Raw genomic sequence first — 71,576 nt, forward strand, 5'->3', positions numbered from 1 at the left:
GATTCTCTGCTGCTGCTGAGTCACTTCAGTCGTGTCCGACTCTGTGTGACCCCATAAACGGCAGCCCACCAGGCTGCCCCGTCCCTGGGGTTCTCCAGGCAAGAACACTGGAGTGGGTTGCCATTTCCTTCTCCAATGTGTGAAAGTGAAAAGTGAAAGTGAAGTCACTCAGTCGTGTTCGACTCTTAGCAACTCCAGGGACTGTAGCCCACCAGGCTCCCCCGTCCCTGGGATTCTCCAGGCAAGAACACCGGAGTCGGTTGCCATTTCCTTCTCCAATGCATGAAAGTGAAAAGTGAAAGTGAAGTCGCTCAGTCGTGTCTGACTCTTCGTGACCCCATGGACTGTAGCCCTCCAGGCTCCTCCATCCATGGGAGTCTCCAGGCAAGAGTACTGGAGTGGGGTGCCACTGCCTTCTCCTTAGGATTCTCTAGCCCCTCTTAATTTCTGCCTACTTCCTCTATAATCACAGTCACTTTATAGATACAATGTAGTAGAGAACTTCAAGATATTTCCTTTCGTTTGTTGTCACTTCACCTTCCTTTTTTAAGGGAAGATATATTTTTTAGGGCTTCCCTGGTTGCTCAGTGGTAAAGAACTCACCCGCCAATGCAGGAGACATGTATTCAATCCCTGGGTCAGGAAGATCTATTGGAGAAAGAAATGGCAACCCACTCCAGTATTCTTGCCTGGGAAATCCCAGGCACAGAGGAGCCTGGCAGGCTAGTCCATGGGGTTGCAAAAGTGATTAAAGAACAGTTTCTAAAAATTTATTTTTAAAAACTGACATATGGTTGATTTATGGTGCTGTATTAGTTTCAGGTGTACAGCTATATATACTTTTTCAGAGTCTTTTCCTATATAGGTTATGAAAAAATACTGAACATTGTTTCCTGTGCTATACAGTAGGATCATGTTGTTTATTTTACATATAGCAGCGTGTATATGTTACTTCGTTTCCTATTCACCTTCCTTCTCATTTACTCTGTGGTTTTAATGTCTGGTTCCAAACACCTATGGAATGAGTAAGTGCTGATGGTGGCCATGTATAGTTTCAGGTGGGAATCTAAGCATCTCATGAGATGGGGTATGCTTCTCCCCTTCTTTCCATCCATGCAGACAGAAGGTTCTAGGTTCAGTCTCAGGACAGGATGCCACAGAGAGAGAACACATCGCAGAAAAAAGGTTTATCAGTAATAAGTTTACTGTATTCATCATATCTTTGAGTCAAATCTATTGTTAAAGGAAGAAGAGCCTTGGGAAAAATAGTGTTTTCTCCAGGGTTCAGTCCTGGGGAATCCTAATTGGGTTTGGGTGTGAGAAATGTAAAATGTTCTGTGACTTGACATCATCAACCCGATTTTGTATGACGCTTGGCAAGACCTTCTGGGCCAATGCATGGCTCCAGTACTCAGAACTGTAGCATGGAGGTCTTTTGTTCTGTCAACTGTTCCCCTGGAGGTGAATTCTGTGAATTTGTCTTCTTCCATTGGGCTCTCAACTGTTTGGTTATCCCTGGCTGGGAGCTCCCCTTTGAGACCCCCTGGGTGGAGCGTCTGCTGCTCTGGAGTGAGCATTCTGCCTAAGGGTAGGTGCAGTGTGTTCACTGCCAAAAAAGATGTGCTGCCAAGCAGGGTCTCTTGCTGGCTGGTCACTGCCAAAAAAGATGTGCTGCCAAGCAGGGTCTCTTGCTGGCTGGTCTCCTGGACTCGGATGTTCCCGTTCTCCCTACCACAGGATACGGGTTCTCCCCACCCTAGAGGCTGTGACACGGGGATGGGTGTGTGTCTGGTGTAGGTGGACCTGCTGGCCTGGCTGCTTCTACTGCAGCACCCCATGTAATCCCCTTGTGACTTTCCTCTCTGTACGTTGCCCAAGCCTGTCCTGGCCCCGGGTTCCACCACTTGCAGCAGTACCAGGCCTCCCCAGCAGGACTGCCACCTATTAGGGTAGTGTTCACCCACGCACCTGCCACCGGTGTCTCAGCTTCTCTCTTCAACTCAATCCCCAATGGTTTCATTTTCTCAGGGATTTCTCAGTTTCACATCCACCATGACTTCCCCTTCTTGCTTTAAAAACATTCGGCAATATATTTCTCCATTCTTGTTTTAAAATATGTGTACCACATCTCAGTTCCAAGACAGGAGTGGAGGGGGCAGTAGGATCACATGTCCTTATCCACCGGAAGCACGTGTCACAGCAGTTGGCAGGGTCTATGAGAGTCAACGGATCTCCTGATTTCCCCGAAGTACTGTGACAACTGACAGGGAACAAGGAGGTTAACAGTATTTCCAAGAGGTACTATGAGGCTGACAGTGATGTGTCTGCAAATATATTATCTACAGAGACTGGATTTTCAGTTTGTCTCCCTGTGTAAGGAACTGCTTAGCGGTACAGAGAACTGCTATGAGTAATCACGGCTAACGTTGAACAAGCACAACTGCTGAGCCCTCTGCTTGTCATCCTTGAACCCCACAAGCACCCTATTAACTACTACGATCACCCTCCTTCTAGGGATGTGGATATGAGACCCAGAAAGGAGAAAAACACTTGTGTGACATATCTAATGTAAGCAAGAGCTTAGAGCCAGGCAGTCTGACTCCAGAGCCCACAGTGTAACCGTGAAGACAAGACGTGTGCTACCATGTCACCCCTCAAGGAACTGACAAAGCAGCTACACGGTCAACGGGTCAACAGTACTGTCCTGTTTGGTAAAGGTTTTAAACAAGGCAAATGCCGATATTCCCAGGTTACACATGGATGTGACGAACCAGTGGTTGGGACACGGTGTCCACCTCTGCCGTTTACATTTCAAACCCTCCCTCATCACATCTTCTTCACCCCAAGCCCCTGACACGCACAACTGACAACTTGGTAGTCACCCTTGATTCTTCGTTCCCCCGCACAAATTCATCAGCGGATCTGCTTGATCATTTAAAACATACCCTAAGTCTCACCACCTCTCACATCGCTGTTGTATCTGGGACCCAGAGATCAGGGTCAGAATCAAGAAGCCTCTGTGATCACTGCTGCTACTGTCCCTGCCACCTCCCGCACCCCAGGGAGCTGAACCACGGCCAGGACGCTGCCCTGGAGACCCGCTCCACGACCCGGCCTGCAGCAGCAGACTGGCCAGAGCAGGACAGGAAACTCCCTCCACCTCAGCTTTGCTTCCCTAATCGTTTCTTCCGGTGAACCCACATACTTCTCCTTTGGCGTGCACAGGATCAGCTTCCTGCGGTCCATTCTTGCTTCTTAGCTCAGTAGACTTCTAGCTCCAAGAGGGACCCCGTGCCCTCATCTGTTTATGTTCCCCAATAGTATCTAGAACGCAGTCCTGTAGTACATAGGTTTCACTGGGAACAAAGAACTTTTCCAGGATGGAGCTGTTTTTTGCGGGGGGGGTGCCACACAACTTGTCTTGTGGGATCTTAGTTCCCCGACCAGGGATTGAACTTGAACCCAGGCCCTGCAGTGAAAGCGCAGTCCTCACTGCTGGACTGTCAGGGAATTCTCAAACCAAGCTTTTCTTAATCATTAGGAGACTAACATCCTTCTTCACTGCCATACTCGTAACTTGGTTTTAAAGCTGATTCTTACCTATGTTTTGGAGCATGATGAAAATAAGGAAAAATCTATCCAACTTAGTTTAATTCTAAGCAATTGTTCAGCTGTGAACAGTTTTAAAAACAATCTTCAAATGTTCAATGTAACTATACCTAGCTTTCAGGAAAACATCTGCCCATTTTGGAGGTTCACAAGTCTACACAAGTTCATTGACACTTATTCCACACTATAGTTGCTGCTGCTGCTGCTGCTAAGTCACTTCAGTCGTGTCCGACTCTGTGCGACCCCACAGACGGAAGCCCACCAGGCTCCCCCGTCCCTGGGATTCTCCAGGCAAAAACACTGGAGTGGGTTGCCATGTCCTTCTCCAATGTGTGAAAGTGAAAAGTGAAAGTGAAGTCGCCCAGTCGTGTCCGACCCTTAGCGACCCCACGGACTGCAGCCTACCAGGCTCCTCCATCCATGGGGTTTTCTAGGCAAGAGTTCTGGAGTGGCTTGCCATTGCCTTCTCCACCACACTATAGTTACTTAATATTAAACATTAAATTGATCTGACAAGAGAAAAAGACATTTCTAATATTAAATGCCAAACCATAAATCTAAAGTACCGTTGTTTAGTTGCTAAGTAGTGTACGACTCTTTGTGACCCCATGGACTGTAGCCCACCACACTCCTCTGTCCATGGGATTTCCAAGGCAAGAATACTGGAGTGGGGTGCCATTTCCTATTCCAAGGATCTTCCTGACCAAGGCTTCGAACCCATGTCTCCTGCCTTGCAGGTGGATTCCTTACTGATGAGCCACTAGGGAAGCCCTATAAGGTACTGGGTTGGCCCAAAAGTTCATTCATTTTTTGGGTAACATCTTGTGGAAAACCCAGAACGAAACTTTTTGGCCAACCTAATATTAATGCTCTTACAAATACATATGGGAATACGTGTTTGTTCTATAAGATTTTATTCTATTTGATGGTTCCTATGGCTATAAACTGCGACAGTTTTTCTTTTATAGTATTAGCCATTCTACTGAAATAAAAAATTCTTGAGTTCTCCTTTTAGTACTGCCTCTAAATACACAGAAGAAAACAGAACTATAATTCAAAGAGGAATGTTTTATGGTCTTCATTATTTGATTTCCCCAAAATCATATTAAAGCAGACTCTAAGACCCTATAATTTGAATTTTTTAAAACATATAATGAGATTATAAGTAGGACAATTTGGGACAAGATTCTTTTTAAGATTCATTTTTGATAAAAGAGAACACTACTTTTCTCTGTTCACACTGTACCACACAGATCAAATTTTTTTTAACATTTACCTGTTTGAAATGTTTGCAAAAAGCAAAATGCTCTAATGACGAATAATAAATTATAATAAAACATGAAGTCATAAAAGAGAGTTCTGAAAATTAAGAACACGTACAACCTTGACATTAGATGGTCAGTAGCCTTGTTATGTCAACAAAACCTTCTATGGCTCTTTTTTTAAAAGGTTAGGTCAAAGTTCTACTCCTCCAAATTACCAGTCCTTTGACTACAGCTCAATATCCTATGGCTTCATTGTAGTGTTTATTACTACAGTTTCACTTTTATTTTGGAAGTGAAACTTTTGCAAGATTAACAACTAATGTCCTCCCTGCTTTATAGCACATTCTTAAAATGGATAATGCACTTAAGCAACTGAAGTGTGTTGTACATTTCATTTCAAAAACACCCACAAACTAAAGCGGATATTTAAAATCTTTATTGTTTCATCATCAAAAGTTCTCTTTCCATAGAAGAATGGCAATGCATCAGTGCATATTCTATGGAAAATTCAGCCCTCAAGTAATTTTAGCCTAGAAATCAGAGACAGCACTATGTCAAGCTAGTGTGCAAGGTCAAAGACACAATGCTGCCAGGGTGATTATTATACAGAAGAAATCCGCAGCTGCTAGAAAGAGCTTACGGCCAAGTAAATAAGACAGTAGCAGTGCACCGCACTGACATTCTAGAACAGAAAACAGGGGAGGACCAGAGACTGTCCTTTTGGCAAAAAGAAAAACTTGAGTAGATCACAGGCACTGAGGTACCTCCAGCTGCCTGCTCCACAAGTAGCTGTCCCTTCATCTTTAGGCCTACCTCGTGACACCGCAAGCCGCCTTCGGCTTGTGAGCAGATGCGACAGCCACACGCCGGCATTTCACCCTGCTGCCCATCTCACGGCTCAAAGTACCAACTTGGGTTGGGCAAAGAAGCCTTGAGGCACCTCTAGCAGAAAGAGATGCCACAATCTGTTCCCATTTTTGGGGAGAAATCAACTTTATAGAACGAGATAGTTGTCGTGATTACTGTTTCATCTGAAGGCAAAACAGATTTTTAAGTAAGTATACTGAATAAACATCCAAACAAATGTCCTTAACAAAATACTGTCTGACCTGGACTATTTTCAAAACTCCTGAAACAAACACTGATCACTGCGAGAGAGGCAAGTGACCAGGACAACTCGATCATGCCTGGTTACTGGGAATCTGGGTTAGGTTTGCGTCTGAAGCTGCCACACAGCTGGATTTGGCTGCTTTGCATGAATTCACACCATCGAGGCCATTCATAAAAGGAAACAAACAGCCTATCTCTGAGGGTGAAAGAAAAAAAATGTTGAGAAGTACACAGGAAACTTGTCTTAAGTATTTTAAAGCCATGTATGATATAACCTTAGGGAATAAGTACTACCATTCCCATGTTCTAGATCTTAAGTTGTTAATATATGACTGGCAAGACTAAGAAGTCACTTGTTAATCACCTCAAGGCCTTCTGTGTGGGGCAGGGACACTCTGAATGTATGGCAGAGCACTCACTTCTAAGTTAAGGTGTTACTAAACTGTATGAGAACATATATTTTACTGAATATATACAGTGTATAAAATAAGTCACAGGAGGATGCAGGAAGAGGTATTCTAGTCTGGAGGGTGCAAACACACTTTCCAGTGTCAGTAGCAGTTCATGCGTGTCCCTTTACCCATGTGAAACAGGAAAGCCTGAAAGAAGATCAGAAATTTCACTGATAAATAGAAACAGGATTTAAAAAAAGTGGAATTTCAACCTCGTTTCTTCCTGCCATGCAACTCACTCTAACTATAATAACCATAAATAAAAACCATGTCTCAAAAATCTGTTTTTAACCCCCTTACCTTTAACCCTAAGTTCTTCTAGCAACCGAGAATAAAAGCACTCCTTTGCAACAATTCCATAAAATAATTTTCAATTCACAAGACACCTGCTTTCTGGCAAAACCAGCAACTATTATGGAGGGCACGGCATTAACACTTGGCCCCTCTGAGGTATAAATGCAGCTAGATTTGCACTGAGTATATAGTCTATAAGGTATGCTAATGGTCTGCATGTTTGCATAAAATTGGGAGTAATGTCATCCTGACTGAATGAAAAATTTATTTTTATAACTGTGTGTAGTAATGGAGGTTAAACAATTTTAAGGAAAAAGAAAAAATGTATTTAGCCCAGTAATAGCCAGCAGAACTCTAATGCCTAACCAATGCAAATGGTTATTACATTTAAAAAATGTTTTAACATTGCATATTGATTAAAAAACAAACTGAACAGGAAAAACACATAAATATTTTAAATTCAGCAGGACACCACAAAAAGCATACTAGAGATAAGTGTGAAATCAGTCAAGCTCCTCCCAAAGAGAAAATCCTTTTAATCCTTCAGCAAGTCTCTGTGAAAACAGTATGCTTACAATACAAGTGAGAAGGGAGCGCCTGGAACACCCCCGAGAGGCTGCTCCGCTGCTCAGCATCACTGCCCTGTCTCCTGTGTGCGCGGACGGCCGAGAAACGACAATAAGTCCATGTGCTAAGAGTTCAGTGATTCCTTTCACCACTGCTGCCAGCTGAAGTCATCATTGCTTCCAAAGACCAAGAAAAAGCCCAGAATAGTTGCAAAGATGACGGTGTTTCCTGTGAGGACGAGTGCACAAGCTCCCCACTCGATCTATGGATGTAAGACAGAAATGCTCAGTTAACAGACATGAAATACAACAAGGAAACGAAAAGCGATCAAGGCTCCAGTTGTACGCCAACCACGATCCAAAACAAAGATGACTTGTCATAATGACTCTGACACTGCTGAACACGCAATGGCTGATCCTGTAGACCTGGCTGTTCTTGTAGACCTGTGATTCCTTTAAAGAGACAGAAAGGCATGGAAGATAATCATTTTTGAAAAGCAAGCTTGACTTCTGGGTTATGAAGAGGCAGCATAGAATTCTATGATTTTCTGTTTTCAAAGAAGTTTGCTTCAAATCTTCCTTCAGTTCAGTTCTCAGTCCTGTCCGACTCTCTGCGACCTCATGAATCACAGCACGCCAGGCCTCCCTGTCCGTCACCAACTCCCGGAGTTCACTCAAACTCATGTCCACAGAGTCGGTGATGCCATCCAGCCATCTCATTCTCCGTCGTCCCCTTCTCCTCCCGCCCCCAACCTTTCCCAGCATCAGAGTCTTTTCCAGTGAGTCAACTCGTCCTTAGTGAATCTAAAAATTTTACCTAGAGAGATTATATTAGAGCATCAGAGATGCACATGTACTCGTGTATGGTCTATTAAAGAGGCAGGGGGAGTCACTGCCCTCTCTGTGTGGAAGGGTGGCCAGCCTATCGTCTTTGCCGTCTTGATCTTCCCAGTCACAGAGGAGCGAATCTGACTGGTGAGTCAGGGAGGTCTCTTCTACTCTTTGGTACCTTCCCACCTGCAGAGATTTCCTAGGGTCTTCAATGTTTTAAGCTGCACAAGGTAGGACTGGGGCTGTGCAGCACTGGGCGAGTCCATGCCCCCAACTGTTACCTATCTATTTAAGTTCTTGGCCACACCATGTGGCATGTGGGATCCTAGTTCCCTGACCAGGCACTGAACCTGAAGTCTTAACCACTGGGCAGCCAGGGAAGTCCCCACGCGCCCAATTCTGAGAGTGAAGTACTGGCATGCCAACCGCTGCTGCCAGTGCATTCCAGTATTCTCACCAATTAACAACAAAAGTAAGATTTTTCTCTCTGATCTTCTAGGTTCCTATGTCTCTCATCTCTTTTTCATGTTATTTAACAGACTTTTTTTTTCTGAGAAAAACTGAACATAGTCTACTGCAAAATCGTGAGTAGGAGAATGTCACTTACCAAATTTGCTCTGGCAAATACAATAGGGAGGCCAAAAGCTGAGACCACAATGCCTGTTGTAAGAAATATGGCGAGTTCCTTACAGGCGTTACTCATAGCATCAGTATCGTCTACTAGTCTTCTTGCTATGCAGTATGGAATCGGTGAAAGGATATAGAAGAACAGAACAAAGAGGGGCCAGTATTGGCTAGAAAAGGAAAAATAAGTTAATGGAGTTTTTGCCGTCTTTGTCATTTTCCTACACACACAATATACTCTTTTTAAAAATAAGGACCAAAGTATACTGCAAGGTACAAATATGATATGGTTTAAATATAAGCTATAAGCTGAACACCGAAAAAGAGAAACACTTTGAGTCACAGTATTCCTAAAGTCAACTATGATACAATTACTTAATATTTCTTAAATGAAAAGAAAATGCTTTATGATTTGTAACAGTTGGAATTAAGGCCCAAAATTAAAAAAATATTTTTAGGTTATAAATAAAAAGGCATATGAAAAATGGGATTGTTAACACAGTAATTTTTAAAATTCAAGATCATACCCTTGACTTCTAAAATCCTGCTTTGGCATGAAGCTGGAACACCCCCAAACTTTCCTTAGTTCACTAGGAACTCCCAAAATACTGCATACAGAAAATGAACTGAAAGAAATACTGAAGACTTTCAGTCAGAATGTCAACTTTATCACAGTAAAAATCATCCAGCTATTGTATGGTGCCATGTCCTTTCCTGGTTTGGATGATATAAAACACTTATGTAAGATATTACCACTGGGAGATGGGTGAAGGGTGCTGGGAACTTCTCTGTGCTATTTTTGCAGCTTCTTGACGGTCCATCATCATTTCAAAATAAAAGGTTAAAATGAAATAGATGGCTTTTAAGACTGCCATAAAACACATATCATAATGGAGATTTGCCTGTACTTAGAGGCTCATGATAAGCAAAGCTTTATCTATGTGTTTCTCCTAAAAATCTTTTGCTGAATATTTTGAGGACAACAAAAAATTACAAATGGGCGTAAGTTGAAGGGAAAACACATGTAAAAAATACAAAAGGACAACAAGTGAAAAATCAAGGTTACCCGTGTCTTCCCTGTCTTCTTTCCCAGTTCTACTGGTGTGGCTCTTTCCAGATTCCCATATGGATAAACTTTAGAGATACGAATGAATCACTGCACTTTTAAATTTAACAAGATAGCCTGTTTAACAGATTAGCAATCACAGCTCCTTCTTGTCCCTTATAAGACGACATGGTATTTCCATCAGTGGATGTACTGATTTATCATTTTTCTTTCGATAGACCTTTAGGATGCTTCCAGTTTTCTTGCTGGTATTATAAACAAGGCTGCCATAAACATTCATACTCTCCCCTGACTACACATATCTTTGTAAATATCTGCTATGAGTAACTCTAAGTGGAAGGAAATGTTTTGAGAGCTACAGGCAAACTGGTCCCCCGGGAGACTTGCACCTGTTTGAACCTCCACCCAGAGTACATGACAATGCTTGTCTGTCGTATCTTTTACCTTTGCCAATAGATTTCACGTAATTAAAAAAATTTTTGTATTATTTATTTATGGCTGTGCTGGGTCTTCCTTGCTGCGCACAGGCTTTCTCCAGTTGTGGCAATCGGGGACCACTCTCTAGTGCCATGGCTTCTCTTGTTGCGGAGCACAGGCTCAATAATCATGGCACATGGGTTTAGCTGCTGTGCAGCATGTGGGATCTTCCTGGATCAGGGATCGATCGCCTGCATTGGCAGGAGGATTCTTTACTGCTGAGCCACGAGGGAAGTCCTAATTTTGAGTGAGGTTGAGTATATTTTCATGTTCTTATTAGCAAACGGCAGTCATTTTTACATATTTGTTGTTCGTTTTTCTATTGTGCTGTCTGTATTTTTCTTACTAATTTATCCTATTTAAAAAATTCTCTCTGTCCTATAGAGTAATTGTTTACATAACTTTTTTCTTTGTCAGTTGCTCTTGACTCTCTTAGTTTTTTGTGTTGAAAAAGACATTTTTACATTTTATTGTCTATAACTTAATCAATTGGTTCTCCAGATGAAGCAGTAGTGATGGGTTAGCATTTTGCTATCTGGCCATTAAAAACTCAGCAGCAGTCAAGGAACAACAGCCAAAGTCTTTTCTACATGCTGCTGTCCTAAAATACTTTCAAACAAATTTTAAGGGAAGACTTAAAAGTTTATCCTTAACAAATGACTATTTCTCAGGTTTACTTCTATTGCAGTAAGAAAAAAAAAGTGTTTTAACTTTAAAAGTGGAAAAATTTTACACTTATGATTCCTTGGTGGCTCAGTGGGTAAAAGTAGAAAAATTTTACACTTAAACACAAAAAGACAAAATGTTACATACTTGTATATTGGGAGGGCACATCCAAGCATTAAAAACATCAGTCCAATTGCTCCTCCAAAGGACAAGCTAATCAAAGCTGTAAATAAAAAGTCAAACAGAAATAGCAATTAAATCAACATTTATTTTTATTAACATTACTATTAGCAGTCAGAATATTCCCTGAAATCCCAGAAGCAAAAAGCAAGACAAAACACAACAAAAAAGCAAATGTATCAGTGACTCATCTTCAAAAACTGGAGTTATCTTGCCTTGGAATAAGCTCTTTGAGGCATCTTCAAAGCAAAATACAGTGATACTGATTTTCAAAGCCCTGACAGATGGCCGGCACATTACCACATTCCCAAATTAATGGTCCCGTGTCAAAGGAGTCCCAACCCAGTCTGCAAGATCGATGCTCCTCCAGCCTTTACTATGGTATTTGTTGTTTAGTTGCTAAGTTGTGTTCAACTCTTTGTGACCCCATGGACTGTAGCCCGCCAGGCTCCTCTGTCCATGGGATTCTCCAGGCAAGAACATTGGAGTGGGTTGCCATTCTCTACTCCAGGGGACCTTCCCCACCAAGGGATTGAACCTGAGGCTCCTGAACCGCAGGCGGACTCTTCACTGCTGAGGCATGGGGGAAGCCCAGTGCGATACGACGTTTACCCCACAGATCTCTACGGTTTTCAAAAGCAGTCTGTGGAGAAACTCTGCTGTCAGCCTTACTGGACTCTAGAGGCCTCATCACGGGAAAACCTCTCCTGACCAGCGACTGCTTCTTGCACATACGCCCCTGACGTGTACAGATGAAAAGTGTTCAAGAGTACCTGTAGTCAACAATCTCAATTAATTTTGCTACAGATCTCTAAATAGCTTGCAAAACTACAGCCAGATTTCTTTCCCTAAGCTGAAAATATTCAGGATCACAGGTACAATCCTTCAGTTGTATCTCTAAATAGCTTGCAAAACTACAGACAGATTTATTTCCCTAAACTGAAAATATTCAGGATCACAGGTACAATCCTTCAGTTGTATCATCATTTTAAGACGTTATCATAAGCCATAGATGCATTCTGTAGGTAAAATACAGTTTCTGAGGTCACACACACACAACACACACATACCCCTATACAAAGCATATATTTTAGAAAGTGTTTTCACATATATCAGTGAGTAGAAACAACGTTCTTGAAAAAGTATAGTTAATCAACTATAGTCTAGAATTAAGCAAAGAAATAAATGATCAATTTGAGCTCCACATAACCTCTATTTCCGCAACTAACAGTGGCTAAAAGAATAACTTTCTTTTTTTGTCCAATGATGCAGTCTATTAACCTTAACAAAAACATTAAAATTCAAAAGAGCTGTCAAAAGTCTACAAGTTAGCAAGACAAGACCCAACACATATAAACCAAAATTAACACTAAAGGGGTTAAACGCTGCTCAGAATTAGATATACTTCTCTGAATTAAAATGGTCATAATCAAGGACACCCACAGACATGGGAGCTGAGCAGATTTAGTTTTCATTCCAATCACTGATGTAGGTCATGTCAACCCTGAACACATTTACTTTGTCCTTAATGCCATTAGATTTTCAGTTGCACAAGGAAAAGAAAAATATCTGCCCTTTAATTTGTGGCAAAGGAGGAGCTTTAAGTTTCCAAGGGAATGTGATATCAACCAACAGTGAAGTAAATACCAAGTTTACCATGTTTTGTTCAGTTCAAGACAAGTCCTCAGAAGCTGGTCTTGCTTGCTTATGAGAGCACGCATATACCCCAGGCTGCACCCCTTGGCCTCTGCATCTGTACTCGCCTTCTTTCCCCTCCTGGAAGTCAGCGGCTCTCTCAACCACAGGCCCTTTGCATATGCTATCCTTTCTACCTCAGATACTTTTTCATTCACTCATTTCATTCAAGAAATGTCTACAGAGAGCCAAATAACTAACAGGTGCTGGGGTGGTGTTAACAAACAAGGCAAGGCTGTGAACAACTCAGGAGACTGCATTCTTATCCCAACTCTGGCCTCTTTCCGCCACATGAGCTCCTGCTTTTCCTTTAGATCTCAGCCCAGTTAGCTCTTCCTCAGTGTTCACAAAGCCCCTAACTAGACCCATTCCCCATATTATGTTTGTTTATTCCTACTCTGCAAATATCTACTGTGTGCTTCCTGAGCGCTGCACACTGTTCTTGACACTGCAGATAGGGCAATGAAAAGAAATTAAAACTTCTGCTCTCATGCCTGGTGGGAGAATAAGGTGATTTTTTTTTTTTTTTAAGTAAACAAATGTCAAATTAAAAACAAAAACAAAAACACCAAGGGCTTAGGACCACTATTCTAGATATATCGGCCTGGAAGCCATCTCTGATGCGCAGACACCTGGGCAGAGGTCTGCGTGAAATGTAGAAGTGAATCAACGCTGTGGCTATGTGGGGGGAAATTTCCGGATGGGACACACACGCGGAGGCCTGCTTTGCTCTGGGGTGCTCTGGGGTGCATAAACCCTGTGCGCATTTATCACAGCAGCCAGGTTTTCTGTTTGTTCTCAGAAAAAATATAATTTTATGTGTCATCATCAATTAACAATTTCCTTAAACTGAAGTGTAAAATACACGCTTGGTAAACAAAGATTAGTACAGTAACCGATTTTGAATACGTTTAAGCTATCAAGTTACCATGACATTTGGACAACCAGACATGAAAATGGTTCACTATAAATGTTTATGCAGTGCTATACAGATTTGTCTTTCCTTCTAAGCTGTTCACGCCACGAGAGCAGAAAACAGAGAACAGAGGTTTTCTACTGATTCTCAGGCCTCAGCTCTTAACAGTCCATAATAATTATGTGTGGAATGAACGAAAGGAGGCTGAAGGAAAAGAGAGAGGGTGGGGAGATGGAAAAAAGAAGACATGAGGAGAGAGCCCAGTGCAGCTGAGCAGAAACAGTTGCAAGTGAGACTCAAGAGGCACTGGGGCCCAGCTCCTACCAGCCACTTACTAACTGACTATGTAAGTCATCTGAATGTCAGTTCGTTCTTCTAGAAAATAAGGGTTGCACTAGATCTAAAATGCAAATAATTCTCTGAACACTAAGATACTTGTTACAAGACATGCTGAAGAAGTAAAAACAAACAAACAAAACCAACTTGGCTTTTTGAAAGGTAACTGCCTAACAGCTCAGTTCATCACTATGGTGAAGTCGCTCAGTCGTGGCCGACTCTTTGCAACCCCATAGACTGTAGCCTACCAGGCTCCTCTGTCCATGGGATTTACCAGGCAATAGTACTGGAGTGGATTGCCATTTCCTTCTCAGACTATAGCTTATAAACCTGGAGGAAACAGAGAGACCACACAGATGTCACAAAGCCCACATGTTAAAGCGAACATTCTTTACCCTCTTATTCAGAAGTTATTTGATTTTTGTGACAAATGTTGTATGTTGGAATGAAACCTTTTTAAAGAATCACCTATGCTCACTTATACATATATATTTCAATAGGCAATTCATGTACCCAGAACAAAGTTATGTGAAAAGTAACCTTCCTTTCCGGGAAGCAATTACTGTTATCTGTATCATGTGAGCACAAAATTTTGTAAGCTTATTTTGCTTCCCATATTGAAAAATGACGAGAAACAGGAGGGAGAGCTGCAGACAAGAACTGCCCTCTGACTGGTAGGAAGAAACTGGAAAAAAAAAAAAATTCCAGTTAAATCAGGCATAAAAATGTCAAAAAGCATACCAGATTTGTGATAATCTTGGCCAGGAGATTAGTAACCTTAGAACTTGGTTGCTGTGGTTAACACTGCTCTAAGACAGGGAAAAACTACTTATATTTTTATCATCAAAAACGAGTCTAAATTCTTTTTAGTATGCTGTTAAAAAGTTAATGATTAGAAAAAACAAACAAACAAACAAGGAACTGAAAAGAGATAAGATTCAGGTACCAAAAGATTACTTGGTGTGACATCTCACCTCTGGGTCATCCTGGATAAGATAAATACCAATGGGGTTAGATAAACTGCTCAAAAAGAGTTCTCAAAAGTGTAAAATTCCTCCAGTCTTATGAACCAACAACCAAGTTGATGTATATACAAATCTTGCCATCTATGTATAAACGGATGTCCTAGATGACAGATCAACAAGGCAAAATTTTACACTGTAATTAAGTGATGCAACATTCAGAAGGCAAAGCTTAGATGAGTCTAGTTTCTACTCCCAAAGCCTCCAGGTTAGGGGTGGAACAGGCCAATTATCTAAACTCTCAAGACACTGGGTGTTGTTCCTATGATTACAAAAAGATTGGAGTAGGAGAAGGGAGGAAGCTGGGAGTTACCAGAAATATCCAATATGTAACAAATAGACAAATGACTTGAGAAGTCAGTCCAGGATTCCATTATATCAACCTAACTTAAAGATAGGTCAACAGGAAGAAAACATCCTGATAACAATCACAACAATCAGAAAACTGTACTGAAACCAAAAGTGTAAGTACAATTCCGTCTGAGATACTTTCTGCTGATTAACACTCACCGAGCCCATAAGTACAAAGTTATTTTCTTGGGAGCGACTCCTATATTAATTGACAGTACAGAAATGGGGAAGAACTGGGAAACTGGCAACATTCTAAAAAACACACCATTTCTACCATGACTACCTTTCACACAGGTATTTTAAAAGGTGTGTTATAGTTCAAAAGGAGACTAGAAAGTTATCCCAGCTGCTCAACTGACAAAGTTTTCTACCGGAAATGTTTCCAGACATTATAAATAAACAAGAAACAGTAAACATGTGACTCTGGGGAAGAAGCTCAGCAAAAGTTGTCCTTGAAGAAAATAAAAAAACACAAGAAAAAACACAGTTACTGAAGTTCTTCACTTCCTGCTTGCCTGCCCTTCAAACAAAGCCGCAGGTCAGGAAATCAATGTAATTCGTTGTCAAGAATTAAGTTGAAAATGTTGTTGATGGTTATTAGCTTCTAACCTTTCTAACAAAACTACCAAACGGTTGGAGGAAAAAAAAATGCAACATTCCTTTCTTTTTTAAAGGAAAAAAACAAATAAAACGAGAACTTTTTCATTGAGTTTTAATAAAAAACTCTTTTAACCCTAATTTAAAAAAAACCCTAATTTAATAAAAACACTGAAGTGTGAAAAAGCCTCAAGGTGCAACTGTGGAAAGGGGAGGGAAAAGGAGCCCTCTGGGGTCGCTCACGGGCTTTACCTAGTCAGACCAACACCACAAATCAAAACGCATCCGTTTTCGGAGCGTGAAGCTCAGAGCCCAGGTCCTGACGCGGATGCGATCGCCGAGGTCTGGGAAAGAACCATCCCTAAAGACCTTCCAGCGCATTCCTGGGGGCTCGATTCGGCTCAGCATCCGAAAAGATCGCACTTGTGCCTTTAAATGGGAAATGACACTGATTTTCCATAACTGGCATCTCTGGCGGCCTCCTCAACCCCCTCAAAAGCACACGCTGCCGCCTCGCCCTCGGATGCAAACTCCTGCAAAACGCGCGTGTGTGTGGAGCCGAGCAGCTGCGGGGCTCCGAGCGCCCGGTGGGGCCGCTTCCATTCTTCGCCCCGGGGGGCGACGGGCGGGGGCCAGGCGGCCGAGCGCAGCTCCGGAGCCGCCGCCCCCGCCCAGTCCTTTCCGGGCCGCCGCCGCGCCCACCGCGGCCCGGAGGCCGGACGCGGGGGTCGCGGTCGGGGGTCGCCGGGAGTCAGCCGCCAACGCGGGGGGCCCGCGGCGCGCGCCGGGTCCCGGGAGACGGCGAGCGGGCCCCGCGTGGGATCCCCGGCCCCCTTGTCGGGGCGGCGGCCCAGCCCGCCCGGGCTCAGCGCCCCAGGCCCACCTTTGATGCCGGCCATGGTGGTGACGTCGCTCCTGCCTCCCGGACCCGCGGCGGCGGCGGCGGCGGCGGCCTGGAGACCGTAGACGCGCGGCGGCGGCCACGGCCAGACAACACCCGGAAGTGCGCGACGCAGCACTTCCGCCGGCGGCGCGCGCGGGGGGCGCGCGGGGGGCGCGCGGGGGGCGCGCGGGGGGCGCGCGGGGGGCGCGCGGGGGGCGCGCGGGGGGCGCGCGGGGGGCGCGCGGGGGGCGCGCGGGGCTGGGGACCGAGGTTCCAGGCCCCTTCCTCAGCTGCGCTGCTGTGGGATCACCGCTCTCCGAGGCTTTCCGCCCCTGTCCCGGTTCAGGGGCGGTGGAAACACCAGCTTCATCCCGAAGCCCCCAGCGGGCATCCCGCAACCTCCCACATCCTTTGAGGAGAAGGAACGCGACTGGAAGCCATCCCTTTGAGACGCAAGGTGTGATGCCTTTGGGGGCATCCTTTAGCGTTCTTCAGAGCGCACCCACTTCTCCCTCCGCTCCATCTGGTAATAAAGGAGCTGTAAGGCCAGTTGGATGGCCTGCACTTGGCTCCTCACTTTCTGACACAGAACCGGGGTTCTGGTGGGACCCACCTTCCGAAGTAGGAGCGGCGGAACCCAGTCACAGGTGGGATTTAATACAATACAAACAGGATTTAATACAAATCCGAGCTCTTGGGAGTCTGTGAGAGTCGGTTTTGTTTCTGTAACAGGGCTAGGAAAAAAGGAGAAATACATTTAGTTAAATACTAAATACATTTAGTTAAGTCGTCCTGCAAATCGATTGAACATTTACCATGTATGAACTGATGAAAAACTAGATACGGTTTCTTTCCTCTAGGAACTTGCAGTTTAGTGAGAGAGACAGACACGAAAAGGTGTAAAATTGCAACAAGGACAATTAGCGAAGTGGATAACTAGTCCAATGAAAGGCTGATTAAATCCATCAGATAACTGTTTCCCTGAGGGACAACAGCAGGATGGACAGGTGTGTAAGTAGGAGAGAAAAGGGAAAAGCTATCCTGGGGAGAAGATAGTGTTTGCAGGGGTGGGGAAGGGAAAGAGCACATTTAGGAATCTTTGGGGCACAAGCCCTGGTGGCTGAGTAAAATGCATCTTCCCTAATTTGCTCTTGTGAATACAAAAGGGTTGGGCATTGCAGACATTTTTTCTCCATGACATTAGTGGGCAACTGGGATTATTCTTTAGATTAGAGGGGTCTATATTCTTTTGCATCCGTGGTCATGAAGAAATTCTAAGTGAATATGCTTTGATTTTTCCCGTGAGACCCAGTGTTTCCAGCTTAAAAAAAAAAAAAGAAAAGCACTATCCTAAGGACTGTTTTTTTGAACAACAGATGTTGTTTGGAGTCAGTTGAGACCTTAAAAACAGTATTTCCAAGTGTTGTATTTCAAAGACCACTTACAACAGAATTCTTTGGTATGCCTCTTAAAAATGCACGTTCCTAAGCTCCACTCCAGACATTCTGGCTCAGAACTTTTGTGGGCAGAGCCCAGAAATCTGAAATTTTAACCAGCATCCCAAAGGATTCCTATGCAAAGTAAAGCTTGAAAATAATTGTCTGAAGAAGGTGGAATGTCAGGAGTTTTCTTGTCATCAGTTTTCCAAGCGAATCCTAAGCATTAATAGGGCTTCCCTGGTGGCTCAGATGGTAAAGAATCTGCCTGCAATGCAGGAGGCCTGGGTTCATCCCTGGGTGAGAAGATCCCCTGGAGGAGGGACCGGCTACCCTCTCCAGTATTCTTGCCTGGAGAATTACATGGACACAGAGGAGCCTGGCGTGCTACAGTCCATGGGGTCACAGAGTTGGACACGACTGAGCGACTTTCACACTTCACTTCACGCATTAATATTACATCCTTTGAATGTTCTCTAAATATTCTTACATAAATTCCTAGTTCAAAAAGTTTTCCTTCAGATAGCTTCCTATCTTCCAAAGTCAGCTTGCAAAGATGGGGATGAGAGGAGGAGAGCTATTTTTTATCAAGCAGCTGCTATAAACATTTATCTGTTGCTTTAAACACTGATCTAATTTAATCTTCTCCACACTTGTAAACTTGGAATTCTTAACTCTTACAGATCAAGTCAGAGACATCTCAGAGAAGTTTTTTAAAAAATTTATTGTAGAAAAAATTTAATATATAAAAAAGTAATCAGAAGTGTCTAATGAACTCCCATGTACCATCAGCCACCTTCAACAATTAACACACAGTCAATGTTGTTTTATCTATATTCACATCCACTTTCCTTTACCTCCCATAGTATTTTTCCCTATGTTATTTTGAAGAAAATTCCAGATGTGATTTTAATAGCTCGGTATGTTTTGAAAATGATTCTTAACAAAACCATAGAACATTTATCACACCTAAACAATAATTCTTTAATATTTTTATATATCTAGTCAGTGCTTACATTTCCATACCTCATAAGTGTCTCTTATAGTTTACCTCGAATCAAGTTCCAAATTGATTTCATATATTGCTATTGCTATGATTCAGAGATGTTTTTAAAAACTGCCTTTTATCATATAGCTCTCAGCTTGAATGGTAACCCTTCAGAACCTTTCCTGGACATCCTCTTTATTTTAGCATTTCACATCATATTACCCTGTTTTCTTCTTGAAGGCACTTATTATTTATCTGAACTATGTTATTTGTTGGCTGTCTCTCCAACTAGAATGTAAATTAGTACAGTCCTTTGTTTTGTTTACTACTGTCTAGAAGTGTATGAGGCCATTGATGGGACCTCAAATAAAAGAAATTCTCTTAAGGTAATTAGTGGCCTCTACATTGAAAAATCCAAAGGTCACTTTCTGACCCTTTCAACAACAGTGGACGCTGGTGACCATTGTTTCTTTCAACTACCACACCACTACTCTCCTGTTTGTTCTTATACCTCACCAGAGATTACTTTTCAGACTCTTTCCAGGATCTTATGCGAGAAGTTCAAATGTTAGTATTCTCTTAATTTGGTCCTGGGCCTGTGTCTTTGTTGGGCTTCCCTGATGGCTCACACAGTAAATAATCTGCCTGCAGTTTAGGAGACCCGGGTTCAATCCCTGTGCTGGGAAGATCCCCAGATGAGGGAATGGCACTGCACTCCGGTATTCTTGCCTGGACAATTCCATGGATAGAGGAGCCTGGCAGACTACAGTCCATGGGGTTGCAAAGAGTTGGACACGACTGAGCGACCAACACACTTTCACTGTCTTTGCTATATCGAAATGCTCTATGAATTATATCTCTTCCTGTGACATTAAATGCTGCTTTCATTTTGATAATATAAGTACAAAGTTCAACTTGGCTTGGAAATTTAGACTCGTCTGTCCAAGTGCCTATTTAACATGTCTATCTGGGTTCCTAACAGTCACCTCAAACCTACCATGTGAAGAGACACAGGATTCTAAGGGCATGAGCTCACTGTCCCCCTTTTCTGACAAAGCAATAAAGCGGTCCTTTTCTACTTCACCCCCATCCCTCCCGCCCCCGGCAAAAAAAGCTTCATCTGCAGAGACCAGAATTCTCTAGTATCTTTATTCCAGTCCTGCTTGGTCCTACTCCATGCTACCACTCTCATGCCTCCTCTTGTTCCTTTCTTTCCCAAACCTACTTTCCTTCATTGCACTTCCTTTGTTTGCCCCTCCCAACCTTATTCACTGTATATCCCCAGTGCCTAGAACGCTGCATTGCAGGTACTGTTAGATACTAGTAGGTGCTAAATATATGAAGGTACTCATCAGATTAGTGAAGGATGTGCCTCAAAACACAAAGCTAGGGCTTTTGCATCTGCTGTTCCCCACATGGTGAAGGCTCTTCCCTGAGATTCATATTTTCTCATCATTCACTTCTCAAAGCTTCAAAATCACTTCCTCAGCAAGGCTCTCCCTGAAGTTGCCTCCCAGGTCTCTAATGCTGTTGTTAAGTGTCCAACTCTTTTGTGACCCCATGGACTGTAGCCTGCCACGCTCCTCTGTCCATGGGATTTCCCAGGCAAGAATACTGGAATGGGTTGCCACGTCCTCCTCCGGGGGATCTTCCTGACCTAGGGATTAAAACCGGGTCTCCTGTATTGGCAGGCAGGTTCTTTACTGCTGAGCCACCAGGGAAGCCCCAGTCGCTATTGCATTACTGTTTTATTTTCATCAATGCACTATCACTGTTATCTTGTTTATTAATTTATTATTTAATTCTGTTTGTCCTATTTCCTATCAGTGTAAACTATGAGAACAGGGACCTTGTCTGCGTCCTCTAAGCCTAAAACAGCACCAGACACATATTAGGCTCTCAACCTATGTTTGTTGAATGAATGAATGGAGAGAAACCCAGGCCTCTCAAACATCAAAGATAATGCCTATGCACATAACTGTTTTCTCTGGCTGGTTCTTTATTTAGGTGGTAGTTTCTCCTCCAGATATCCTGTCAATCCCCACTGCCTCCACATAGAAGGAAATATGTAAAAGTTCTGAGCTTCGGAAACCAGGCTATATTTCCATGCCACCTCTGTCTCAAATCCACTCAATATTTAGCAAACAGTAATGGTGTCACACTCATTGTAAAAGACCCTGATTCTGGGAAAGATTGAAGGCAGGAGGAGAAAGGGATGACAGAGGACTGAATGGTTAGGTGGCATCACCGACTTGATAGACATGAGCTTGAGCAAGCTCTGGGAGTTGGTGACAGACAGATAAGCATGGTGTGCTGAAGTCCATGGGGTCGCAAAGAGTTGGACACGACTGAGCCACTGAACTGAATGGTGTCGCAGAGTCAGACTGTGCGACTAACACTTAATGGAACACAAATCTTGCGCCAGATACCATGCTAGGGGCTGAAGATATAAAGTTGAGTAAGGCACAGTAACATCTGTCGGGAAGATTATTGAGGTTTTATAAATACATAATTGACAACAGTTAGACTTTGCCTGGGAGAAGGCAATGGCACCCCACTCCAGTACTCTTGCCTGGAAAATCCCATGGACGGTGGAGCCTTGTGGGCTGCAGTCCATGGGGTCGCGAAGAGTCAGACACGACTGAGCGACTTCACTTTCACTTTTCACTTTCATGCATTGGAGAAGGAAATGACACCCCACTCCAGTATTCTTGCCTGGAGAATCCCAGGGCCGGGGGAGCCTGGTGGGCTGCCGTCTATGGGGTCGCAGAGTCCGACACGACTGAAGCGACTTAGCAGCAGCAGACTTTGCCTGGGACTTCCCTAGTATAGCTCAGCTGGTAAAAGAATCCGCCTGCCATGCAGGAGACACCCGGGTTCCATTCAACGATAGGGAAGATCTCCTGGAGAAGGGATAAGCTACCCACTCCAGTATTCTTGGGCTTCCCTGGTGGCTCAGACGGTAAAGAATCCGGCTGTAATGCGGGAGACCTGGGTTTGATCCCTGGGTTGGGAAGATCCCCTGAAGGAGGGCACGGCAACCCACTCCAGTATTCTTGCTTGAAGAATCCCCACGAACAGAGAAACCTGGCAGGCTACAGTCAAAACAGACTCGAAAAGAGTCGGACACGACTGAGCGACTAAGCATAGCAGAGCACAAATACTTTGCCTAATAATGGTTTCATTCTTCAACCACAGCACCTTCCCGCCTAACCTTCAAGACAGACGGCCCTCAGCCCGGCTCACAGCCTGTGCGCCCGCCCTTGGCTCCGCCCCAAGGACGACGCCCCGCCCACACTATCTGCGCCCGCCCTTGACTCCGCTCCAACGGCGGCGCCCCGCCCGCACTATCTGCTCCCGCCCTTGACTCCGCCCAAACGGCGGCGCCCCGCCCACACTATCTGTGCCCGCCCTTGGCTCCGCCCCAACAGCGGCGCCCCGCCCACAGCGGCGACCACTCGGGGCCCCACACGCGGCGCAGCGGCAGTGACGTCAGAGTGGCGCACGGACGGTTCCTGCGGCAGTGGCTCTGCGGCAGATCTGCGTTTCTCGGCTGCCCGAGCCACCGGCGTCAGTGCGTAGCGGCGCGTGGACAGCTGCAGCCCCGGCGGCTGCCCGTGAGTGCCCGGCTGCCGCGCGCCATCTTCGCCCAGCGCCATGGCGGCGGCCGGCGGGCCGGCAGCGGCCGGACGCTGCGCTGTGTCCAGCCTCCTTTTGCTCCTGCTGGTCGTGGGCACAGCCCGGTGCTGGGACGAGCGCGGTGAGTGCCGCTCACACTCCCCGCTTCCCGCTGCCTTCAGCCAGCGGAGGAGCATCTCCGCTCGCCGCCCCTCGAGCCCTTCCGCCGGAGTTTCTCGTGTCCGTCCTCCTGCCTGTCCTGCGTGCGCTTCCCCGACGTCCTCCCAGACGGCTGGACTGGGGAGTGGGCGGGGCGGGCGATCCTGGCGCGGTTACCATTCCCTTCTCCCCTCCCTGGACTCCCGGAATTGGGCCACCTTCTTTCTCCGCCAGCCCTTGTCCCCCGAGTCTGGCTGGCGAGCTCGATCTCGCCTGCGCGTCCTGCTTTGTTGTCAAGACTGTCTGACGTCATCGTCGCTGGCTGTTGTCTTGGCTGCCTGTTGCTATGCCTGGCGGTTGCCACTGCACGCGCGGTGTCTTGAGTCACGCTTAGTGGACAGGCTGCAGACCTTGGAGGTAGATTGTTGTTCAGTCGCTCAGTAGTGTCTGACTCTTTGCGACCCCATGGACTGAAGCACGCCAGGCTTCCCTGTTCTTCCATCTCCCGGAGTTTGCTCAAGCTCATGTCCATTGAATCGATGTTGCATCCAATCATCTCATCCTCTGTTGCCCCTTCTTCTCCTGCCTTCAGTCTTTCCCAGCATCAGGGTCTTTTCCGTTGAGTCGATTCTTTGCATCAGGTGGCCAGAGTATTGGAGCTTCAGCATCAGTCCTTCCAGTGAATATTCAGGGTTGATTTCCTTTAGGATGGACTGGTTTGATCTCCTTGCTGTCCAGGGGGCTCTCAAGGTTAGCACGGACGTACACTGTACTATTTATGTGAGCACAACTCACGCTGCTACTTCTGACTATTACAGTGAAGTCCATTGCATTACATAAGCTTTTCTCATTGAATTAAAAAAATATATTTTGGTGATGGTGCATCATAAGTGATTTTTAAGAAAAAGTTATTTTATATCACTGTGTTATTAGAATTTTCTAACGACGTTTTATGGGAACGGTAATATCCCCTATGATTAATATGTATGTGTGTATATATGCACACAGACAGTTTTTCCAATTAATAAATGATGCATGCTGTTAAATTGGAGTGATGTAAAAAATGATTTTCAAACAATGAAAACATCATTTTTGCTTTGCAGAGTAAAGATGTTAAAGCATGGAAAGTGTACCAGTATTGCAGTAGTGATTTGGTGATGGGAAATGACTGTTTTTGAACTTAAGCAACAGATTTATTTTTTTAGCTTCTTATTTCTATTTTTAAATGCTAAAAAGAGAAGGTGTTATTTGTAAGTGCTTGATTTTGAGTACTCCTTTGATGTTGATGTTTTACTAAAAAGTCAAGTTGGATTTAAATGTCTGCACATTTTACATATGTATTTCTAAAAAGTTTTATATAGATAGGAGACTTTGATCAGAATTACAATTTATAAACTGGTTGAAACATTAATTAGTCGAACCTTCAATCCTTAAATGAAGAAGTGAGGTTTTCAGATGAGTCAAGGGAATGAAAAAAAGGAACCAAATTTAAATCAATGGTGAACTGCTTCCCGGTAGCTCTTAGTCTGTCTGCTCTATAAAACTATTGTTCTGGAACAAAAGGCACTGAAATATTTTCAGAATAAACACAGTCTTAACTACTTGGCCTTAACTTTCTTTTGAGGAACTGTTTGTCCTTTGTTTGACTTTGCATGTACTTACTTTGTTCTTAGCTGACACAAAGCAATCATGTGCCCAGAAAAGAAAAATTGTACCAGTTCTAAAGAGAGTACCCCAAAATTTTCAAAGTTCTTTATAGAGCTCCTTAGTATTTGTTATTCTTCTGGGTGTTGGATACATAGCAGTGAACAAACAGTGTTTTGCCCTGAAGGAGTTTACATCTGTTGAGAAATAGACAATGAACAAATCAGGTAAAGAAGCGTGTTGTATTGTAAATAGTGGTGTGTGTATGTGTACTCAGTCGCTCAGTTGTGTCTGACTCTGCAACCCCGTGGACTGTAGACCCCCAGGCTCCTCTGTCCATGGAATTTTCCAGGCAAAAATGCTGGAGTGGGTTGCCACTTCTTTCTCCAGGGATCTTCCTGACCCAAGGCATTGAACTTGCACCTCCTGCATTGGCAGGCAGGTTCTTTACCACTAGCGCCACCGGGGAAGCCTTAATAGTGGTGTGGATGTTGATAAAAATAGGATAAGGAGGACAGAGTGTGTAGGTAGAAGCAGGGAGTTTCAAAATATACATCAGTCAGGGAAGAAGTCACATTTACGGTGATAACTGATGAGAAATCTGAATGGACGGGTGTGCTATGACCTGTATTTTGTTTTATTCTACTCTATTCTATCTAGTCGTGTCAGGAGGATCCCTTGGAGAAGGGTTAGGCTACCCACTCCATTATTCATGGGCTTCCTGGTGTCTCAGAAGATAAAGAATCTTCCTGCAATGTGGAAGACCTAGGTTCCATCCCTGGGTTGGGACGATCCCCTGGAGGAGGGCATGGCAATCCACTTCAGTATTCTTACCTGGAGAATCCCGCTGAACAGAGGACCCTGGCAGGCTACAATCCATGGGGTCACAAAGAATAGGACACGACTGAGCAACTAAGCACAGAACACACAACACACACACACGTGTGTGTGTATGTGTGTGTGTATGTGTTTACATATATATTTAATATGACCTGTGTTTTAGAGGCTCATTCTGCCTGCTGCTTGGAAAACAGACCATAGCCAGTGAGAGTGTGGGGGAAGCTGGGAAGCCAGTGAAGTTTCAAGAGAGGTGATGGTTTGGGCCAGGAGAGAAGTGATAGAGTTGATGAGAGTGGTTGGCTTCTCACTTGTTTGGAATGTAGAAATGACAAGATAATTCTGCTGGATTAGACATAGGGGTGGAAGGAAGAGAAAAGACAAGGATGACTTCATGGTTTTTGATCTGAGTGGCTAGAAGGATGGAATTACCATTTCCTGAGATGGGGGATTGTGGGAGAATCAGGTTTGGGGGAGTTTGGTTTTGTTCACCTTAAGCTTGAGACCTCCTATGAGTAAATTTCGATTTGTGAGTCTGGATTTCAGGGCACTCTGTGTGACCCTTGACTGATGTGGATTAAGGTTGTGAGCATTTTGTTCTTAGACCTTGTTTTAGTTCAAGCTTCTGTAACAAAATAGCATAGAGTGGGTGGTGAGCAGCATTTATTCCTCTAATTCTGGAGGCTGAGGAGTCCAAGATCAAGGTGCCAGCATATTTGGTGTCTGGTGAAGCCCCTCTTCCTTCTCTGCAGATGGCTGTCTTGTTAACGTTCTCACATTACAGAGCCGGGGTGGGGAGATGGGGGCCCTGCTATCGTCCTATTCATACAAGGGCACCGATCCCATCATTGGGGCTCAGTACTCATGACCTCATATAAAACTAATTGCCCCTCAAAGGCCCTGTCTCCAAATGCCATCTATTGGGGATAGCCAACATCTTCTGGACCGTGGAGAAAGCAAGAGAGTTCCAGAAAAACATCTATTTCTGCTTCATTGACTATGCCAAAGCCTTTGACTGTGTGGATCACAATAAACCGTGGAACATTCTGAAAGAGATGGGAATCCCAGACCACCTGACCTGCCTCTTGAGAAACCTGTATGCAGGTCAGGAAGCAACAGTTAGAACTGGTCATGGAACAACAGACTGGTTCCAAATAGGAAAAGGAGTACGTCAAGGTTGTATATTGTCACCCTGCTTATTTAACTTATATGCAGAGTACATCATGAGGAACGCTGGGCTGGAAGAAGCACAAGCTGGAATCAAGATTGCCGGTAGAAATATCAATAACCTCAGATATGCAGATGACACCACCCTTATGGCAGAAAGTGAAGAGGAACTCAAAAGCCTCTTGATGAAAGTGAAAGAGGAGAGTGAAAAGGTTGGCTTGAAGCTCAACATTCAGAAAACGAAGATCATGGCATCTGGTCCCATCACTTCATGGGAAATAGATGGGGAAACAGTGGAAACAGTGTCAGACTTTATTTTTGGGGGCTCCAAAATCACTGCAGATGCTGATTGCAGCCAGGAAATTAAAAGACACTTACTCCTTGGAAGGAAAGTTATGATCAACCTAGATAGCATATTAAAAAGCAGAGACATTCATTACTTTGCCAACCAAGGTCCGTCTAGTCAAGGCTATGGTTTTTCCCGTGGTCATGTATGGATGTGAGAGTTGGACTGGGAAGAAAGATAATCGCGGAAGAATTGATGCTTTTGAACTGTGTTGCTGGAGAAGACTCTTGAGAGTCCCTTGGACTGCAAGGAGATCCAACCAGTCCATTCTGGAGATCAGTCCTGGGTGTTCATTGGAAGGACTGATGCTAAAGCTGAAACTCCAATACTTTGGCCACCTTATGCGACGAGCTGACTCAATGGAAAAAAGTCTGATGCTAGGAGGGATTGGGGGTGGGAGGAGACGGGGACGACGGAGAATGAGATGGCTGGATGGCATCACCGACTCTGTGGACATGAGTTTGAGTGAACTCCGGGAGCTGGTGATGGACAGGGAGGCCTGGCGTGCTGTGATTCATGGGGTCGCAAAGAGTTGGACACAACTGAGCGACTGAACTGAACTGAACTGATACGAATTTTGGGGGACACAAAACGTAGGTACGCGTGTGCATGCTAAGTTGCTTCAGTCGTGTCGACTCTGTGCCACGCTATGGACTGCAGGCCAGGCTCCTCTGTTCATGGGGATTTTCCAGGCAAAAGTGCTGGAGTGGGATCCTCCCAACCCAGGGATTGAACCTACTGCGTCTCTTACATCTCCTACGTTGGCAGGAGAGGTTTTTGTTTTTTTTATTTACCACTAGTGCCACCTGCGGAGAAGGCAATGGCAACCCACTCCAGTACTCTTGCCTGGAAAATTCCATGGACGGAGGAGCCTGGCAGGCTGCAGTCCATGGGGTCGCACAGAGTCGGACGCAACTGAAGCAACTTAGCAGCAACAGCAGCAGTGCCAGCTGGGAAGGCTAATACTTTTCATACTTGATCTCCTATTATGTGTCAAGCATTCTGCTAGATAATTTTAGTAAATCATGTCTAAGCTTCACAGCCAGTTTTTTGGTTAATCTCATCTTAACTTTACTGGTAGTTTCTATACAGGTAAGTAAAGTGACATGGCCAAAGTCATATAGCAAGTTGGTGGTGGGAACTTAGTTCAGTGTTCTTTGCATTATCTCAACCCTTGTGCAACAAAGTCAAGTTGTTATTATTCCTGTTATTTAGTAATACTTTTTGATTTTTTAAACCATTGAACATTTTCATTGTTACAATTTTTTTTTTAGTAGGAGGTAGTATGGGTTTTTGGAGAAGGCAATGGCAAGCCACTCCAGTACTCTTGCCTAGAAAATCCCATGGATGGAGGAGCCTGATAGGCTGCAGTCCGTGGGGTCGCTAGGGGTCGGACACGACTGAGCGACTTTACTTTCACTTTTCCCTTTCACACATTGGAGAAGGAAATGGCAACCCACTCCAGTGTTCTTGCCTGGAGAATCCCAGGGATGGGGGAGCCTGGTGGGCTTCCGTCTATGGGGTCACACAGAGTCGGACACGACTGAAGTGACTCAGCAGCAGCAGCAGCAGTATGGGTTTTGGAGAAGGCCATGGCAAGCCACTCCAGTACTCTTGCCTAGAAAATCCCATGGATGGAGGAGCCTGGTAGCTGCAGTACGTGGGGTCGCTAAGGGTGGGACACGACTGAGTGACTTCACTTTCACTTTTCACTTTCACACATTGGAGAAGGAAATGGCAGCCCGCTCTGGTGTACTTGCCTGCTGCTGCTGCTAAGTCGCTTCAGTCGTGTCCGACTCCGTGCGACCCCATAGATGGCAGCCCACCAGGCTCCGCCGTCCCTGGGATTCTCCAGGCAAGAACACCGGAGCGGGCTGCCATTTCCTTCTCCAGTTCGTGAAAGTGAAAAGTGAAAGTGAAGTTGCTCAGTCGTGTCCAACTAGTAGCGACCCCCCATTTAATATACAACATTTTATTTTAGTGTAGTTCTGGGAAATTTAGATCTTTGGCTCACGTGGAATTAAGTTTTTATATAGTCTTAGGTGGATTTTATTCTGGGGCTTCCCTAATGGCTCAAATGGTAAAGAGTCTGCCTGCAATGTAGGAGACCTGGGTTCAGTCCCTGGGTCAGGAAGATCCCCTGGAGAAGGAAATGGCAACCCACTTTGGTATCCTTGCCTGGAGATTTCCGTAGACAACCTGGTGGGCTACAGTCCATGGGATCACAAAGAGTCGGACACGACTGAGTGAAAATTTCTGTTTCTCTTTCTGTAGGTGGGTTTTATTCTAATTGTATAGTCAATTATGACAAAACATTTATTAAAGAAGGCAAAAAGCCCACTTTATCTTGTATTGAATTTCCACATATATCTGGATTTATTTCTAGAGTTTGTTTTATTTCACAGTTCACTAGTCTATTTCTGTTACTATTCATACCATTTTGATTATTTTAATTTTATAGTAAGCTTTATCACCTGCCTTTTAAAAAAAATTGATGTATTGACTGACAATGTTTGTTTTAGGTGTCAACATATGTTTGGTATTTTTTTTTAGATTATTTTCCATTTAAAGTTGTTACAAAATAATGGCTCTATTTCCTTGTGCTCTGTAGTCTATCCTTTTAGCTTATTTAAGCAATGTATTTTTCAGAAAATTTTTTGGCTATTTATAGACATTAATTTTTCCAAAAGCCTTTAACATAATTTCTTTCTAGTTCCAAGGAAGCCCAGTTGGGTTCCTGATTGGAAGTGCCTTAAATTTATTTAGGTTTTATTTATATATATATTTTCTTATATAGATCCCATATTGACCTTAAGTTTTTTTCTAGATATTTTATGGATGTATATAGTAATTATATACATATATATAATATATGTATATATGTAATTTGTCATATAAAAATATAGTAATTTGAGATAGGCTTTAAATTTTCATCTGTAATTAGACATTACAGTTATAAGAAGAGCTTTGGCCTTTTGGTAACCTGACAAAATATCCAACTGTCTTGTCAAATTCTCCTAATATAACAGAGTTGTCTTTTGGGAAGTTCTCTTGGATTTTTAGGTTTAACAGCTCTAAATAAAATGTTATTTCTTCTACTCTTTGTACCAAACATGACAGACAGTGTTTGGTAATTATTCAAAAGCTGTTTTCTTCTTTCTTCTTGTCTTTCTTCAGGTACATATTGGAAAAGTCAAATACTCATTTTACTTGAATCTCTTGACACTAAGTTATCTTGTCAATCTGCTGGAGGAATTCTGGGGAAAGTATCTTTAAGTTTTGATGGAAAATTATTAATCTTATTTCTTTGTTTTCTTTCAACCCTCTCTTTTAAAATGATGAAATACTTTAATATCAATTACAGGCCATCAGTAAATCCTTCAGTATAAACCTTTTTTAAATGAACTTTTCCCTATATAGTAAAAATAACATTACATCTAACAAAATTAAGCCTAATTTCTTAATATCAACTGATTATTTATTCCATATTTAGATAGCACTGCTGCTGCTGCTGCTGCTAAGTCACTTCAGTCATGTCCGACTCTGTGTGACCCCATAGACAGAAGCCCACCAGGCTCCCCCGTCCCTGGGATTCTCCAGGCAAGAACACTGGAGTGGGCCGCCATTTCCTTCTCCAATGTGTGAAAGTGAAAAGTGAAAGTGTAGATAGCACAGTTGTCCCTAAAATGTCTAAGCTAGTTTGTTCAAACCTGGGCCCAGTCCAGGACCATGCATCACATATGATTGAATTTTGAAAATGTAGAAGGGTCTCTTTTTTTCATGCCTCTGCTTTGCTGAAGGGATTGGGTCAGTTGTTCTTCAGATTATCCTACCTTCTAGATTCTGTTTTCTCATGGCATTGTTTTAGCTAGTAAACTGAATGCTAGGTTCAAAGGATTGATTAGATGCATATTAAATACTTTGGGAGGTTACATCACTGGAGATGGTATAACACAATCTGTCTACCTTTGGCAGTGCTAAGTTTAACTAGTGGATTACAGTGGTTCTATTTTGTTCTATTTCTCCCTTGCGAAGTTACGTTTTCCCCCCTCCTGTGACTGGAAAGCACTCGTGTAATGTTACTTGGCACCATACCAATATTCATTCGCTTAATGATTTTAAAACTAATTAGTCCAAATCTGAATCTGTTTCTTTAGTGGGTTGTAAATAATGATTTTTCTGTTACTTTCCTCTGCTTTTATTGACTTATATTCTTCAGTAAAGTTGAGATTATCTACTGTTTCAGATTATAGTTCTGGCTAGAGAATCAGGATAAACATTTAAAATAAAATCTTTAATTACTAGTTTTCAGATTAAGGAGGTGATTGGTACTCACTTAAGTATTAGACAAATGAGTTTTTGGCTTTCTCTTTGAGTATTATTATGGATTCTTGGGTTTTTATAGATTGAACCTGATTTGCCCAGTACAGTGACTGTCTTGCTGGTCCATCTTGCTTTTGCTGTCTTAAGATCTTTCTAATCCCAGGATCATAAACATATTCTGTTGTGCTTTCTTCCAATATTTTTAATTGGTTGTGTGTTTTATGGTGAGTGTTTAACCATCAGGGATTAATTTTATACATTGTGCACAGGATGCTTGATTTTCCTAATCCTGTAGTAGTGTTGCTGCTGCTGCTGCTAAGTCACTTCAGTCGTGTCCGACTCTGTGCGACCCCATAGACGGCAGCCCACCAGGCTCCCCCATCCCTGGGATTCTTCAGGCAAGAACACTGGAGTGGGTTGCCATTTCCTTCTTCAATGTGTGAAAGTGAAAAGTGAAAGTGAAGTCGCTCAGTCATGTCTGACTTGTAGCGACCCCATGGACTGCAGCCTACCAGGCTCCACCATTCATGGGATTTTCTAGGCAAGAGTACTGGAGTGGCTTGCCATTGCCTTCTCCGGTGGTAGTGTTACTATAGGTTTAATAGGTTTAATTGGGGCTTCCCTGTAGCTCAATTAGTAAAGAATGCGCCTACAATGCAGGAGACCCAGGTTCGATCTCTGGGTGGGGAGATCCCCTGGAGAAGGGAATGGCAACCCACTCCAGTATTCTGGCCTGGAGAATCCCATGGACAGAGGAGCCTGGTGGGCTATAGTCCATGGGGTCACAAAGAATGGGACACAACTTAGTGACTAAACCACCATATAGGTTTGATTACATATATATTTTGTTAGCTTTAGTCCAGTTTTCCTTTCTTTGTTACTGGTTTTCGGCTGTCTTTTTACTATTGTTTCATATGTTATTATTTTATATTATTTTTAGTTTTGTTTTGATAAGAGAATATGGCCAAAAAGTCTCAGCTTAGTCTAATTTATTAAGCTTTTTTGGGTAAATAAGTATAAATAGGATATGCATTTGCTGATGTCAGGGAATATCTATGATTAGGTGGAAAATGATATGAAGGCTCATGGGCACTGTATGATTCAGTTATATAAAAATAAGGATCAAAACAATCTCTGTATGCGTATCTGTTTGTGTGAGCAAGAAGCTACTTACCAGGCTGCTCGTTTTGGTTATCATAGAAATATGAAGTTGGAGGAAGAGTGGATCCCTCATTTTAAAGGGAAAACGAGTTACTTTTAGACTTTAAAAAACTATAAAGTACATATATATATTGCACAACTCTCTATGAGTTGGGGAGACGATCTAGGGATGTAGATTCGTCTTAAGTTTCCATGGACTGCTATTCAAGAGCTGCCATTTCTGGTTCCTTTTAAGGATTCCATTATGTGTGCCAGGTTGGTTCTCAGTTTTCTCACCTGCTGGTCTGGCATTTGGCTTGTACTTAGGACTAACTGCTAATCCGAGGCTTCCCTCATAGCTCAGTTGGTAAAGAATCCGCCTGCAATGCAGGAGACCCCAGTTCGATTCCTGGGTCGAGAAGATCCCCTGAAGAAGGGATAGGCTACCCAGTCCAGTATTCTTGGGCTTCCCTTGTGGCTCAGCTGGTGGAGAATCTGCCTGCAATTCGGGAGACCTGGGTTCGATCCCAGGGTTGGGAAGATTCCCCTGAAGAAGGGAAAGGCTACCCACTCCAGTATTCTGGCCTGGAGAATTCCATGGACTGTATAGTCCATGGGGTCACAAAGAGCAGGACACGACTGAGTGACTCTCACTTTCAGTGACCCATCTGCTTTCACCTTCCAGAATTCTGTTGCCACCTCCTTTCTGTTTTGCCTCACCTTGTTTATTCACATCGTCAAGACAATCCGTTTATTGTACTTTTGGTGGAATTTGAGAAGCAGCACATTCTGCTAATTTGACAGGTTGATTTTAGGGAATTGGGTGCTAACACAATGGTAGAAAGTGACGCCTTCTTCATCTGTAGCAGTGAACAATAGGTGGCTTCCATCAAGCCTCCTGGCATCCACAAAACTAATATAGGGCAGTGGACAGTGTCAGAAAAACCCTAAGCCCCGTACCTGCCTGCTAACCAGAGCGTGGTCTGAGTTGAAGCTCTGCCCTCCGGGTCTTGCTTGAGTCCCCCCGGTTGACAGAACCGAGATCACTTTCAGGAACTGTAGCTTTAAGAGGTTTTAGGAGTCTTTTAGCTTTGCAAGATGTAGTACCAATTTGAGGGAAAAATGGATGTTGAGTGAACCAGTCCACAGTCTCTTCCATCATAATCCAAGGATGATAAGTAAGCAGATTTTTAATTTTCCAGAAACACTTCAAAACTAATTCATGTACATCAGTGCTGGACTTAATTTTCTTTATTTTGACATCTTCTTTTTAAACTGCTTTGTCAGTGTGATTTTTAATTTGTAAGATAATGTAACTTTCTAACTTTTAAAATTTTGAAATATTTAAAATATTTAAATGCACAGAAGTATACAAGGAAAATCCCGTATCCTCACCAGCCAGTTTCATTGAATCTTCACATTTTACTATATTTGCAGCAGGTCTCTTCCCACCTGCAAAGTAATGAAACATTAGTGATAGAGAGCTATAGTCTCTTATCTCTCTCTCTCCTCAGAGATTCTCTGGTATTCAGTCATTCCTATGTGGTTTTCATATATTACTATATACATGTATAGACTTTTAACAGCAGTAAGTGCTGTGTTGCCACTTTTCAAGGTTCATGTAAAGCTATCCTGCTAAACATGCTACAACATGCATCTTGCTTGAGATGTTTTTACATGAATTCTAGTTCACTCGTTTTAACTGCTGTAGATTTTGGGACTAGGCCAAAATTGTATTAAACCATTTACCTGTTGACAGACATTCAAATCATTAAATGTGCTCCAGGAGCATTCGTGTATATTTTTTGCTTTTTAAATTAACCATCGATGTTGTCATACAATAGTACAGCATTTCAGGGTAATGTATTTTTGCCTCTGATTTGCAGAAATTATGTAGAACTTACGATATAGAAGCCGTTTAGGGGCTATCCATCCTGAAATGAAGGGAGGCCTCAGAGGTGTGACTTTCTAAATTTTGTGTGAAAGACCTGAAGGTTGTTGTGATGGCTTTGGGATTTGGGAAACTCCTTCGTCTGCTCTTCTGTGGTCATCCTCAAAAGGCAGGAAAGACTGACTTTTGAAAGTATTTCCTACCACAAGAATTTGACTAGAACGAATCCTTTATAGGACAAGATATTTACCATCTGTTTATCTGTGTTCTTACTGTTTCAGACAGAATATTGTTGCGGGACATAAAAGCTCTCACCCTCTACTATGACCGCTATACCACTTCCCGGAGGTTGGATCCCATCCCACAGTTGAAATGCGTAGGAGGTACAGCTGGATGTGACTCTTACACCCCTAAAGTCATACAGTGTCAGAACAGAGGCTGGGATGGTTACGATGTGCAGGTAATGTTGTTATGTCGATGCCAGTCTAAATTGAATTTTTTTCAGGAAACTGTTTATTGAGATGTTCTTCAGTAGTTTTGGGAAGCACATATAGAAAAATCTAAGGTTACACTAAAATATATAAATATAAATCAGTCATCCATTCTCTGGAAGAAAGCTTCTACAAGAGAAATGAACTGTTTTTAAAGCCTGGAAATAATCATTGTAATTTTTATGCCATAACTTTCTTCTCAGACATTAGTAAGTTCTTAAGACTTCGTATACTTGAGGGGTAGGGGAAAGATTTCTTCTGGTTGTTATTTTTCTGTCATTCCTCAAAGACTACCAACCTACTCCTAAAAAATAACAATGATTATTAAGGCATTATAGATCGTAAGTAGTGGGGTTACATGTGTCGCTATTATGCTTCAAATGTTTGGTTTTAAAGTTGTTTTTGAACTGAGGATGGTTACTTCTGAATGAAAACATTTCACTGGGCTTTGTTTATTGTTTTCAGGACTCAGGTATTTTGTTCTTAGGCTAAACCATCTCCTTGAAGTTCCAAAATTTACTCTCCTTTAGAAATGGAATAGATTTTATTAATTAAATCAATACTACTAGATTTCTACTTTGTAGCCTACCTGCTTTCAAAAAGGACCTAAGATGGTTGGTCATCTGGCAAGAAACTTGTGTTGACAGTTTACTGTTCTGTCAGAGTGATAGTCTTATTTGATATAATCTTTAGCCAAGTTTATGCAGTTCAGGGGGAGGGTTCTTATTTGTTTGGTGATACTTGCTTTACAATACTTTTTTATAGTCTTGCTAACTGAACTGTGGAATCTTCAGGTTAAAGCTGAAATTGCTTTTGTATTACTTTTCAGTCTTGATGGAAAAAAGATACTATCAGTAAAGTCATTCACTAAACGCATATTAAATAGTATAACGCAAAAATGAATGATGGAGTCACACCCCCCGAGCTCTCTTCCTAGTAGAAAAGATGAGACAAGTGTTCACATTGCATCTGGGTGCCACAAGGCATTGTAAAGTCATGTGTTGTTGGGGGGATTGTGAGAGACTTCAAGAGGAAAACTATGATGTACTGTGTTAGTAAGGAATGATCAGATTTTTAGAGCTGAAGAGGTAGAGAAGGGAGTAAATGGCAGAGCACAGAAATCTAGAGGCTTGACTTATTGACTTATGTTTAGTAGCAGGAGAGAGCCTTGTTTAACTCTGAGAGCTTAAATATAATAATTAAAAGCCACTTCTAGTATATGCTATTAAGGAGATGACAATTAACATGAAATATCAGTAGAGATTGAGTTTGTCTTATTTACCTAAATCAACAAGTTTTTAAATCTTCCTCCAAATAAAATTATTTAAAAAATAGAATAGTGGTAGCAACAAAAGCACAATAGAAAAATTATGTATTATCTTATCCAAATTAGAACTTTTTAGTCTTCCAGAAAGTGAGAAGGATGTACACAAAAGGAGAAAGCCTTTGCAGTCATATATCTGATTGGGAACTTATGTCTAGAGTATGTGAAGAACTGTTACAACTCAGAAGACAGATAACTAAATTTAAAAGTTGATAAGGCATTTAAGTAAACATTTCTCTAAAGAAGATATACAGATGGTCAATAAACATGTGAAAAAAAAAAATGTTCCGCATCATTAGCTGTCAGGGAAATAGAAGTTAAAACCTCAATAAAATACTAGTTCATACCCAACAGGATGTCTGCCATCAAAAAGACATAGTAACAAATGTCAATGAGGATGTGAGAGACTCATACACTTGTTGTTGGGAATGTGAACTGGTATAGCCACTTTGGAAAACTGGCAGTTTCTCACAAGTTTAAAACATAGAGTTACTGTATGCCCTAGTCATTCCACTCCTAGGTGTTCACCCAAGAGAACTGGATACGGGTGTCCACACAGAAATGTACTAAATGTTTGCAGCAGCACTGTTCACAAAAGCCAAAAAGTAGAAACAGCCCAAATGTCCATCGGTGATGAATGAATAAACAAAATATGGTATTTCCATACGATGGAATATTTTTGAGCCACAAAAAGGAATGAAGTGCTGATTCATGCTACGTGTGTGAACCTTGAAAACATTCTGCCACGTGAAAGAAGCTAGTCACATAGGACCACATATTGTGTTTCCATTCATGTGAAATGTTCAGAATAGGGGAATCCTTGCATACAGATTGGTGGTTGCCTAAAGTTGCAGGGAAATGAAGTGACTGCTCTTGGAGATGAGATTTCTTTTGGGGGTGATGGGAATATTCCAAAATTGGTTGTGGTGATAGCTGCACAGCTCTGTGAATATACTACAGACCAATGAAATGGGTGAATGTATAGTATGTGAATTATATATGAATGAAGCTGTCACAATGTATCTGAAGTTTGAGAGAGGAAGATACTGTCCAAAAAAAGAGAAAAGCAACAGAACCAATCAGATCTGTTTTAGCTTACCTTTTAAAAAAAGTTGTTAGAGAAGCTTTCAGCTGAAAATAGTTACAAAATTCAAACTAGGCCTGGACTTTTTTTTTAAGCTGGGAAATTTTGAGGCCAGCATAGATTCCTCTTGCATTTTTCTAAGTATCTTTAGAAAAAGCTATAAGCAATTGCTTCTTGGATTGGACCTTGGGAATGGTAGTTCACGGTTTTTATAGAATTTGTATGGAAAGTTTTTCTCAGAAGGTTATATACTATCTCTAATGCTGTATGGAGCTACCAAGTACTTGTATATGATGCTAATTTTTGAACCTTAATGTTTAAAAAAACCTCTTGTTTTTTAAAAAAACTTCAGCAACAGTGATTAAAAATTCGACATTTAAAAAAATTTGCTTAAAATTTATAAATTAGGGACGGCTTAATATGTACAAAAGAATTTTTCACATCTGTATGTAAGAAATAAGGAATAGTAATAAATGAGCACTCCTGTACCCACCACCTAGCTTCACTAGAACGTGAACATCACCAGTACCTTTGGAGCCCCTAGTTTGCCCTCTCCCAGCACAGAAGTACTCGTTCTGAATTTTATCATTTCCTTGCTTCATTTTGTTGTTTGGGCTTCCCTGACAGCTCAGTTGGTAAAGAATCCGCCTGCAATGCGGAGACCCTGGTTTGATTCCTGGATTGGGACGATCTGCTGGAGAAGGTATAGGCTACCTGCTCCAGTATTCTTGGGCTTCACTTGTTACTCAGCTGGTAAAGAATCCGCCTGCAATGCGGGAGACTGGAGTTCGATCTCTGGGTTGGAAAGATCCCCTGAAGAAGGGAAAGGCTACCCACTCCAGTGTTCTCACCCAGAGAATTCCGTGGGGTCCATGGAGAAGTCCATGGGGTCTCAGAGTCAGACTCGACTGTGAGATTTTCACTCACTCATACAGCCCCAATAATATATATTGAGTGAAAAAAAATCTTACGATTCTAATAACCTATTTCTATTTTTTCTTCACAGTGGGAATGTAAGACTGATTTAGATGTCGCATACAAATTTGGAAAAACTGTGGTGAGCTGCGAAGGCTATGAGTCCTCTGAAGACCAGTATGTACTTAGAGGTTCCTGTGGCTTGGAGTATCAGTTAGATTACACGGAACTTGGCCTGAGGAAGTTGAGAGAGTCTGGAAAAGAGCATGGCTTTAACTCATTCTCTAACTATTATAATAAGTTGTACTCCCCAGAGTCTTGTAACCTCCGTGGAGTGATTACCATCGTGGTGCTGCTTGCTCTTGCCTTTGGAGTTTATAAATTCTTCCTCAGTGATGGTCATGAATCACCTCCACCATATTCTGAGTATCCTCCATATTCCCATGGTTATCAGAGATTCACCAACTCGGCCGGGCCTCCTCCTGCAGGCTTTAAGTCTGAGTTCACAGGTATGTTTCCCTAGGCAGTGGCAGTAAGTAAGGTAGAAGTCAGGTAGTGAATCCTGTGTGGGTTTCTGAAGTAGAAAAATGCTCACATTGGGAAACCAAAGCAGATTTGTCTTCTTATTTTTTACTTTTGACTTCTTTTACCGCTTCGGTTTTCTCTTTTAAGTCAATTGTGATCACTATTTTAAGGATGTGTGATTAAATTTTAAATTACCTAGTCAGACTTGATTAGATTTGGTAATAACCTTGAACTCTGTTTCATACCATACACAAAATTTTATTAGTTAAATATTACAGAGTTCAATATAAAAGGTACAACAATTAGGTTTCCAGAAGGAAACATAGGAAAATATTTGTCACAATAGGCAAAAATGTCTTTGAGTACAAAAAATGCCAGCAAAAAAGAAAATATAGATAAACTAGATTAATTTAAGAATGTCTGGTCATCTAAAAACAACTTTGAGAGAGTGAAAAGGCAAGCCACAGACTCGGAGAAGGTATTTGTGAAACGTATTTCCAACAAAGGATGTGTGTCTACAATAAAGAACTCCCGTAAATCAGAGAAAAAGACAGACAACTGAATTTTGTTAGTGGACAGAAGATTTGAACAGCTCTTTTTAAAAAAAATTATTATAGTAAAAGAAGATGTCTAGACGCCCAGTAGAAATTTGAAAAGGTGCTTAGTATCATTCATCTTCAGGAAAATGCAGATTAAAACCTGAGTTCTGAGGCTGCGTCTGGCTCCCGCTCTCACAGCCATTACAGTACATTGAGCTCCATAGAGACAGCACCGGGGCAAGTGAGAGCCGGACGGCACTGGGCGACTCTGTGCCTCGCGGAGGAAAAATAATTAAACGTGGGCAAAGGAGATCCTAAGAAGCCGAGAGGCAAAATGTCATCATATGCATTCTTTGTGCAAACTTGTCGGGAGGAGCACAAGAAGAAGCACCCGGATGCTTCAGTCAGCTTCTCAGGGTTTTCTAAGAAGTGCTCAGAGAGGTGGAAGACCATGTCTGCTAAAGAGAAAGGAAAATTTGAAGACATGGCAAAGGTGGACAAGGCCTGTTTCCTCCTAAAGGGGAAACAAAAAAGAAGTTCAAGGGTCCCAGTGCACCCAAGAGGCCTCCTTTGGCCTTTTTCTTGTTTTGTTCTGAGTATCATCCAAAAATCAAAGGCGAACATCCTGGCCTGTCCATTGGTGATGTTGCAAAGAAACTGGGAGGGACGTGGAATAACACCGCCGCGGATGACACGCAGCCTTATGAGAAGAAGGCTGCTAAGCTGAAGGGAAAGTACGAAAAGGATGTTGCTGCATACCGAGCTAAAGGGAAGCCTGATGCAGCATAAAGGGAGTTGTCAAGGCTGACAAAGAAAAGCAAGAAAAAGAAGGAAGAGGAGGAAGATGAAGAGGATGACGAAGAAGGAGAAGATGAAGAAGTTGATTCTAGCGCAGTTTTTTTTCTTGTCTGTGAAGCATTTAACCCCCCTGTACACAGCTCACTCCTTTTAAAGGAAAAAATTGAAATGTAAGGCTGTGTAAGATTTGTTTTTAAGCTGTACAGTGTCTTTTTTTGTATAGGTAACACACTACCGAATGTGTCTTTAGATAGCCGTGTCCTGGTGGTATTTTCAGTAGCCACTGACCTTGCCTGGTACAGTGTGGGGGTTGTAAATTGGCACGGAAATTTAAAGCAGGTTCTTGCTGGTGCACAGCACAAATTAGTTATATATGGGGATGGTAGCTTTTTCATCTTCAGTTGTCTCTGATGCAGCGTATACAAATAATTGTTGTTCTATTACCTGAATACCACTCTGTAATTGCAAAAAAAGAAAAAGTTGCAGCTGTTTTGTTGACATTCTGAATGCTTCTAAGTAAATACAATTTTTTTTATTAAAAAAAAAAAAAACAAACCTGAGTTCTTAATTAACCTCCATTTAATCATAATGACTGACATTAAAAGGGCAGACTACCAAGTAATGGCAAGGATGTAGTTAACTGGGACTTGCTGGAAGAGGTTAAGGAGGTAAAGCACTGTGGAAAACCGTCAGTATTTGCTGAGACTGTCGGACACACGTCACCCGGTGACCCCGCAGTTCCACTCCGAGATGCACACCCAAGAGAGATGCCCACATGTGTGCACAGAAAGACGTGCACAGGCCTGCATAGGGCAGTTTATTCATAGCGGCCAAACACTAGAAATAGAATGTCCGTGAAATTAGGATGAGACGAATTTTTTTTTCTCACACATTAGAATACTATAGAAAAATTTAGAAAAAACGAAAACAAAACTGTACTTGCAGTGGTGAAGGTCGACCCTCATGGATATAATATGTAGCAGACACAGAAGACTATCTCTGTATGATTCTGTTTATAACAAGTTCGAGACAAGGTAAAACCAAAGTGTAGTGAGAGACGTCAGAGTCGGCTTCTGTCTGACGTGGGAGTCGTCTTGAGGGAGTCTCTGGGTGCTGGAAAGGTTTTACTGATGTGGGGAGTGGTTACATGCATGGGTAGTGCATGCAAACGCTTAGGATGAGCTGTAAGAGCTGTGCACAGAGGATCAGTGCCTTCTTCTATGCATATCCTACAGCAGTTTAAGAAAACCTTCCTCTGAACAGAAGATATTTTTTGGGTCTCTTTTAAGACCTGACTTCCCTATTAACAAATACCCTCCACTTGGATTCCTCCATTAGACACTCAGGTACACCTCTCACCTGGCGCTTCTGGAGATGCCCACAAGGTAGAAGAGAAACTCTGACATATGTGGCCATCTTCCAGTAACTACCCTGGAGCAGGGCGGATGTGACCTTTTAGGAAGAAACCACCTTCCGTTGTCCTAAAACACATCTCTCCTCCTCCATGTATGTGGGAAAGGGAGGCACTCCTTAGTTATAAGAATGTTTTATGAGTACAGTTTTTGAATATAACTTGTTTATAAGTTGAGACCAAAGTAGTATTATTAAATCATACAGATGAAGCAATTGAAATACCATATTTTACCTTTAGTTTTGTAGGCGATGATTTAAGAGAGGATACATAAGAAGTCATTTTTATTTCCAGGACCGCATGGTGCAGCTGCCGGTTTTGGCAGTGCTTTCACCGGACAACAAGGACGTGAACATTCAGGACCTGGGTTCTGGACTGGCTTGGGAGCCGGAGGGATATTAGGATATTTGTTTGGCAGCAACAGGTAGGCTTTGCTTTTATTTTATCTGCTCTTTAATTCAGCCTTTCTTTAGAGGCTTCTTTGTCTTGTAAATTTGACTGGATTTGTTAAGGAAATAAATCCTGTTAAATCAGATTCTCTGGGGGTGGGGAAGGAACGCTGTGTGTGCTTCAGGGTTATATGTCTTGTTTTCTTTCACATGTCATGCTTACGGATTTGAGATAGAAAGATGTTGATATATGAGAAGGCAGGAAAGAATACAGCATTTGGGGCACAGTTGGCATTCTGGTTAGTTGAAGAATGATAGAAGCAAGGGTCAAAAGAGCTTGGGATCCATTTTTTTAATGTCTTAACTGTAGTTTAAGTTTATAGTGTATTTGAGTGTGAATTCAGAAAGGAGCCTTTATTTGCGTCATTTTCTTCCTTCATAGCAATGACCATAACAAGGGCAGAAATATAAAACAGTATTTATTTCATGTTAATCCTCATATGGTGGGCTTCCCTGGTGGCTCAATGATAGGGAATCCCCCTTCCAATGCAGGAGACATGGGTTCGATCCTGGGTTGGGAAGATCCCCTGGAGAAGGGAATGGCAACCCACTCCAGTATTCTTGCCTGGAGAATCCCATGGACAGAGGGGCCTGGAGGACTACAGTCCATGGCGTCGCAAAGTGAAAAGTGAAAGTTGCTCAGTTGTGTCCAACTCTTTGCAACCCCATCAACTATATAGTACGTGGAATTTTCCAGGCCAGAATACTGGAGTGGGTAGCCTATCCTTACTCCAGGGGATCTTCCCAACCCAGAAATCGAACCAGACTCTGCTACATTGCAGGCAGATTCTTTACCAAAGAGTTGAGCACAACTTATCGACTAAATAACAATAAATCCTCATGTACCAGAAACACTATGGAAAAAAATACTCAATAAAAATTGTTTCCTGATAGTTTAGGAACAGGAAGGGATTTAAAAGTCATAGTCACAAGGAAAATGCCTGCCCCGCTTTTTTCTTTCTAGAGCAGCAACCCCCTTTTCAGACTCGTGGTACCCGTCCTATCCCCCGTCATACACCAGCACGTGGAATAGCCGGGCTTACTCACCGCTTCGGGGAGGCCCCGGAAGTGATTCAGCATGTTCCAGCTCAGAGCCAAGAACCAGAACAGCGTCAGGTGAGAGCAAAAATCAGGAAGTTACTGTTCAGTAGAGTACAGAAGTAATTTGGACCTTACGATGATTATATTTAGCAGTTATGGTTTATGTGGTATACCTGCCAGAAATATTAATTGCATAATTTAATTGAGATAAGAATACAATTCAGATTCATTCTTTCCTTCCACTTCTCTTCTTTAAAACTCAAACAGGAATTTGGTTTAGAGACTCACTTCTACTGCTAGTCAGGGTTTTAAGTTAAACCTTTCTGAACATTAGTATTCATCTATGTTTAATTCTGTTAAATCTCTAGGGGTCCTTTAAGCTCTAAAGTGGGAATTTTCTAGGTAGAAGGCTGAACATTTCAGTTCAGTAAAGCTCAATAAAAATTTATTGAGCCAGTCTTCAATTTACATTATTGTCAAAAATATGTTTATTGCAGTTGCTAAGAGGAAATTTTGTAAAGAAGCAGAGATGAGATATGTATAAAAAATTTAGTTGGGGTTAAGCATCCAGCTAATTAGCAGAGAATGGGGCTAGTGGATGAAGAAGCAGTAATAGATTGCTATAGGTTGGGTTTTTTTTCTCTTAGCAGAGGGTAGAAGTTACAGAACAGTGAATAATTCTTGAAATTAGGAGGATAGAAAACTCATTCTCCATGGAAACAAGAATTGTAAGAAACCATATATATCAACTAGAAAGAAATTTTTCTTCTTACATGAAGAAAATCATAAACATTAGCAAATAACTTACAGGAAAGTCTGAAAATGAGTGAGAACAGATGGAAACACTCGTGGTCTTGTAACGTGTTAGCGTGTGTGTGTGTATGCGCGTGTGCCTGTTGACTAACATTTACCGTCAGAAGTCCATAACCCTCCCCCAGGTTACTTCTGTTTACCACTGGAGTCATGAGAGGCAGCAGGGCCTGACCTCGGCTTCAGTGGCCTCTCTGCTGTTTGGCTTAGACTTTGGGAATCGCCTGTGCTATGTCAGGCTGCCCCCAGAGAACACATCTTTGGTTTCCTGATTAAAAGTTACTCCCAGCAACCATGATGCTGATGGGAGCACTGGCTGTTGGGGGGCCAGGGGGGATGCTCTGTCCTGCACAGCCCTGGACCACAACCTGCTTCTCTCCTTCCCTCATAATTTCTTACTCATTTGCTGGCAGTAAATGTGTATCACTGTTGTCATTTTATAAGCAGTTCTAGTGCATTTAAGAAAACTAATATGAAATTTGCTCTTCTTCTAGGATATGGTGGAACCAGAAGACGATAAGAAAGTTAAAAGTTGGGGTCAAACACTGGACGCAAAAGTTCTGACGTTTCATCACTTCTCTTATAAAACGTGCCCCCTGCTAACAGCTGGGGAAAGGGAATATGCAAAAGTTCTGTGGTGTTTTGTCCTGTATGGCTTTCTGTATTCTGTTATTTGAGGCTAAGGGTTGACATATGACAGAATGCTTAGGTAGACAACTGTATGTTTGTGTAACACGCAGATGTGTATTCCATTTGATGACTCCTGTGGAATGCTAGGAATGTATCGTGTAATTTCTAAAACCTGTGATGCCGTAAGAATAAGAATGAAGGCTTTATACCAGTAGACACTGAATCAGAAATTTTCAGTTTTAGGTGGTTTGAGTTGTTGATTCATTATATCATAGAACTGATAATAAGCTATTTGCTATGTATGTGTTTGCTGTTCTCCAAACATTTAAACCAAGCTTTGGACTGCTAATTATACTTACCTGTATGTTTTGATCACTTCTGAGCTCAGGAGCTTTGAATCTGTCAGTGGTGGGTGGGGTTCTGGTAAATGAGAATTATCTTTTTTTAGGAAAAGGTAGAAAATAAGTATCTAGAAGGTTGTCATGAATGACTGTGCTGACAAAAATGCTTGAAACCTCCATATTCATTTTTTGAGGAAGGAAAGTTCAAGTGCTTCAAAGTTTTCTAACAGCAGAAGCGTGCAGTTTTCTGTGGAGTCTCAAATGCTGTGTAGCAGTCTGCTTCAATCTTACATTAAAATGACAGAAAAAATAAAAACAAAGGTTTTGTTCTTTCTATCAGCCTTGACACAAGTTGGTGTTACTCTTTTCCCAAAGGCAGAGGGATTCACGCAGAAGTTCTCTCCCTAAATAGCAGTTTCCCGCGGTAGTCTTGCCTTAGCTATCTGTCACACATAAAACCTCAGTTCAGGAATTCCCGGTTATCCTCCTTAAACATCACTATTTTGCTATGGAAGACGAGAACAGATTTGTGTTGTTATTATCACTACATATGCCACTAATTCTTAAGAAAATTTCTTTTGTAATAGATGATATGCAGTACAGTGACTCACAGTTTTTAAAGGTTAAACTCCCCTAAATTTTTGTTGTTCAGTTGCTCAGTCGTGTCCAACTCTTTGTGACCCCATGGACGGCAGCACGCCAGGCCTCCCTGTCCATCACCAACTCCCAGAGCGTGCTCAAACTCATGTCTGTCGAGTCGGTGATGCCATCCAACCATCTCATCCTCTGTTGTCCCCTTCTCCTCCTGCCTTCAGTCTTGCCCAGCATCAGGGTCTTTTCTGATGAGGCGCCTCTTTGCATCAGGTGGCCTCCTACTGAGTTTTATATCTGCAGTAGTCATTGTACTACTTAACCAGTGGGTTGCAGGATTCTTGCTTTTTTAAAATTCCTCCAAGCTTCTTGCTTCCTTGAAAATTATGGATTGGATAACTTTGGAAAGCAGTGCCAGGTTTTCTTTTTTCTGACATAGAATGGCTCATGGTATCTCCTAATCAAAAACTGTTAAGAAGTCACCTGTCATGGCACAGAGAATCTAAAACTTCAAAATGTGTATTGGCAGCATTGGTTGCTACTGCCTGCTGCTGCTGCTGCTGCTCCTGCTAAGTTGCTTCAGTCGTGTCTGACTCTGTGTGACCCCATAGATGGCAGCCCACCAGGCTCCCCCGTCCCTGGGATTTTCCAGGCAAGAACACTGGAGGGGGTTGCCATTTCCTTCTCCAATGCATGAAAGTGAAAATGAAGTCGCTCAGTCGTGTCTGACTCTTCGCGACCCCATGGACTGCAGCCCACCAGGCTCCTCCGTCCATGGGATTTTCCAGGCAAGAGTACTGGAGTCGGGTACAGTTGCTCTCTCCAAGCTTTTCCTAAATTCTTTTTTTCTTTTCATCACTAGAGGGCAGTAATGCTCCACTATACAAAGTTAGTGGGCAGTGACGTCTCTGCTTTGAATATTTTGTGGGCTGTAGACCTATTAGGGAGATAAGCTTCCCCCGACTTGCTACCAGAATATAAGGGTTACTTATATTACAGTTTTTCACACAAAGATATTTCTGACCTATTAGAACCAGAGACAGTGGTCTCCCATTTTCAGTCACATAGGGACTTAATTCTTTCCTTAATTTCCTCAAATTAATGAACACCTGTTCAAGAACATCAGAAACATCTATTGACTAAAGTTTTTGAGTTCCAACATGACAAGCTTTTTAAAAATAAGCTCATTTGGCTTCACTTAAAAATATATGATAGAAAAGTGAGAGTATCAGTCACTCAGTTGTGTCCGACTCTGTGACCTCATGGACTATAGTTCACCAGGCTCCTCTGTCCATGGAATTCTCCAGGCAAGAATACTGGAGTGGGTAGCCATTCCCATCTCCAGAGGATCTTCCCAATCCAGGGATGGAACTCCAGTCTCCCTCATTGCAAGCAGATTCTTTACATGAGCAAGCCCCAGAATATATGAGCATCATCTAAAGTATGAATTCCAACCTCCATTTAAAGAAACTGAAGTATAATTGACTTATAATATTGTGTTAGTTTCAGGTATACAACAAACTGATTCAGATATATATATGTGTGTGTGTTTATTTTCCATTGTAGGTTATTACGAGGTATTGAGTATGGTCCCCTGTGTTATACAGTAAATCCTTGTTGCTATGTAATCTCCATTTTATAAAGTTTTCATCAGTATCTTGAAACAACTGTCCTGTGTATTCGTCCCTATCTACCAGTTTTGTCTGTCTGACAATCCCCTACCCTGCACTGACCCAGCTCACTGTACGGCCCCTGGGAAAAGGTCCATCATGGGACCTTCTCTCCTGTCCGCAGTGCCTTCTGTTCTAGGTCCCTCACTTCTCTCTGCCTGCGGCTACTCCTCCTCCTTTTCATGCTGTGAAAGGGCGGGAGTTTAATGAGAATGTTGGTGGGACAGCACAAGATGCAGTGAGAGGAAGAGGAAAGATGACGGACGACTCTTCTGGCCGCACCTCCCCCTTCCCCACTGCCCACCGCCACTGTCAGCTGCTGGTCCCAGCACAGGGCAGTGGCATCCTTTTTCAATCTCAGAGTCCCTAATGTGCCCCGCTCCCCTGACTCACGTTGGGGTGACGACTGACTCCAAACTGCAGGTGTGGGAAGGAACGAGACGGGGAGCAGGCAGGAACTCCAGAGGATGCGTCACCAGTGCTCACAAGCCACGCCCCAGGCCAGGAATATGACTGGTCCTCTGGTCCCATCCATTCTAAAGGAGATCAATCCTGGGTGTTCATTGGAAGGACTGATGCTAAAGCTGAAACTCCAATACTTTGGCCACCTCATGCGACAAGTTGACTCACTGGAAAAGAGTCTGATGCTAGGAGGGATTGGGGGTGGGAGGAGACGAGGACAACAGAGAATGAGATGGCTGGATGGCATCACCGACTCGATGGACATGAGTTGGGGTGAACTCCAGGAGTTGGTGGTGGACAGGGAGGCCTGGCATGCTGTGATTCGTGGGGTCGCGGAGAGTCGGTCACGACTGAGCGACTGAACTGAACTGAACTGGTCCCATCAGGTTAGAAGGTCAGATATCCAAAGTCAGTGCCTAATTTTTTTTCAAACCTTGGGTCAGAGTTTTGTTCCCTCTGATCAGAGGAAGAGAAAAGTGGACTTACAGCTGTCAAATCAACAGATTATGTTGCTGCTCATGAACCATAGCTAATCTTGGCTACTAAACATCTGGGTTCCTCTTCTTGAAAGTGTCTCAAATGTGACTCTTCTTTCTCAGATATGGTGTAGGGGAAACAGGACTGAGAATCTCTGCCTTGGTATATACTATATCCACCTTCCTTAGTTTGATTTCCTCCCCACCCCAGGCGCTAGGCTGTTTTCTTGCAAGTGATGTCACGGAAATTTTGTGACGAGAAAAAGCGTGGAACATTTGGATGCCTTGTTCTCTCTCCCGTGTCAGGTGTCAGCAGAGATCAAAGCAGCAAATTCAGCCTCTGTGGTCAGGTTTAGATTTTCTTGTGAATAGTTATTCATTTTAAAATGTATTACAGAATATATCAAGTATGAGAAAAGTATGGAGACAAGTTTATCAAATATCCTTGTATCTACCATCCAAATGACAAAATTTTGTCATATCTATTTCAGATCTCTCAATCTATCCAATAGATACTATAATCTATTGTATGTATGTATTCAATCTATATGTATATGATACTTATTATATACAAACTATTATTAATATATAGGATATTATATTATTGGTTTTGTTTGCTGTGTCAAAGCTTTTAACTAGGTCCAATTATTTATTTTTGTTTTTTGTTTCCCTTACCTGAGCAGACAGATCCAAAATATTGTTAAGACCGATGTCAAAGAGAGTACAACCTATATTTTCTTCTAGTTTTATGGTTTCAGGTGTTACATTTAGGACTTTATATTGAGTTTCTTTTATACATGGCATGAGAAAATATTCTAATTTCATTCTTTTACATGTAGCCAGTTTTCCCAATATTATTTATGGAAGAGACTGTCTTTTTCTGATTGTATATTCTGGCCTCCCTTGTAGATTAATTGACCATATATGCATGGGTTTATTTCTGGGCTCTCTATTTTATTCCTATGATTATTTATTTTTATGCTTGAAAAACTCAATCCCCTTCAAAAACTCTTCCAAGGTCTCACGCATTACGCGTTGAACTGTATGAAATTGCCACGATTGTAGGTCAAAAATTGGTAATTTCATAAGGTTCCATTTAATACTTGCTTCAGAGTATAAGTTCTATTTTGAAATTAGGAGAGGAAGAAACAGCAGAAGGATGCAATTTTGATAATAGAATACAGATGAGGGCTCCGTCTCTGGGGACAGACAGAAAAGTCCCCAAGTGTTGAATTTGTGCCCCCTTAATCCTTCAATTTCTGTGCATTTCTTCAATTTTATTGTAATTTAGTTACTCAATTTTAACATGGCCTAGTTTAAAGTTTTATCAGAAAGTTGCATAAAGATTATATATTGCAGTGTGTTGGACTGGCTTATGTTTTCGAAATTTCAAAAATCCCATTTTGTGATCATTAGGAACAGGAGCTGGCCAGCTTGCTAGTTAGTTGGCCAGGACCTCATTAGTGAGCTCGTAAGGTGGCCTGCCGAGTGATGGGAACAAAGAATCGAGGGTGAATTTACATACTTCTCCATCTGATCTTGTTAGCACCAGAGAGCTGATTAATAATTGTGGAGAGAATAAAGGTCCTGCCAGGTGGCCCACGGGGAGCAGTACCTAATTAGAACCAACATCCCTTGCCAAACAGAGAGCCAGTGCTGTAGGGCTGATGAATAACCTTCTGACACCAGGCGCTGGAGTCTAGCCGAGCTCCTGTCACTTGCTCTGTAATTTGACTGTGTGATTCACCGACACAGGAGAAGTGGCTCCACGGAGGTAAACCCTCCCACCCTCGAGCCCCTCACATGCTGTCAGACTCCTTTTGAATTCCCTCCTGTTTCAGAGACTGGCAATTAGGTAAATCTCTCTGACTCAGTTTTTATGATTAAGGTAAATTAGAAAATTTTGTGCCTGCTCAGTCATTCAGCCGTGTCCGACTCTTTGTGACCCCGTGGATTGTAGCCCGCCAGGCTCCTCTGTCCGTGGAATTTTCCAGGCAAGAATACTGGAGTGGGTTGCCGTTTCCTTCTCCAGGGCATCTTCCTGACCCAGGAATCGAACCTGCGTCTCTTGTGTTTCCTGCATTGGCAGGTGGATTTTTTTACCACTGTGCTACCTGGGAAATCCAACTGAGTGAGTGAGTGAAGCCGCTCGGTCGTGTCTGACTCTGATTCTCCAGGCAAGAGTACTGAAGTGGGTTAAATCTGCTGTAGAAGAGACTGAGTGACTATATTCAGTAGCACTTAATATGATCTCCTCCGGACTTCCAGTAGTTAAGACACCAGTAACCAGTTAACACACCACATGTCCACTGCAGGGGGGATGGGTTCGATCCCTGGTCAGGGAACTAAGATCCCTCATGTTGTGCAGCACGGCCAGAAAAATAGAAAAAATAAAATTGCCTTAAGACTTGAGCCCTTCTAGCTTCGTGGCTGGCAGGATTTAGTATCTACTCCTGCCCTCAAATGGAATGGGGGCTGAATGTTGATTCAAATGACAGGGTGGGTATTACCACATCTCCCAGAAGACAATGACTCATACCTTTCTCTTAAATTCTTCTTTTAAAAAATGACATAAGTCATCAGCGATAACTTCCATGATAAAGATTAACAAAAGAAAAAACCAGAGTTTCACTCAGATGTGGCCTGATGAACACCTTGGGTGGACAGTCTGACCCTGAGCGGAGAGAAGATTCAGTCCAGAGTACACATGGGGAAAAATGAGTTTCATTAAGGGAAAGGCACTTCCTGTATGTAATAGAGAAAGAAGATAGTTGCGAATAGAGACTTGGTGGCTGAAATACGAGGACCTGGCACAGGGGCTCACAATGGAGAGAAGGAGGAAGTCAGAGTTTCAGTGGAGGGGAGAGGTAAGAAATCATAAAACATGGGAGAGGGGCTTAGCAGAGAAGGAAGCAGGAAGGAGCAGGAAGAGTTGCTCCATCGTTGAGCCTAAGTTCAGGCTTGGTCACTATGAATTTGACCTGGTAGCATCCTGCCTAGTTGGGGGTTTTCTCCAGCAATAATTCGGACTTCAGGTTGAGGCCCAGAGACCGTAGGTGGTCTCGGATCTGTGCATAGTTAGGGTTTTGCTTTGGAAGGAGAAGATCAAGGAACTGAAGGTGTTGGCAGACGCAGTGTTAGACCCTGCAACTGCAGCTGGATGAGGAGGGACACGACCGATAAAATGTTAGGAAGTGACGGCGTGCTGGTGACATTGATGAGGTCAAAGAACTCTGGTCTTGGGACAGGAGGAACTTGAGAAAATGATGTGAAGGCAAAGGTTATGGTAGGAGATTAGGCTTTTGAATTAGTGCCTTTAACTCATCTCCCTCCCTCCCTCCCTTCCTTCCTCAGGTCCTTCCTTTCACTGAGAAGCTCAGTGGGAGAGAAAGTATAGTTCTTCTGGAGTGATTGGAAAGGCTCAATGAGGTGATATTTGAGCTGGCCTTGGAAAGATTTGTGGGGCTTCCCTGGTAGCTCAGTTGGTAAAGAATCCGCTTGCGATGCAGGAGACCCTGTCGATTTCTGGGTCGGGAAGATCCGCTGGAGAAGGGATAGGCTACCCACCCACTCCAGTATTCTTGGGCTTCCCTTGTGGCTCAGTTGGTAAGGAATCCGCCTGCAATGTGGGAGACCTGGGTTTGATCCCTGGGTTGGGAAGATTCCCTGAAGAACAGAAAGGTTACCAACTCCAGTATTCTGACCTGGAGAATTCCATGCACTGTATGTATAGTCCATGGGGCGGGGGAGGGGGGTCACAAAGAGTCGGACACGACTGAGCAACTTTCACTTTCTGGAAAGACTTGTAGGAGCAAAGAAGCTGCAAGTTATGTGAAGCTGTAATTTTGGCGAACGTATCTAACAGTGAAAATTCACGTTTGCTTTCCTTGGCAGTGAATAACTTTCCTCAGTCATTGCTGATTTAGAGGAACATAACTAGTTTGTTATGTCAGACAGGCTTTCAAGGGGGTGTGTGTGTGTGTGTGTGTGTGTGTTAACTAGTGGCTTTCAAGGGTGTGTGTGTGTGTGTGTGTGTGTGTGTGTACAGGATCTTGACATTTTAATTCAATGACTTCCGTTTGTCATTTTATCAGGTACTTTGCCTTTAGGGGACTGAGTCATTCTAGGCAAATCTAAAAAAGAATGTGTGATAAATTACAAAATTCCTACTGGTAAAGTTTCAAGACAAGAAAGTTCCTGTGGGCTGATCAGCACATTCTTCCCAGTCTATTTCTCTTTCTTTCTCTCTCTCTGTACGGGAATATTATCTGTGCATTTAGTTAGGTTTTGCACTATTTACTGAGGGCTTACTATGTTCTAGTCCCCTGATATGTACTTTCAGTAGCTCATTTAATCCTCATGACAACTCTATGCTGCTGCTGCTGCTAAGTCACTTCAGTTGTGTCCGACTCTGTGTGACCCCATAGACGGCAGCCCACTAGGCTCCCCGTCCCTGGGATTCTCCAGGCAAGAACACTGGAGTGGGTTGCCATTTCCTTCTCCAATGTGTGAAAGTGAAAAGGGAAAGTGAAGTCGCTCAGTCATGTCTGACTCGTAGCGACCGCATGGACTGCAGCCTACCAGGCTCCTCCGTCCATGGGATTTTCTAGGCAAGAGTACTGGAGTGGCTTGCCGTTGCCTTCTCCGGACAACTCTATGAGGCAGGCATTATTATCATCCCCATTTTTTACACAGGAAACTGAGATTTAGAGAGGTCAAGTGTTTCGCTTTCATTCACCTACCTGGTAGAGCTGAGTGTCAAATACAGCCTATAGACTAGCCAGAGCTTGAGTAACTTCATTCTATGCTGGGCGCCTGCACATCCATGTGTGTGCTATGGGTTGTGCTAAGTCGCTTCAGTGGTGTCCGACTCTTTGCGATCCTATGGACTGTAGCCGTAGCCCGCCAGTCTCCTGTGTCCACGGGATTCTCCAGGCAGAAAGACTGGAACTCACGTCTCTTTTGTCTCTTGCTTAGGTAGGTGGGTTCTTTACCACTAGCACATACACACACACATTTAACAACTGAGGTAAAATTCACATACACACATTCACCATTTTAACCATTTTAATGTGTCCTATTCAGTGGCTTTTAGTCTCTTCACAAGGCTTTGTGACCATCACCACCGTCTAACTCTGACCACTTCATCCTTGCAAAAACAAACTCCGTGCCCATTAGAGTCACTTCCTGTCTTCTCACCAGCTTTCTGCCACCATTCATTGTCCTTCTGTTTTTGTGAATTTCTCTGTTCTAGATGTTTCATATGGGCTTCCCTGGTGGCTCAGATGGTAAAGAATCCGCCTGCAATGTGGGAGACCTGGATTTGATCCTGAGTTGGGAAGATCCCCTGGAGGAGGGCATGGCAACCCACTCTAGGATTTTTGCCTGGAGAATGCCATGGACAGAGGAGCCTGGTGGGCTCCAGTCCCAGGGGTGGCAAAGAGTCAGACACAGCTGAATGATTAAGCAAACGCAGACGTTTCATAAAGATAGAATCATACAATATGTGGTCTTTTGTGCTTGGCTTCTTTCACTTGTTTTCAAGGCTTATCATGTAGCACGATCAGTACTTCATGCCTTTTAATGGCAGAATAATATTCCGTGGTATGGATATGCCACATTTTGCTTATCCATTCATTAGTTAATGATATTTGATTTGCTTCTGCCTTTTGGTGGAAATTTTCAGCTATTATAATAACTTCTCTAAATAATGCTGCACTAAACACTGTAGAAATGGTAACCCACTCCAGTATTCTTGCCTGGAGAATCCCATGGACGGAGAAGCCTGGTAGGCAACAGTCCATGGGGTCGCAAAGAGTCGGACACGACTGAGCGACTGAACGGAACGGAAACACTGTAGAAGCTCAACATTCACAAAACAAAGATCATGGCATCTGGTCCCATCACTTCATGGGAAATAGATGGGCAAACAGTGGAAACAGTGTCAGACTTTCTTTTTTTGGGCTCCAAAATCACTGCAGATGCTGATTGCAGCCATGAAATTAAAAGACACTTACTCCTTGGAAGGAAAGTCATGACCAACCTAGATAGCATATTAAAAAGCAGAGACATTACTTTGCCAACAAAGGTCCGTCTAGTCAAGGCTATGGTTTTTCCCGTGGTCATGTATGGATGTGAGAGTTGGACTGTGAAGAAAGCTGATCGCCGAAGAATCGATGCTTTTGAACTGTGGTGTTGGAGAAGACTCTTGAGAGTCCCTTGGACTGCAAGGAGATCCAACCAGTCCATTCTAGAGGAGATCAATCCTGGGTGTTCATTGGAAGGACTGATGCTAAAGCTGAAACTGCAATACTTTGGCCACCTCATGCGACGAGTTGACTCACTGGAAAAGACTCTGATGCTGGGAGGGATTGGGGGCGGGAGGAGATGGGGACGACAGAGAATGAGATGGCTGGATGGCATCACCAGCTTGATGGACATGAGTTTGAGTGAACTCCGGGATTTGGTGATGGACAGGGAGGCCTGGCGTGCTGTGATTCATGGGGTCGCAAAGAGTCGGACACGACTGAGCGACTGAACTGAACTGAAACACTGTATAGTTTTTATTTCAACGTACATTTTTTTCAACTCTCTTAGGTAGCGTCTGATGGTAGGTAATACCCAGGAATAGATATGCAGGTTGTATGGTGACTCTAACTTTTCGAAGAGCCACCAAACTGTTTTCCACAGTGGCTGCACCATTTTACATTTCTACCTACAATGTATGAGGGTTCCAGTTTTTTAAAATTACAGCTGTCCTACTGGGTATGAAGTGGCATTTCAGTGTGGTTTTGAGTTGCATTTACTTAATGACTGATGATACTGCGTTTTTACTTCATTATTGTAGTCAGGCTTCTGTTGACTAAAAAATGATGTACAACTTGAGAGTTGTGAGTTAAGTTTTATTTGGGGCAAAATGAGGACTTCAGGCCAGGAGGCAGAATCTCAGATAGCTCTGAGAGACTGCTCCAAAGCGGCAGTGAGGGAAAGTCAATATATAAGGTTTTGGTGAAGGGGGAGTTGAATACCATGAAGTACTCATTTTACAAAAGGTTTTTTTGTTAGTCATTAGGATCTGATGTCACCATGAAGGGATTTAGTGCTTCTCTAGATATGAGGAGATATAAGGATTGAGATAATAAAATCTGTTCCTAAAAACAGCCAACTATCTAAAGACCTGTCCCACCAGATTCCCTGGAGCACAGAGCGCCTCAGTTCAGTTCAGTTCACTTCAGTCGCTCAGTCGTGTCCGACTCTCCGCGACCCCATGAATCACAGCATGCCAGGCCTCCCTGTCCATCACCAACACCCGGAGTTCACTAAAACTCATGTCCATCGAGTTGGTGATGCCATCCAGCCATCTCATTCTCTGTCGTCCCCTTCTCCTCCCGCCCCCAATTCCTCCCAGCATCAGAGTCTTTTCCAGTGAGTCAACTCGTCGCATGAGGTGGCCAAAGTATTGCAGTTTCAGCTTTAGCATCAGTCCTTCCAATGAACACCCAGGATTGATCTCCTCTAGAATGGACTGGTTGGATCTCCTTGCAGTCCAAGGGACTCTCAAGAGTCTTCTCCAGCACCACAGTTCAAAAGCATCAATTCTTCGGCGATCAGCTTCCTTCACAGTCCAACTCTCACATTTATACATGACCACGGGAAAAACCATAGCCTTGACTAGACGGACCTTGGTTGGCAAAGTAATGTCTCTGCTTTTTAATATACTATCTAGGTTGGTCATAACTTTCCTTCCAAGGAGGAAGCGTCTTTTAATTTCATGGCTGCAATCAGCATCTGCAGTGATTTTGGAGCCCAAAAAAACAAAGTCTGACACTGTTTCCACTGTTTCCCCATTTATTTCCCATGAAGTGATGGGACCAGATGCCATGATCTTTGTTTTCTGAATGTTGAGCTTCAAGCCAAACTCTTCACTCTCCTCTTTCACTTTCATCAAGAGGCTTTTGAGTTCCTCTTCAATTTCTGCCGTAAGGGTGGTGTCATCTGCATATCTGAGGTTATCGATATTTCTCCCGGCAATCTTGATTCCAGCTTGTGCTTCTTCCAGCCCAGCATTCCTCATGATGTACTCTGCATATAAGTTAAATAAGCAGGGTGACAATATACAACCTTGACGTACTCCTTTTCCTATTTGGAACCAGTCTGTTGTTCCATGACCAGTTCTAACTGTTGCTTCCTGACCTGCATACAGGTTTCTCAAGAGGCAGGTCAGGTGGTCTGGTATTCCCATCTCTTTCAGAATGTTCCACAGTTTATTGTGATTCACACAGTCAAAGGCTTTGGCATAGTCAATGAAGCAGAAATAGATGTTTTTCTGGAACTCTCTTGCTTTCTCCATGATCCAGCGGATGTTGGCAATTTAATCTCTGGTTCCTCTGCCTTTTCTAAAACCTGCTTGAACATCTGGAAGTTCACGGTTCACATATTGCTGAAGCTTGGCTTGGAGAATTTTGAGCATGACTTTACTAGAGTGTGAGATGAGTGCAACTGTGCGGTAGTTTGAGCATTCTTTGGCATTGCCTTTCTTTGGGATTGGAATGAAGACTGACCTTTTCCAGTCCTGTGGCCACTGCTGAGTTTTCCAAATTTGTTGGCATATTGAGTGCAGCACTTTCACAGCATCATCTTTCAGGATTTGAAATAGCTCAACTGGAATTCCATCACCTCCACTAGCTTTGTTCGTAGTGATGCTCTCTAAGGCCCACTTGACTTCACATTCCAAGATGTCTGGCTCCAGGTAAGTGATCACGCCATCGTGATTATCTTTATCGTGAAGATCTTTTTTGTACAGTTCTTCTGTGTATTCTTGCCACCTCTTCTTAATATCTTCTGCTTCTGTTAGAGCGCTTCACTCCACCGTAAACTCCCTCAGGGGTTGTTGAAGGTCAACAGCTATGGCAGCATGGGGTTCAATCTCCGTAGAGGCAGGTGGCAAACGCCTTTGGTGTTCAGTCCTTGGCAATGCTCTTGGTAAGCGCCAATTTGTAGTTGACACTTTCGTTGCTGATTCATGCAAGAAAGACTTCAACATTGACGTTTTTTGAAAAAGCTTGGCAGAGATTTCTAGTGCTAAGTGATCTCCAGTTTTCTAACCGCTTCTGGACACGTGGAAGGAATACTCTCTTCTCTTTCATGTGACTAGTTCTGGCCAATGAGATGTGAATAAAAGCATACTTGTCACTTCTGGGCTGCGCCATTTATCCATTTGTATGAGACACTCCACTGCTAATATCTAGAAGCAGACTTGCTGGGTTGTGTTGTCACATACAACTTCATCTGTATTATGTAATGTCTACTTTAGCTCTTTGTACCAGCTGCAATAATTTACATTTTGACCAAGGTGATAAGAAAGGGCCATTTCTCCACATCATCACCCAATTTCTGAAAAATTTAAAGCATTTTGCCAGAATTTTCTGGTGGTCTAGCAATTAGGACTCTGAGTTTTCACTGTCATGGGCCTGGGTTTGATATCTGATCAAGGAACTAAAATCCTATAAACCATGTGGCAAAAAAAAAAAGCAATCTATTGCCTATAAAATAGTCTATTTTGGTTATAAGTTTGCATTTCCATGATGACTAGTGAAACTGACAATCCTTTCACATATTTATTGGCCATTGTTTCATTTTCTGTTTGTTCTTTTCTATAGGGTTCTTGCTTCATTTATCACTGCTCTAAGTATTCTCTCTATATATTAATAACTGTCCACAGGCAGAATCCTTCTTGCACAAGGATGATGTCAGAAAACAAAATCATATCAGGCTCTCTTGTAATGAGAGTGCAGTGTCTAACCTAGATTTGTCCCATAGAAGACTTTGTTTAGAAGTGAACGATTTGAGTGATTTCCTTAGGGTAAAACAGTAGCTGCTGTTAAAAAACCTCATCCTCAGCACTGAAACCCAATATACACTTACTTCTCATAACAAAGTCTGATGCTGGAGTTCTCGGTGGAGCAGACTTCCACATGGGCTCTCAGAAACTCAGGCACTGCAAGAAGCAACAGAGAACCATTTGCAGGAAGATTTTATGGGCTCTTCTTGGAAGTGGTATGCTTCTTTTCTTGATACATCCTATTGGCCAGAACTCAGGCACATACCACACCTAACAGCAACAGAAATATAATCTGGTCATGGGTTTTGGTGAGTGCATAGGAGTTCAACTACATGGTGAAATTACTCTTTTGACTAGCATGGTGACAAATGGGTGGTTTCTTGGGGGAAGCAACGGTGGAGCTCTAGAACGTTTAGCCATAGACTGAGCAAGACAGCAAAGGTAGTTCGCTAGAAGTTTCTGCAATGTGGTCAGGTGTTGTTCCTGCTTGCCTAGCTTCAGTGGCTGGCTTTCTACCCCTCTCAGGAATTCTCATGGCTGTGTAAATATCCTTCAGCAAGTTCCTTTTCTACTTAAGTACCTTCAGTTGATTTCATTTCTTTTTCTTGGTTGCTTTCAATATTCTCCACCAGGTGGCTCTAGTCTCTCAATGTAAACCCTGCCTACAGCTAGCTTTTGAGCCAGGCTTGCTTTTGTGGGTTACTCCCCTCTGCACAATCAATTTTGACTCTCCTCCAAGTCTTTAGACAAAACCATTTCAGAGGCTTGAAAGCATCTTCTTCCTGTCCTCCATGGTACATTACTCTCCGTGTTTAAACTACTGGAGAAGGAAATGGCAACCCACTCCAGTATTCTTGCTTGGGAAATTCCATGGACAGGAGGGCCTGGCGGGCTACAGGCCATGGTGCTGCAAAGAGTCAGGCATGACTTAGCGACCAAACAAGAAGACTCAACCCAATAATTTATTATTATTTTTTGATGGTACTAAGCTATCTTCTACCACAATTTCTATGGTGGGTGGTGACCAAACCTAGTTCTCCACACCTGAAGCTGGCCCACTGGTGCTGTTAGAGACAGCAGACAGTATGCCCCTCTGTGCAGCCAGGAGTTGCTCATATGGCTGAGGAAGTCCCTGTGAAAGTGCGCAACCTGAGATTCTGGGCTCTTCCATTTTTGTGGGTTCCTTACTCTACTTGATCTGACCACTCAATTCTGGGAACCTCTCCATGTGGAATTAGGAGCAAACAGGAAGTAGTCATCGTCTTAGTTCAGTTCAGTTCAGTTCAGTCGCTCAGTCGTGTCCGACTCTCCGCGACCCCATGAATCACAGCACGCCAGGCCTCCCTGTCCATCACCAACTCCCGGAGTACACTCAAACTCATGTCCACAGAGTCGGTGATGCCATCCAGCCATCCCATTCTCCGTCGTCCCCTTCTCCTCCCGCCCCCAACCTTTCCCAGCATCAGAGTCTTTTCCAGTGAGTCAACTCGTCGCATGAGGTGGCCAAAGTATTGCAGTTTCAGCTTTAGCATCAGTCCCTCCAATGAACATCCAGGATTGATCTCCTTTAGAATGGACTGGTTGGATCTCCTTGCAGTATAAGGGACTCTCAAGAGTCTTCTCCAACACCACAGTTCAAAAGCATCGATTCTTCGGCGATCAGCTTTCTTCACAGTCCAACTCTCACATCCATACATGACCACGGGAAAAACCATTGCCTTGACTAGACGGACCTTGGTTGGCAAATTAATGTCTCTGCTTTTTAATATACTATCAAGGTTGGTCATAACTTTCCTTCCAAGGAGCAAGCGTCTTTTAATTTCATGGCTGCAATCAGCATCTGCAGTGATTTTGGAGCCCAAAAAAACAAAGTCTGACACTGTTTCGAATGTTTTTCCATAGACACCATATTAAAAAGCAGAGACATTACTTTGCCAACAAAGATCCAGCTAGTCAAGGCTATGGTTTTTCCAGTAGTCATGTGTGGATGTGAGAGTTAGATTATAAAGAAAGCTGAGCACCGAAGAATTGATGCTTTTGAACTGTGGTGTTGGAGAAGACTCTTGAGAGTCCCTTGGACTACAAGGAGATCCAACCGGTCCATTCTAAAGGAAATCAGTCCTGAATATTCATTGGAAGGATTGATGCTAAAGCGGAAACTCCAATACTTTGGCCACCTGATGTGAAGAACTGACACTAGAAAAGACCCTGATGCTGGGGAAGATTGAGGGCAGGAGGAGAAGGGGACGACAGAGAATGAGATGGCTGGATGGCATCACCGACTCAATGGACATGAGTTTGAGTGAACTCTGGGAGTTGGTGATGGAGAGGGAGGCCTGGCGTGCTGCAGTCCATGGGGTCACAAAGAGTCGGACACGACTGAGCGGCTGAACTGAGCTGAGGAAGTAGTCTGCTCATCGATAGCTTTGGTCTCGTGTATATTCACTTCACTGCTCACTGGGTGGTTGAGCACCAAGCAAAAGCAGAAACAACCTTAAACTAAGTCCACATCATCATTCTGAAAAGTCACTGAATTCAGATCAGTTTTGTGATGTGATCCAGCTCAGACCATAATCAACTATTTCCTTAAAATAATCCTGACATTAAAGATACATCTGTGTATACATGTGTGAGATAGTAATTAGAAAATCAATAACTTGTTTCCTTCTGCTGTGGAATGAGCTAGAAAAAATGAAAAACACTTTTCCATTTTCCACTCCTGAGTTATGTTGTTTTTGAAGACCGAGGTCCATTAGGGGAGGGGTCTGTTGGCAGAAGAATGTTGGATGGATAGTGTAAGGAAAGGAGGAGATTGGAGACCTGGCATATCCCATTATTCATTCAACAGATATCTGTCACTGACACGTGCCAGGCACTTTTCTAGGCACTGGATTGTTGCTGTTTTAGTTGCTAAGTCGTGTCCGACTTTTTTGTGACCCTATGGACTTCAGCCCGCCAGGCTCCTCTATCCATGGGATTCTCCTGGCAAGAATAGTGGCGTGGGTTGCCATTTCCTGTTCCAGGGGATTTTCCCCACCCAGGGATCAAATTCATGTCTCCTGCATTGGCTGATGGGTCCTTTACCACTGAACCACCTGGAAAGCCCAGGCATTGGATACATATCAGAAAGTAGGATTTGGCTCTCAGGGGATATATGTTCTTCCAAAGAACACAGAAAATCAACACAAAGTCCATAAATCAAGTGGTTTCAGATACTGATCTGTGCTATGAAGAAGCTGTGACCAGGCTGTGGGATGTAGAATGCCAGGAACAGCTGTTGAACTGAGGCCTGGAAGGATGGGGAGGCAGTAGCTAAGTCCCCCAGGGCTGGAAAGAGGCTTGTGAGTTTCATAAAGTGGGAAAAGCTGAGCTCACCTGAATTCAACAGCTCAGAGGTGGAAAGACATACAAAGGCTGTGGCTGCTGGGCTGAGTGAGGACTCTCCCTCATGGTTGAACTTGGCACAAAGGAGGGGTTAAAAGTGCTTGCCACTGAACACACCTAGCATATAGCCTGGACAAGGAACAAGGCAGCATCTATATCCTGGTGTGATAAGCAGAAGCTGCCTCTTTTTTATTTAAATCATAAGCTCCATGATTTCTTATGCTCATGGGAGATGGAAAGAACCTTCTGAAATGACAGACACTATACTCTTCATCCGGAGAAGGCAATGGCAAGCCACTCCAGTACTCTTGCCTAGAAAATCCCATGGATGGAAGAGCCTGGTAGGCTGCAGTCCATGGGGTCGCTAAGGGTCAGACACGACTGAGCGACTTCGCTTTCACTTTTCACTTTCCACTTTCACACATTGGAGAAGGAAATGGCAACCCACTCCAGTGTTCTTGCCTGGAGAATCCCAGGGACAGGGGAGCCTGGTGGGCTTCCGTCTGTGGGGTCACACAGAGTCGGACACGACTGAAGTGACTTAGCAGCAGTAGCAGCAGCAGCATACTCTTCATCACTTTTGGAAAGGACAGTCTTAATAGATTTAATTTGATTAAAATGTAGAAACCGGCACTTTTAATGTCTTTCTTGTCATGGAGCTGTACAAACCAGCTACATATACGTTACCGAGAGCTGCTCACCCGAATTCTCTTGTGAGAACACAGGTGCCTTGAGGTCAGGGACTTGACTTTGAAAGAAGGAATATTTTCTGTCATATCAGTAAATAAAGGATGTCACAGTCATCAGCAATTGGCAGCCCCCAGGGAAGGTGAGCTGGTGAGCCCTGAGGGAACTCAGGAAAGAAAGAACACCTGCCATCTAGCAGCCATCAAACTGCAGCCACTCCCTACAGTGAGGAAGTTCAGGATGTGAAAAACACAAGGAACTGGCCCCAGATAACTGAAGTGCATATCAAAGGAAGGATTTCAGTGAGCCAAGACTCTTGTATCTTTCCACACATAGAAAAGCCCTAACTCCTGCATTTTTTCACACATAGAAAAGCCCTAAATTCCTTAACTTGGGATATTTGGTGTACTTTAATTTACAGCAAAACTTTTGATGTTCAAAACACCTGCCCTTCATTGCAAAACTTCTATATAACCTGGCTCTCCAACAACCACCCTCTGGCTTCCCGCTTCCCCGCCCCAGAGTAGTTCTCTCAGGGTTACATGAGATGCTGCCTCCTAGACTAAAAATTTCCACCAAATAAAACATATTAATAGCTCTCAACTTTTAGGCTACATGTATTTTTGTATTTTTTCGGTCAACTTCATGCTCAGAAAGTTCCAGTGATTTGAAATTTGAAGGCTAACATTCAGTAGCCATTTCAACACAACAAAATTTTTTTTAAGTCAAACTGTTCCAGGTGTGAGAGAACCTTTGTGAAAATAGGGCATCATTATTTGATTGGTCCACAGTAGGACCAGTAAGTGGTTAGACCTGGAGACCTGTGTTCCAGAGGGTTCCAGAATCTGCTGCTCAGTGGCTGGGGATGACGATTTTCCTCCTGGAGGCCTCCATGATCTGGGTCTCTCCTGGACCTGGTGTCTCTGTGACCTGGCAGGAGCTGTGGGCAGGGAGGTGTAGGCAGAGGCTTTCATGACCTAGAAAACACAGCGCCTATAGTTCCTGTTGGGGTGAGTGACGGATCCTGGATGGTTGTACAGAAGGGGCTGCATCTCACCCCAGGAAGCCAGCTCCTGTGAGCCTCTGACTCAGGAAGGGCTGGAAGGTGCCAAGAAACCTGCCAGGAGGGGGTCGCTGCATCTGCGGTGGGCGTTCAGCGCATCCGCCAGAGGCCGCGCACGCATGCCACCTGTTTTCTGTGTGCTCTGCTGACTGGGTCCGGGGTTGGGGGCCTGAAGAAGCCAATGCAAATGTGAGCTTCTGAGGCGGCCACGTGGCCAGGGGCCCATGCTCTGAGCCGTGTCCTCTCTCTCTCTCCATCATCTTGGCTTCGCTGGAAGGGATGGTGTCAAACTACTATATTCTGTGCTGGTCCCTTGACGGTGCGCCAGGTTTCTGAGTGAGCAGGTGTTGTTAGCTGCTGGAGCTAGTTGCTAAGGTTTGAACCCAAACCAGGAAAAGGGTGGGTGTGGAGGACGGCAGAGTCAGGAGGGATCGCACCTGTGAAGAGTGGGGGTAGGAGGTGAGTCAGCCGGAAATGGCCGCCTCCTTCCTCGCCTGTCCAGCCGGCTGGCACTGGAATCCGGAGGCGAGGCAGCCCAGCAACCATTCCTGGCTTTGCCAGTGCCCCACTGCCCAGGCTGGCTCTAGGCTACTGGGCGCTGAACATCTTCCCTGAGCTCAGGAGAACACAGGCCTGCCAGACCTTTAGGGTGTAAATGGCTGCTGCTGCTGCTAAGTCGCTTCAATAGTGTCCGACTCTGTGCGACCCCATAGATGGCAGCCGACCAGGCTCTGCCTTCCCTGGGATTCTCCAGGCAAGAACACTGGAGTGGGTTGCCATTTCCTTCTCCAATGTGAAAGTGAAAAGTGAAAGTGAAGTCTCTCAGTAGTGTCCGACTAGTAGCGACCCCATGGACTGCAGCCCACCAGGTTCCTCTGTCCATGGGATTTTCTAGGCAAGAGTACTGGAGTGGCTTGCCATTGGAGCCTTCCCCAATCCCCTCCTTTTTTGCAGGCTCCTACCAACATGACAGAGAAAGCCTGCAACCAAAGCTCGACCTACTCCCTTGCTTGGGCAGGTGCCTCTCCTGAGTCCTCTGTTTAGCTCCAGGTTCTGTGCAGGGAGATGGTGACCCCATGAGCACAGGTTTCCTTCCTGACTCTCTGGGGAGTCATCCCATTCACTGCAAGTCATTTAGCCCCATCCCCACTAGTGATGAAGTGTTACTGGACCACCAGCAGGGCTAAATGTATTATCACTGCAAAGCTGCCAAGTGGATTAATGAATGATTTCAAAACAGACAAGGCTAGGTGGCAAGAGGAACCCACTTGCATTTCTATAGCCCTCTTTCCAAAAGAGGGAACACTGGAGCAACCAAGTTTGGGCTGCCAGGTGATTGAGGGGCCCTCCCATTTCTAGGAGAGGTGGCCTTAGCTCTGCAACCATGAATCTCTGGGCCTCTGTTTCTTTACCTGTAAAACAGAGGCTGGTAAAAGGTGAAAGGACAGATGACCATAATCTCTTCCATCTTTGAATTGCACAGTTCTATCCTCGCAGGTGGGATTGGTAAGAGCTCGAAGGAGAGTTTGCTGGGTGGTGTGGGTAGCAGCTTGGCTTCCTTACTGGCTCTAAGGTTGATGGCTCTGAAGGCAGAGCAGATTGATCAAGACCACAAGAAATGAGAAATCTCCTCTACCTCGGGATCAATGGAAAAATTCATCCGAATGTCCCTAAAAGAACTGTTTTTCCTTTTCTTTTCGCATGTCTTTCAGTTACAGGAAAAATAATTTGGGCAACTGACAGTAAAGTTTTTGTTACTCCTATAGTGAAGAACATTTATTAAGATCCTGTTTGACCTGGAAATACAGATGGAGTCAAATTATGTTTTGTTTTTTTAAATCAGAATGCTTTCCCCTTCTAGTGATCCTGAGCTGGATTCTGCCGGTAAAGTGTTGAAGTCACAGGAAGACATGGCAGGGGTGGGGCTGGTACTGATGCTTTCCGGTTCCAAGGCCTGAATAAGCGAACGATATTTGAGTTTTACAGAAGCTGGCCCAGATACCTGATTTAACCCACAGCAACAAAATTTAGTAATTCCTCCAAAGAAAAGGTGAATATATATATTTTTTGTCTGATGCTCAGAGATACAAAATGAGCTTTTTTATTTCTTTTGATTGCTTTTGTAAGTCAAGGAATGTGTTTGAGGTTTTCCACATAGTACGGCACTTCTGTAGTTTTCGATTTTCCTTTTTGAAATGGAGTAATTGGTTTTGCTTAGAGTGGTGACTCTGTAGTAACGAACGGAACTGGCTAGAAGAAAAAACATAGTTTTCAATATCAATAGTTTGAGTAGTAAACCACTAACTAGTCTATGGTACCTATTGTGCTATATCACTGGACTGTATCTTTGGCCTCTTAGCAACAAAATCACCTGGGATTTTTTTAAATAAAGACCACAAGCTTATTCCAGACCTACTAACAAAGTTTGTTGTTGTTTTTTTTTAATGGTTTGGATTTGCTTTTTTTTTTTTCTAAATAAATGTTTTAATAAGTTTTTCAGGTGCTCTGTTGTATGCTGAAGAAACTGACTTACCTGCCATTCTGCCCTGTCATAGCCCTTAGGCTGTTCATTCTGGCTGTTTTATTTGGCTGACTCTCACCTCTCATACTGGATTGTAAGCTTCTGCAGGGCAACACACCACCAACTTCTCTAGTGTTTAGGATGTACCGGTGCTATTCACTTTGGAGGTTTACATAAGAATCTGTCATTTGTAACCAGAAGGTCTGGCACACTTGGGGATTCTGAGGGGTAGCTGGTGGTCGGAGGATGTGGCAAGGGAAGGGGGAGGGGTCAGGCTTGATGCTTCCATATACAAGTGCATGTTGCCCTCCCTTCTTGGAAAGCATCTGCTGTAGGGGTCCTTTCTCTCCCAGAAGTGTGGGTCCTGGGGTTCTGACGCCAGAGAAGGGCCTTGTTTTGAGTTTGGCGAGTATGCGAGGCTGGAGGAAAGCGAAGGGAGAAATGATGACTCCAGGGCACTGCAGTCCTGTTGGTTGAAAAAGCTGAGTTCCCTGGGTGGGATCTGAAACTGGACCTGAATATGGAGAGCAAGGAGAGACCAAGAAAGAGGCAGACTGGTAGGTGATGGGTTTGATAAACTTACCCAGAGGCTTACCTCGGGCAGCTGCAAGAGGAGTGGATCCCAGCATCCACCATCCGGCAGAATCTCAGAAGCCAGCCTCCGCTTGCCCACTGGCTCGGGTCAGTGCAGTCACGTCCTCTCCGTGACCTCCTCCACCGCGTCCCTGGCCCCGTGGCCAGCGTGTGCTGGCCTTGGCTCTGACCCAGGTGGTTAAAGGCGAACTGGGGACCCCGAAGAGGCCCCCAGGAGAGGGCGTTAGGAGAAGGCGGAGGCGCGAGGACCCTCGGCTCCCGGGAGAAGGGACCCAGCGGCTGCTGAGTGCAGTCTTGCGTTTAGACCGGCACGTGATAGCCCGGCAGCGAGGCGTGAGTGGCCGTCTAAGCTAGCGGGGTCAGCCCAGCGGGACCGGGTGAGGACGCTCCATCGCGGGGCCCAGGAGGAGAGGTGGCAGTGCAGGGTGGGCGCAGACGCCTTGGGCAAGCAGGGGGGCACCGGGTCTCCCGGAGGCCGAGGCCGTGGCCGGCTCGGGGGCACGGGATCGCTCAGCACAGTCGTGGACCCAGACGCCGAGGGGAGGAACCAGGTGGGAGGACGGGGCCGGCTGTGAAGGAGCCGGGGCCACGGGCCTTCAGCTGGAGCGGAACCTGCCCCCGTGGTTTCTTCCACCGCTGGTCTCCCTCCACAAAGCGCCCTGCACGAGCCTTAGCCTTTCGCAGGAAGCTCATTTCAGAGGCTTAGGGCTTTTTTCAGAAAGCATGCGCGTGCAGGGGTGAGCTAAGCAGAGCCCGCCTTGGGGCCAGAGCTCGTGGACAGTGAAGGAGAACATGAAAGCCGCCTCCCGGCTGGAGGGTGCATGGGTGGTCCAGGCTCGGCGAGCGGCTCCGCCAAGGTTACTCTTCCACCTCCAGGTTTTCCGTCACACCTCTAGTTCACGCTTGAAGCTGTGTAAACTATTTTATGTTATATATATATCTAAATCTATTTTATAAGTAGTAATGTAGATTTCCTAAACTTCCCTATTTTTAAACAGAAATAATGTTATATATAAAATGCTATATACTATATTGCATAGTTATATAGTCATATAGTCATATAAGTACATATAATTTTATTATAAATATATTATGAAATTATATAATATTATGTAATTATCTAAAGGTATACATTAGATTATGTCATAATGTTATTATATTATGTGACAATATTTACCATGACTATGATAATCATAATGTATGATTAGATAATTAGTATATACTATATAATTATATTATAATATATAATATAATTAATCATGAAGTGAAGTGAAGTGGCTCAGTTGTGTCCAACTCTTTGCGACCCCATGGACTGTAGCCCACCAGGCTTCCTGGTCCATGGGATTTTCCAGGCATGAATACTGGAGTGGGTTGCTATTTCCTTCTCCAGGGGATCTTCCTGACCCAGGGATCGAACCCAGGTCTCCCACATTGTAAGCGGACGCTTTACCGTCTGAGCTACCAGGGAAGCCCAATATACACATATTTATATTATATATGGTATGATATAATTGATATATACATATATTATTAAATGTATAGTTATAGGTATTATTATAAATTATCTATTTCATATTATATAATAGACAAATTGTCTTTCTCCAAGGCACTTAAAGTTCCTTATGCTTTCCATGACTCTAAGAGACGGCCAGAGGGCAGAAATATTATTCCTACTTACATCGATAGGAAAATGTACTTTAGAGATTCCAGGAGACTTGCTGGACGATTACAGCACATCATTGGTAGAGACAGGAACAAGAGCTAGTGTAGTGTGTGGTCCATGGCGGTTTGAGGCCATCGGAAGACCACCTTAGACTCCTGCCATGGTGGCCTCCTTCAGGCTGGGCTTGCTCTTCTGTTTTCAGATTGATATCCTTGTTGGTGTTTCTCAAAGATGAGGCCTGGTTTCTGGGAGGTAAGAAGGCCTGAAGTAAAGCTTGAAATTAACCAGGTCTCAGACACTCCAAGTGTGGTACAGCCGTGGAGACGATGGCTGCTTTGGACATCTGTGTGCCTTCCCTCCTCCGGCTCAGTTCCGCTCCTTCTCCTGGGAGCCCGAGGCCTGTCCTCTCAGGTTCCTGCACCTTCCCACCTCCTCTGGTTTAATCTCCTACTCCTCTCCAGGGGCTGTGGCAGTGGCCATCCAGGAGACTCCTTTCTTCTCAAAGGTCAGTTCTTGGTCTGCATTAAGTCATTAAAATTAATATATACATTGGACCACTCCAACCATCTGGGCACTGTTGTTTCTATTAAAATTAAAATATACATTAGACCAAAACTCTATCGGCCTGGGCACTGATGTTTCTAAAATCAGTACCTGTGCTGCTGTACATTTATTCCCTGTTCTCCCTTCCCTGTTCCATCTGGATGAGGTTAAGGTCAGGGACAGGAAGGCACCGATCACTAATTTTCTCCTAATATTTGTGCTCCCCTTCTTCTGTGGCAACAGAGCTCTCAATTTTTAGCTCAGCATCTAGCTGACTGGAATAAACACTACATTTTGCAACTTCCTTCACAGTTGGGTATCACCTGTGACTAAACTGTGTGTAGCCCAGTGGGTGCAAGTGGAAATATTGTGCAGCCCATTTTGAGAACTGTTGTTCATCTTGCTGCTTGGAAGGGAGATGCTGTCATCTTGGACCGTGAGATTAAGGCTCCACGTGGTAAGAGCCACAAGATAGAGGGAGCCGAGGTTCCTGTCACAGTGGAGCAAACTTTGCAGTTTGGGTTGTTTATTTGGATTTGTGGAAGCCAGAGTTAACTTTTTTTTTTCATTTACTTCTTTGCTGATCCCTCCAACCTAACTTCTAATGAATAGAGTGCAATCTAACAGCAACCTGTGTGGATTGCTTCTGACCCAAGCCAATTACCCAGGACCGTGGAAGAATGATCATTCACCATTTCCAGATGATGGTGCCTTCCAGGTTGATGCTGATGTGTAGAACTGGGAGGGGATATGGATGTGTGAAAAGTGAAAGTGAAGTCGCTCAGTCATGTCAGACTCTTTGCGACCCCATGGACTGTAGCCTACCAGGCTCCTCCGTCCATGGGATTTTCCAGGCAAGAATACTGGAGTGGGTTGCCATTTCCTTCTCCAGGAGATCTTCCCGACCCAGGGATTGAACCCAGGTCTCCTGCTTTGTAGGCAGACGCTTTACTGTCTGAGCCACCAGGAAAGTCCAGATGTGTAATTACATGGTTTATTCTCTGGTTGACCAGCAGGAGGAACAACAAGTCAATAACCCCCGGAAGTCCAACTTCTCCCTTCCATACACAAATCAGAGTCTTTCTGTTCATTCTTTGCCCAAAGCACAGACTCTTGCAGACTCCTCTCTTGAACAACTCCCTCCCCATCCAAGATGGAACCAATTAGTCTAGACCTACATTACTGTTTTCTTCTTTGAAATGTGTTTTATTCTTACCAGAGAACCACTGCCAAATGAAGAGGGATGGGCACCAGGGCCAATGGCAGTGCACATGTGTGGATCTAACTGGGACCCCCTGCATTGGGAGAGCACAGTCTTAGCCACCAGGGAGGTCCCTCCTTTGACTTTTGAAGTCACAATGCAAAGCATTCCACAGTTCTGCTTTTTACCTTTTCCTTTTCCCACCTCTGTCTCTCACTCCAAGGTCTGGCTGTTCTGCTCAGTTTCTTCTACACTTACTAATTTAACCGATTTATTTCTGCTAGGTACACTGATGCCTTTTTCTCTTCCTTCATGAAAGATCCCATCCTGAATGGAGATGTGGACGCAGAGAATGGACTTGTGGACAGAGTGGGGAAGGGAGAGCGGGGGATGAAATGGATAAAGTAGCATCAACATATATACACTGTCAAGTGTTGAGATGAATTGCTGGTGAGAAGTCGCTGTGTAGCATAGGGAGCCCAGCCTAGTGCTCTGTGATGACCTGGAGGCATGGGATTTGGGAGGGGAGGGAGGCTCTGGAGGGACGGGATCAGCTCAGTTCAGTTCAGTGGCTCAGTTGTGTCCGATTCTTTGCGACCCCATGGACTGCAGCACACCAGGCCTCCCTGTCCATCACCAACTCCCAGAGCCTACTCAAATTCCCCATCTAGGTGGTGATGCCATCCAACCATCTCATCCTCTGTCGTCCCCTTCTCCTCCCGCCTTCAATCTTTCTTAGCATCACGTTCTTTTCAAATGAGTCAGCTGTTCGCATCAGGTGGCCAAAGTATTGGGGTTTCAGCTTTAACATCAGTCCTTCCAGTGAATATTCAGGACTGATTTCCTTTAGAATGGACTGGTTGGATCTCCTTGGGATCCAAGGGACTCTCAAGAGTCTTCTCCAACACCACAGTTCAAAAGCATCGATTCCTTCGGCGCTCAGCTTTCTTTATGTATAATTACGGCTGATTCCCATTATTGTCTGGCAGAAACCAATACATTTAAAAAATTAAAACAAAAGCATTTACTCTAGAAATAAAAAAAGTCAGCTGGAGAAAATTCTCTCCAGTCTGCTGCTAGAAAGTGTGTGTAGTGTAATGTGAGCAAGGGAGTGCCGTTTCACTAGCTTTGTCAGACGAACCTAGGCAAGGGAAAGCCGATCCTATCATATTAACAGGTCTCCCCACATTGAAGGGAGAGGGGTTTTATGGGCTGTGAACACCGGCGGGGCAGGGATCTGGGGGCCAACTTAGAATTCTGATTCTGCAGTTAATGTGCAGTCAGGTCTCTATCTGTGGCTTTGAGGGCTATTCAGAAGATCAAACGAGCCAACCCTAAATATTCATTGGAGGAACTGATGCTAAAGATGAAGCTCCAGTACTTTGGCCACCTGATGCGAAGAGCTGACTCATTGGAAAAGACCCTGATGCTGGGAAAGATTGAAGGCGGGAGGAGAAGGGGATGATAGAGGATGAGATGGTTGAATGGCATCACCGACTCAATGGACATGAGTTTGAGCAAGCTCTGAGAGACAGTGAAGGACAGGGAAGCCTGGCGTGCTGCAGTCCATGGGGTCACAAAGAGTTGGACACGACAGAGCAACTGAACAACAAAAGGAGTTTAATGGGTTCCAACCATGAAATTAAAAGACGCTTGCTCCTTGGAAGGAATGTTATGACCAACCTTGATAGTATATTAAAAAGCAGAGACATTAATTTGCCAACCAAGGTCCGTCTAGTCAAGGCAATGGTTTTTCCCGTGGTCATGTATGGATGTGAGAGTTGGACTGTGAAGAAAGCTGATCGCCGAAGAATCGATGCTTTTGAACTGTGGTGTTGGAGAAGACTCTTGAGAGTCCCTTATACTGCAAGGAGATCCAACCAGTCCATTCTAAAGGAGATCAATCCTGGATGTTCATTGGAGGGACTGATGCTAAAGCTGAAACTGCAATACTTTGGCCACCTCATGCGACGAGTTGACTCACTGGAAAAGACTCTGATGCTGGGAAAGGTTGGGGGCGGGAGGAGAAGGGG

At 43.7% G+C, this 71,576-nt stretch overlaps 2 protein-coding genes and 1 pseudogene across 2 annotated transcripts; 2 read left to right on the forward strand and 1 right to left on the reverse strand.

Moving 5' to 3' along the window:
- Positions 1–7,237: 7,237 nt before the first annotated feature.
- On the reverse strand, positions 7,238–17,076 carry LEPROTL1 (leptin receptor overlapping transcript like 1). Its single transcript, XM_055416547.2, has 4 exons — positions 16,941–17,076; positions 11,108–11,183; positions 8,735–8,921; positions 7,238–7,559 (listed from the first exon to the last, which is right to left on the reverse strand). Exons 1-4 carry the CDS (start codon positions 16,954–16,956, stop codon positions 7,443–7,445), a joined length of 396 nt encoding a protein of 131 aa, XP_055272522.1. The 5' UTR covers positions 16,957–17,076; the 3' UTR covers positions 7,238–7,442.
- A 5,767-nt stretch (positions 17,077–22,843) lies between these two features.
- On the forward strand, positions 22,844–45,167 carry SARAF (store-operated calcium entry associated regulatory factor). Its single transcript, XM_055416546.2, has 6 exons — positions 22,844–23,124; positions 34,771–34,949; positions 38,395–38,812; positions 41,871–42,000; positions 42,990–43,141; positions 44,371–45,167. The coding sequence occupies exons 1-6, from the start codon at positions 23,022–23,024 to the stop codon at positions 44,394–44,396; spliced, it is 1,008 nt and encodes a 335-aa protein (XP_055272521.2). The 5' UTR covers positions 22,844–23,021; the 3' UTR covers positions 44,397–45,167.
- On the forward strand, positions 38,822–41,864 carry LOC129539732 (high mobility group protein B1 pseudogene; annotated as a pseudogene).
- Positions 45,168–71,576: the final 26,409 nt, after the last annotated feature.

This window comes from Moschus berezovskii, chromosome 26 (genome assembly GCF_049115385.1).
Source record: "Moschus berezovskii isolate FMDL1 chromosome 26, NW_MosBer_1.0, whole genome shotgun sequence".
Lineage (NCBI taxonomy): Eukaryota > Metazoa > Chordata > Mammalia > Artiodactyla > Moschidae > Moschus > Moschus berezovskii.

What these genes read in the sequence shown, in the direction of transcription:
- LEPROTL1 (XM_055416547.2), bottom strand. An exon ending in TGTGCCCTCCCAATATACAA is followed by an intron (nt 8,922 to 11,107) that starts GTATGTAACATT and finishes TTCCTTTTCTAG; the next exon opens with CCAATACTGGCCCCTCTTTG. An exon ending in TATTTGCCAGAGCAAATTTG is followed by an intron (nt 7,560 to 8,734) that starts GTAAGTGACATT and finishes TTACATCCATAG; the next exon opens with ATCGAGTGGGGAGCTTGTGC.
- SARAF (XM_055416546.2), top strand. Translation starts at nt 23,022, where the DNA reads ATGGCGGCGGCCGGCGGGCCGGCAGCGGCCGGACGCTGCGCTGTGTCC. An exon ending in CTTTAAGTCTGAGTTCACAG is followed by an intron (nt 38,813 to 41,870) that starts GTATGTTTCCCT and finishes TTTTATTTCCAG; the next exon opens with GACCGCATGGTGCAGCTGCC. An exon ending in TATTTGTTTGGCAGCAACAG is followed by an intron (nt 42,001 to 42,989) that starts GTAGGCTTTGCT and finishes TTTTCTTTCTAG; the next exon opens with AGCAGCAACCCCCTTTTCAG.